At 34.4% G+C, this 58,221-nt stretch overlaps 4 protein-coding genes across 9 annotated transcripts; 3 read left to right on the top strand and 1 right to left on the bottom strand.

Moving 5' to 3' along the window:
• Positions 1–4,614: 4,614 nt before the first annotated feature.
• Positions 4,615–12,758, top strand: LOC140987700 (calcineurin B-like protein 1). Of its 4 annotated transcripts, none has more exons than XM_073456334.1 (9): positions 4,615–4,952; positions 5,626–5,748; positions 6,596–6,678; positions 7,613–7,672; positions 9,026–9,134; positions 9,243–9,295; positions 11,920–12,000; positions 12,184–12,296; positions 12,379–12,758. In XM_073456334.1, exons 2-9 carry the CDS (start codon positions 5,670–5,672, stop codon positions 12,440–12,442), a joined length of 642 nt encoding a protein of 213 aa, XP_073312435.1. In that variant the 5' UTR covers positions 4,615–4,952; positions 5,626–5,669; the 3' UTR covers positions 12,443–12,758. The 4 variants fall into 4 exon arrangements, with proteins under 4 accessions (XP_073312435.1, XP_073312434.1, XP_073312433.1 ...); XM_073456333.1 differs by having other exon boundaries at positions 4,616–4,840; positions 5,616–5,748; XM_073456332.1 differs by having other exon boundaries at positions 4,616–4,840.
• A 416-nt stretch (positions 12,759–13,174) lies between these two features.
• Positions 13,175–24,298, top strand: LOC140987699 (DNA repair endonuclease UVH1). The gene is made up of 10 exons (XM_073456331.1): positions 13,175–13,746; positions 16,148–16,452; positions 18,172–18,356; positions 18,596–18,672; positions 19,055–19,219; positions 20,856–21,608; positions 22,488–22,598; positions 22,677–22,937; positions 23,198–23,421; positions 23,732–24,298. The coding sequence occupies exons 1-10, from the start codon at positions 13,210–13,212 to the stop codon at positions 23,940–23,942; spliced, it is 2,829 nt and encodes a 942-aa protein (XP_073312432.1). The 5' UTR covers positions 13,175–13,209; the 3' UTR covers positions 23,943–24,298.
• A 365-nt stretch (positions 24,299–24,663) lies between these two features.
• On the bottom strand, positions 24,664–32,260 carry LOC140988926 (sm-like protein LSM36B). 3 transcript variants are annotated; one of them, XM_073458022.1, is made up of 4 exons: positions 32,128–32,260; positions 30,911–31,038; positions 25,009–25,122; positions 24,664–24,912 (listed from the first exon to the last, which is right to left on the bottom strand). In XM_073458022.1, exons 2-4 carry the CDS (start codon positions 31,020–31,022, stop codon positions 24,866–24,868), a joined length of 273 nt encoding a protein of 90 aa, XP_073314123.1. In that variant the 5' UTR covers positions 31,023–31,038; positions 32,128–32,260; the 3' UTR covers positions 24,664–24,865. The 3 variants fall into 3 exon arrangements, with proteins under 3 accessions (XP_073314123.1, XP_073314125.1, XP_073314124.1); XM_073458024.1 differs by having other exon boundaries at positions 32,084–32,219; XM_073458023.1 differs by having other exon boundaries at positions 32,080–32,217.
• Positions 32,261–47,296: 15,036 nt separating this feature from the next.
• Positions 47,297–51,322, top strand: LOC140988875 (uncharacterized). Its single transcript, XM_073457950.1, has 5 exons — positions 47,297–47,893; positions 48,647–48,745; positions 49,203–49,247; positions 50,426–50,563; positions 50,827–51,322. Exons 1-5 carry the CDS (start codon positions 47,504–47,506, stop codon positions 51,181–51,183), a joined length of 1,029 nt encoding a protein of 342 aa, XP_073314051.1. The 5' UTR covers positions 47,297–47,503; the 3' UTR covers positions 51,184–51,322.
• Positions 51,323–58,221: the final 6,899 nt, after the last annotated feature.

The following is a 58,221-nucleotide window of genomic DNA, read 5'->3' on the forward strand; positions in this document are numbered from 1 at the left end:
TTCTACTAGATTACGCAGCTAATATTGAAACAGAGCTAGATATCAACATTATCCGGCAAATTCAGTATGTATATTAAACAGATACTAGAACAACTATCTTATAGTCTAGAAATCGTTTAATTCAAAAACATTTATATCAACCTGTTAATAACAATAAAAATTATTCTACAGCGCCTACATGTGTAGAAGTTGTCTTTATTTTATTTTTTTACACTTATCACTTTTTTCCTGTTGTAATACATAAATAACTTTATCTAATGTTTTTGGTATACCATTTTTCCCTACTTAATATATATATTCTCAATTATTTCAGGCTATATCTGATTTAACATGTTATTAATGACCTAGCTAATGGCTAATGTATTTAGTTGGTCTCTAATTTTAGTCAATAAATGATATATATAACCTTTGAATCACAGATATGCTCAATAAATAACAATATATGATATAGCTTTTGCAAATGTATTATTACTTATGATTGCCTATGAACAATAGTTTGTCTTCATTAGTAGAAGAAAAAAATTTAATAAAATCTCCACATTTTCACCAACTGTTTATTTCTAATAAGCTAAAATAATATGATTAATTTTTCTAGCTTTTTTTTTTATTTATAGTAAGTTTAATTTCCACAATTGAGCACTAGTTAATATACTAGAATCTAGCTCACTTTACTATTGGATTTTTTTCTTCAGGTACAACCCCACAGACAAAAACGAGGAAAGAAGTGATCTTATAATAATATAAACATAACTAAGCTTTTTGTGTTTTCTAGGTATGTGCTACCTAAGTACATTACATAGAATGTATGTACATTAGCATGCTGTTATGATGTTAATTTAGACTTTATTAATATTTTGATAGTAAGATTCAGTAACGTATAACTTGTTTCTTAGCTTTACGCATTTACCAAAAATGTCAATATTCACAAAAAACTAAAAATATGATACTTTTGGTTTATAAATTCATAAAAAATCCTTTAAGTATCTACATACTTTTTCCTACACTTCATTATATAAACAACTTAAAAACTTCTATTTTGAAAAATTATATTGATAAACATATTTTATACCTTATTTTCTATAAACGCCACTTTCAAACAATATAATTCAGTAATTGTTTCGAAAAAATGAACACTTAGATACAAAAGAAAATAGCATAGATGTATAGACTATGCCCCTAAAATTTTAAAAATAATAACTCCCTCAAATGTATATGAAATATATATGTTTTATTCTTAGATAAATAAAGTAGAATATATTATTCCTTACTCAAAGCAATTTCTAGCTTTTGATTCCTAACACACAAAAATATCAAAAATTAATAAATTTTTTTAACTATTATTAGCCACATTTTCCCTAAAAAAACAAAACAAAACAAAACAAGGAAAAAATTTAATATTACTCTGCATATTTAACTAATAATTCCATGTTCATTCTTATTACTTAGATGTATACAGACTTCAGACTAGTCAATTTCATTACTTTTTAAACAAGCTTAAATAAAGCCTTTAAACATTACAACATACATACACAACTTTAACCAAATTAAAGAATATTATTTTAAACATTTTCGAATATATATATTCTTACATTTAATATATCATTTTACACCGATATATACTTTGTATACATAAACTAAACTGCTATGCTTTTTTGTATCTATTGTACTGTTGTTTTTGCTCCCCATATTTAGCATCTATAACTTTTCTTACACAAATAAATCAAACTTGTTTATTGCTTCAAAAACTCACGGTATATATTATTTTTTTATATTATTTTACCAAAAAAAATACAACTTTTTTAGTTTAGTTTATATCTATTTAATTGTCATCCATTTAAAAAAAATCCCATACAATTAAATCTATACAAATATGAATACATATTTATCGTCTTTAAATTATAAACAAAATGTACCATTTACTGTATACAAAATTGGATAAACACCTAACAACATTTATCATTTATCACATAAATACTTGGGTAAACACCTCAAAAATTTGAGGTGCCTATATCTAGTACTACATAATAGCTAAGGTTTTAAACCATCGTTGATTCAATCTCACTCCATGGTTAAATCATCACTCTCGACCATTTGCATCCATATCTCTCTCGATCTTGAGTCCGAACTCCGAAACACTGAAGCAAAGGAGAGACACAAACCAATCGTCCAACACTTAGCATCTCTAAATCTGGAATATCATGACAACTGTTAAGCATTTGTTGGTTCTTACGCTGTTTTTTTATGGTTTGTTTAGCATATGGTATGTCTTATCAAAGTATTCGGGAATGCAACTCATATAATAGGAATGCAAATAGTTTCTGTTTTTTTGTTGTTTTAGACAATGAAATAAATTTTGTTCTTAATTTTAAATATGAAAATAAAAGTACATTTTTTTATTTAAGCCTAAAATTTTGGTCACCTATTACTTGAATTTTTTGGGTACTCGAAAGTCGGGTAATTTTTTTTGGGTAAGGTTCGGATAGTAAAAATGCTATCCGATTTTTCGAGTACTCGATCTTAAGGATGACAATAGGTCGGTTCAAACCTAGTCTCAGAATTCCGATGAAACAGGTCTACAAGCTAGTCTGGGCGGGTTTTGGTATTTTATGAATATATGCCCCCGCTTATTATATCTACATTTTATATAAGTATGAATGCATATTATTAATAATACAATTAGTTATAGTTTGGTACAATGTATAAGAGAGATTGATAAACAATCCTCCTTATCCCACGTTTGGTATCTTTTTAGAAAGCTCATGATAATACCATGTGCCCGTGATAAATAATTTTATACAAGGATAAAATATCCATTTTATGAGATGTGATGATTTTAATTTAATGATAAAAAACACCACAAATGACTTAATTGTCCTCAATATATAAAAATCCTAAACCCTATCGTTCTCTCATTTCACCGTCCCATCAAATAAATATTTTTATTTGTTTATATATATATATTATATAATATGATAATCATATAAATGAACTCGAGATAATTATATAAATGATTTTTTTATAAAATCTCAATAAAATTATTAGTATCAATCAATTAACCTTAAAAATTGATATTTGACTTGACTCACAAAATCAAGGGCTCAATTATCATATTATATAATATATAAAATTAGGTAAAAATAAATAAATTATGTAAGCACCGTCGGCACATGAACAAATAAGAAATATGAACTCAAGCAACGACTTTGAAATTATAAAATTTATTACGATAAGGTTAATTTTGTCATTACAATCTAATATATAAATTTAATCACTCTTATTAAAATCATACCAAACATTAAATATAATATCCTACATCTTATTTATCCTTAACTTATCCTTATATTATATATCACATGTATATCCTATCATGTGTACCAAACTATGCCTTATATTCTTAATTATTTTGTATAATAAATACATTAATCCCTACTTTTAGTTCATAATGTTTTAGGATTGATATAATTATATGCTATTATGACCATTATTAGTTGAATATAAATTAATATATTTTAATTTGTGATAATAATTTTTGGTTTTAAGCATAAATGATCAAATTATAAAAAATATAAGTATTAAAATCACAAAATCGGTGGAGTAAAACTATTTATATAATTATATGCTATTATGACCATTATTTGTTGAATATAAATTAATATATTTTAATTTGTGATAATATATTTTGTTTTAAGCATAAATTATCAAATTATAAAAAATATAAGTATTAAAATCGTAAAACTTTTGTGTTGAATCAAAATGTCATATCTTAATAATAAAGAGAGGAATGATAAATACAAATTTTATTTCGATGTATTTGAACTTTTTTTTACAAAATTTATATTATTAAATATTGATTTTTTAAAATTAAATTTAAGAGATAAAATTTATTTTAAAATAAAAAATTAACTTATTTTTTATATAAAAAATACATGTTTTCTCATTTTTTACGCTTTTTCGCATTTTATACACGATATGATCGACCATTTGGTAGTTCGTTTTTCTCACGCTATTGTCTAAAGCAAAATTTTTGGCAACACTTTGCACTTAGAGCCACATTTTTAACGTTTTTAGAACACTAATATTATGTACACTATCACACCACACTCAAAAGACTCAAAACAATATATATCCACCTAATTTGTAGGTGAAGTGAGTTGTCTTTTCTAAGTTTGGTAAAAGTACGTTAGAAGTTCCATACTTGTAACCAATGTTTTCAGAATTGGATCACATCAGTATGTTCGACCGAAAATCAATCACGGGTCAGATGTAGTCAAAAAATCGTTTTACCAGTCAAATCGATCAAAACCGATCAAGTACCAGTCGGACCACTATTGAACCAGTCAAAAATATGTTGGATCAATTCACTATTTTTTATTTTATTTTTTGATATATATATATATATATATATAAAATTATTTGGTATATTATTATTTTATATAATATAAGTGAATGATTGCATTTCTATTTTAAAATAGATCAATTTGATCACTTATCCATGTATGAAACCATGACTTATGATTCTCCGATCTCTTTACTAAAAAAAATAAAGAAACTGGACTATTTGAGCGTTGACTAAATTTCTTTTTTTGACTGATTTTCAAAGTTGAAATAGGGAACAAGAACATGCGCCATATTTTGATCTACTTGCCACGCGCTTCGATCACGCGTGACATGTAACCTCCTCAGCATTTCGCGATCAGCCTTTCCCCAATAGGCTTCTGTTTCTACGAAAGATCACAGAATCCCGAATCATTTATACAATCCTAGGGCATATACATCAAATTCCGCGTATCTTTCGTCGAAAAAGAACTCCACAAAGGCGTCGGGATTCGTGTTTTTGTTGGTTAGTGATGGGTTTCTCTATCTTTAGTCCTTTTTTTGGGGGAATTCTGGGTTTAGGGTTCTTTAATGGTTCCTAGATCTTCGGTTTTGAGTTGTTTGTTTGTTTTGACGAGGTATGACGATTAAGGTTTGTGTATTCTGTATTTATTCCTTGCTACGAGATAGGATTTAGATATTGTAATTCTAATTGATTTCTTTATATCGTGCATGTTTTTTTATTTAGACTGTTATTTAAGATTAGTGTTTGCTTTTTTTTTTTGTGATTTATTATTATTTTTATTTTCCCTCCTTTTTCTAGACAAAAGACCGTTGATTACATTACATGGGAAATCAAGAAGACTAAGGATTTCACATATTTTTTGGGTCTATCTTTCAACTGTTATCTTAAAGCCTGGAATTTTGGCTTGCATGATTGAATCAATTGTTGTATGTCATTCGTGTTTTTACATATGAAGAGTAGATGTGATGCAGCATGTCTTAATATCCCAAGTGGAATTATTTTAATGCAGTTTTATTTATCTAAAATTGTATGTTTCATTCCACTGCATACTAGGCTATCTCCTAGCTCAGTATTCTGATCCGTGGCTGACATGGGAGTCCTGTGACGTGATTTATGCCACAATTTAGTGAGCACCATGAATTGTAGGGGTTTGTCTATTAGCTATTACAATTGACAAAATATTTGAATTGATTCTTTTAAATTTGAATGAAATATGTGATGTTCCAATTAGCTATGTGATTTGCAAGGTTATGATAATCTTGATGATATGTTGTAGTGATGCCTAGGTGATACAAGCACAAGTGAATTGGGAAGCTTTTTTCGCCGATTGATGGGCTGTTTTCAATCTACAGCAAGAAGACAGTTTCCTGGACATGAAGACCCAGTTTTACTTGCTTCACAAACAGCTTGTTAGTGGTTCTTCTTCCCCTTTCTGTTAGTTTATTTCATTTTTCTATTTTAAAATGGATATTTCCACTCCGAAGCGTGAAGAGCAAAATGTTTCACAAGTTTTGAATATATAACTGCATTTCTATGTAATTTTTTGTAAAAACTGTAACATATTTAATTATTATTACACACACACACGCACACGTATATATTAAGGACCTGGTCATTCATGTGGAACAACTTGTTGGGATGGATGAAAACTTTAAAATTAGCACGCCCTATCAATTCCTACAAGTCAGTAGCCTTGAAAGACCGTATGTGCAAAAATGTGCATATTGTAGTTCTGGGTTTTTCGACTTGTTGTGCTTCAGTTCCTTGCTCCTTTACTGGATTGTCATCGAGTAGGATTAGTCGAGTTGTGTTTTTCCTTCTGTATTACAGTTCCATGGTTTTTCAGCATAAACCTGCACTATGGTCTTCTTTGATGATACACTTTTCCATAGCCTTGTACTCTGATGTATTCTGGTGTTTGGAGTTGCTTCATTTCATTCTTTGATACTGGTGTTGTACCTCAAAAGAGTTTTGTTACTGACAATGTTTTTCTGGTTCTTGAATCTCAACGGAAGAGATGTTTTATTGAGGGTTGCGTGAAATCCCTGGTCATATTTTTTTGATGTTGACTCTATTGGCCAATTTATTGCTCCTCAAAGAAAAATTTTTCGCTCCAAATCATGAGTATTTCCTGCTTTCACTTATCATTTGTTTTTGAAAATGCTTTCACCTATGATTGATGTTGCTAGAGTTCTCTCTTTTTTCATTTTGTCTGATGACAAGTAGAACTTGCATGTGTGACTTTTGGAATTGCAGTTAGTGTGAGCGAGGTTGAAGCTCTATTTGAGCTTTTCAAGAGCATCAGCAGTTCTGTAATTGATGATGGGCTGATAAATAAGGTAACTTTTACCAAATTATTAATTGCATCTCTAGCCATATTCTTTTTGACGATTTAGCTTATATGTGGGTTTTCATATCGCTCACCTACAGTTGCTGGTGTTTTTTTGGCTTTATATAGTGTGGCAGGCAGTGTGCGATTAATTTCAGGGTTTCATGCTGGAGTTCGAGGATTATAGAGTTCAAATCGTTCTCGGTCTCATATTTGCATAGGAATTGGGGTCTAGTATTATGTTAGTCTATTTTGACTATGGATCTCACTTCGTTTTATGTGGACCCTTGGTTCACCTTTTGTAATTAATTTTATTAATTAATATAATATTTTTGCTCATAAAAAAAAGTGTGCATTTAAAAAGGTTTTGTTGTGAGAAGAATTGTGTTTCTCATAGTTGGTATTAGAGGAACCCAGATGCATCATTTTATTAAGATATTATTTTTATAAATAAATTAGGTTAGAATGCTTCTTTTTAAAATGTGTAAAAGTTTTATTTTGGAAGACAATTTTAGCCCTTTGAAAACCTCTCTCTTTGATGCATTTTACCCCGTGGTTGACTCACATTTTTGTTACAAGATGATTTGTAAAAGATAAATTTGTAGAATATAAGTGTTTTGTTAGGGTTTGCATAAAAAAGTTTTTTCTTTTATTAGTTGTCTCTCTTTACTTTTGGTTTGGCGTTACATGTTTTCTTGGTGTTACCACTTCTCACTTGGCATGATCTTATGTATACGGTATAACTATATCTTGATCTCCCCTTCTCTAGTTTCATTTGGCTTTGTATTATGGCAGTTTTTCTTTGTCATTATTCTCTCTAATTTGATATATGTTATTCCATCTGCAGTACGGACGTCATTGTTTTATTTACGTTACTGGCTTAATTCTTTAAATATAGACCAATTATATTTATTCTGATGTAATTGCAACTGATCAAAATGCAGGAAGAACTTCAATTGGCTTTGTTCAAGAATAGGAAAAAAGAGAATCTTTTTGCAAACCGGGTACAATGTTTTAAAATATCGGGACGGGATCATTTGTTTCTCAATTGAATATTAAGCTGATATCTTTATTATGATCCTTGTGAAAGAACCTAACAAAATGTATGTGTCTTATTGTTATATTTGCGCAAGAATTTAGTTGTTTTATTTAAAACCAAAAATGAAGGAAGCGCTTGAATCCATGATTTAATGATCTATTGACTTTAAGTCTCAAGTCTCAAACATCCATCCAATAGAGTATTCTCCTGTGATAGAGTATTCTGCTGTGAATAGATAGATGGAACTTCGATTTGTGGAAAATGAAATGTTGTCATCCGTTGATGTATGGTTGACTTATGATAATTTTCATTATATGTTGGTCTCCTGCATGTGATTGATTTGGCGGTTTTCCAATGGAATGGGCTGTATGTTGGTTCAACTGAAACTTATAATGAGGATTACAGGAATCGGGTGCCCAGATTCATGGATTTCAGTATCAAAATGGTACCTGCCATTTATTTTTTGGGTTCCAGTTGTGGACAGCTGAAAACTGGAGACCCTTGATTTATTTCCTTTTCAGTCTTACTGAAATGTGCAAATTATGTAGAAATTCAAATCATAGCAAATAGCGCTTTATCCGAAAACCTTCCTTATCTGTTTTTTCTGTTGTCATCTTGAGAAGTGATTTGCCAACTTTTTTCAACCAGTTATAGGATGCATTATTCATTTTTAGAGATGCCCCAAGTTCTATAGTTTTTAGGATCAAGCACTTCTTCAGGTTGTTTTTATTTACCTCAACAGAAAGATTCAACTCTGTTTATTTGATATCATCAATCAAAGATACATGACCCATGATTTATTTTACATGCAAATAGACGTGATTGGAGAAAAACTAAGGCTGCTTTTATATTGTTTCCTGAATTCCAATGTAGAATCAAACCAGGGTATTAGTTTGAGATGCAAGGAGCGCTGGTTTTTAGTTGAAATCCTTCTTTCTGTAGGAACTAGGCAGAAGGAGCGCTACTAATCTAGTTGGCCTACACCCAGAACTTTTGTGTGGCTTGGGATCTTGACTTGATCTTGGAATCCATTTTATTTTTCTCAGTGTATGCTCTAGAGTCTTCCTTTTCACATGTAGTTGGCCGAATATGAGGTGGGACAATATTTACCTCTGATGCTTGGGATATAGCATGGCATGTACTTAAAATTTGACAATGTTGAGTGACGACATGTGTTTTTTTTCCAGTTTATGCGAAGATAAAAGCTGCAACACTGATATCATTTCATTAATTCAAAGCCCATTACAGCGTTACCTTTTTATTTTCAGTAAGACATGAATTTTGTGGTATAATATGGCCAACAATTTTCTGATTACAGATATTTGATCTTTTTGACGTGAAGCGAAAAGGATTGATTGATTTTGGTGATTTTGTTAGATCGCTCAATGTTTTCCACCCAAACGCACCTCAAGAGGATAAAATAAATTGTAAGTTAGTGAAAACATCACAACAGTGCTGTTTATAAATTTTTCTGTTATGTATTCCAAGATTTCAGCGAACTAATGTCTAATGTGTTTATTTATTTTTGGCTGAAGTTTCATTTAAGTTATATGATTTGGACAGCACAGGATATATCGAGCGACAAGAGGTACAAATATCGTTAATTTCTTGTTACTTTTATACATTTCATGTGAAAACAATACAGGAATATTTCCTCTGTTTTGTGTTTTCTCAGCCATACATTTTGTCGTTATTTAGAAAAATAATTTCTAGTGTCCAACTTCTAGAATACATTTTAGCTTGTGTATCATGTATTGCTTGATCCAAAAAATTTGAAGAGAATGCTGGCAGTATTTGATTATTCTCTCTCTGTTTCTTTTTTCATTTCTCGATTATAGTCTATGTTGATGCATGTGCATTAGCACTCCTAGATGTGCAAATTCAGGACAACGTGGAATAGAAATTTTTTCTGATTAAAGATATAGCATGTGCGTTTTAGATGCTTGGGCTTGGGGGTTCTAGAGGATTGTGTCAAGATTATGAGATGTGAAACATCCCAAATAAATATGCACCGACCACCACTTCAACACCCTGAATCCACCTTCAATTCTCAGAAAAAGCCAGGCCGACATTCAATGCCACCTGCCAATCTAACCTGAAATTCCTCGTGTCCTCGGCCTTCATAACCAATTATTTGAGAAAATTTTCAGAAATAAAATTATGCTCGCCCTGCAGTCAATCATAACAAGGAGTGGGGCACCAGTCAATGTGCCACGATTTTTAATTGTTTGTAGACAGTTGAATCCCCTAACTGAGTATAGTTAGAGTTCGAGCACGTCACAATTTGTTGTGGCTGCCTAGTCCTTCCCTATCGTTTCATGTTCTTTGTCAATTGATCGTTCTTCATCCTTGTCAAAATCGTGACATGTAATGATTTAGCTGGACATTAATGTTGTGTGATGTAATTTTGTCCGTATCAGAAACACATACCCTCTTCCTTTCTGTTGACCCTTTTCCTTTCTGTTGATGCACTTTTGGTAAGTATAGGAACGATGCTCGCCAATGATACTGACTTACCTTCTCTCCCATTAAGGTTGCTTCCGCCACCTGTACCATTATGGATCCCTGGAACCTGATGCTTCACTGGACTCATCCCAGTGAGAGATTTCTTACCCCGTGTTCTTGAAGTTCCCCCTCCATCTGCCTGATTTCTAGATTTTGACTGTGATTTCCATCCCAAGCACCATCAATTAATTATCTACTCCCCCTCAGACCCATTTCATCCCCATAAAACTCATCCCTAAATCAAATGGGCCAAGTCCATGGCCCATGGCCCTACTGATGGTTGTGGGCCCATGTGTTCTCATCCTTCTACCTAAACCGTTGTTTAACCTGCGTAGGATGTCTCTTATCATTTGTTCTTCCAGTAATCCTTCAATTTGCTTCATTATCAGCTCAAATTTCTCCATATCCTCTACTGATGGTGCTTTCGCCCTTGCCTAAGAGATGCCAACCATTTATACAGATCTGAAGCTTCTCTTCTACTGTAGCATTTAATATGTTCGTAAGAAAAATCTCCTCCAGAGAATTTCTGGGATTCTCTTTTCAGCCAATGACACCTTTGCATGGCCCCTTTTTCCATACATTATTACACCTATTGGAACTCGATTAATCACAGGGTACTTCGACGGAAGTTGGGTGTTCTACCTCCTTAGAGCTTGTTTCATCTCATCTCCTCCTTGCCAACGTTCTTGGATGATTAACTCTTCCTCCTCCGACATATATTTGGTGGATTCATCTTCCGAATGTTGGTGGAAATCCCTGTATTTCTGGAATTCTGATCGAGGCTTGTTGAGAGAATATTATTGTCTCCTCGTATAATTTTTCCATCAACTATTTCATCTCCAACAAGGATGTTGGATATTGGCGAGGATATTTAATCTATATCCCAAGTCCGGTACTTCTCCGTTGTACCAACACTATCTTTTCTAGTGCTTTTAGTTTTTCGTCACTCTTGGTGATTGTCTTACGGTCTTGCCCCTCGTGTATCCAGTAGGTCAGACGAAATGTTACAACTACTGAACCCACAAACAATTCAAGGACAGAATGAGGATAAATTTGAAGCTAAATATCATAATAGAAATGTATTTTCATTGAAATAGTGAAACTTTTACAAGATAATGACAAACTCCCATGTGTATAGATGGCCCCTTGTGTAAGAATAATATTCTAACATAATACAATCCTCTCTTCCCGTTGCAATGTTAGCAACATCCCCTCAGAAATTGTCGACTGAAAAATAACCAACTCTCCCCTTCTTATTCCCTCCCCATTACAAGTGCAAAACCTCTCCTCTCTCCCCTTTCTGGATTCTTCTGTATAGTTTATTAATGTTGGGCGCTTTGTATTATTTGGGCTGTTTTGCATCTCATAGTCTTGCCCCAATCCTCTAGAACACCTGAACAGAAGTCCATAACAGTCCGTTCTGTTTCTATCTCTTGAAATATCATCGGTGTAGTTTTATTTTTAGATATGATGATGTATTAATCATACTTCGGGAGCTTTCCTGTTTATTCTATTAAAAAATCTTGTAGCCAATTTACTTCACAGGTATTGAAAATTTTCTTTTATGCATTTCATTCCTTACCTGTTTTACTTCTCTTATACAAGAATTGAACTCACTGAAGTTCATCCATTTATAAGATTGTTGGAGAAATTTGTGAATACCATTGTCTTCATGAAACCAATTCGCTTACTTCATGTCTTTCACAGGTTAAACAAATGTTGATAGCACTGCTGTGTGAATCCGAGATGAAGTTGGCTGATGAGACCATCGAGACCATATTGGATAAGGTAAGGGAAGTAGTACAAAGTACTTTTGTCAGGTGGCTGCACAATACTTGATGTCAGTTTCAATAACGTATCGTAGCTATAATCCTTTGAATATTTTACCCCTTCCTTCCACTTGAAAGCTTGTGTGTATTGTTTGACCTTCACGGTTTTAGTTTTATAATTTTTTACTCCTATCATGGACAGACATTCCTTGAAGCGGACATCAACCAAGATGGAAAAATAGATAAATCAGAATGGCAGAACTTTGTGACCCAAAATCCTTCATTGTTGAAGATAATGACCCTTCCATATTTGAGGTATTTTGAGGCTGGTTCTACATGTTTACACATCTCTTTTTTGTGTATACAATGAGTCTACATCATTTTGTGGTTTATCTAGGGACATAACTACGACATTTCCCAGCTTTGTTTTCAACTCAGAGGTTGATGAAATCGCTACATAAAATGAAGATACAGGCCTGCCATTAATGCTTTTGGTTTGTAGGAATCAGGTGGAGATGTTTCACTAACAGCAAACCTTTGCATTGAAGATGCATTTCTGTTGATGCTTGTAATGAGGTTTGTGCAATTTAGGAAATGTAATGCATGCAAAATTGGACTTCCCGTGAAGCAATGTTAGTATAATTTACCCTCTTGAAGATTCATATTTTTTGACACACAGGATGCACTTTCCGTGCGTCTTTCTTTTGATGTGAGACTTGAATTTGTAAAATGTGAATTTTATTCATGTGACATGCTACTCGATTTCAAAATTTTCGATCTCCAACAGCTTCAAATTCCAAGTTAACGAAAATACAAATGATTTAATGGGTAAAAATTTTCAACAATCCTTTGAGTTATCACGGAAGTCTAGCGAGTATAAAAAAAACGTGATTAAGCGCTAGCGTGTTGAATATAATTTTAAATTTTAAGTTAACTTTTCTTTATTTTTTGATGAAAATTTATGTTTAAAGTTTAAATATTTGATAACAAATGCACATAAGAGGCATCAGAGTATATGTCAAGTTTGATGGTTTCACAAAATAAGATATTTTGACTCGATTCATATTTAGCGTGAAAAATAATAATTTTGATATTTTTTTATATATCGAGACGAGTGTGAAGTTAGTCTAAGATTTATATATGTCACAAGATATATACATGTATTATTTTTGAACTTGTACATATTTGAACGCCAAATTGAAGTAAATAGTCCGCGAACTAAGCGCCAATGGTTCAATTTCACCATAACATAATCGGCGACCTACTCGACGAACCCAGCGGCGGCCTCGTAGTACTCTCTGCCGGCCTCGGCCTCCCCAAACTAATCTCCGCGCTCTTTAGCCTCCACGACCCTGCCCAGGGTTCCCTCCTCCTCCTCTCCGCCTCTTCTTCCCAAAGATCCGAGATAACCATACATCATCCCGGGACATCGGAAATCACCTCCGAGCTGCCCGCGCACCACCGCCTCTCGCTTTACACTTCCGGTGGAATCTTCTTCATCACTGCTAGGATTCTCATCGTAGACTTGCTCACGTCCCGTCTCCCTACCACGTCAGTCGCGGGGATTATTTTGCTTAATGCGCATTCGCTGTCGGATACTTCAACTGAGGCTTTTATTGTGCGGATATTGCGGTCTTCTAATAGGTCTCTGTATGTCAGGGCATTCTCTGATTCACCTCAGTCCATGGTGTCAGGGTTCGCAAAATCGGAGAGGATTCTCAAGTGCCTTGGACTCCGAAAACTCCATCTGTGGCCTAGGTTCCAGGTATCATGCTAATGTCCATCCGCAATTGATGGTTGTTTCTGGTAACTCTTGTTCCCATTATTTGCAGTGTTGTATGCATCAAGTTCTGGCCATTTTGAATTTAAGATTTCATTGTTTTCAGGTATATACTATAAAGTAAACGATGTTGATGATTTAATTTCAAAACAATTTTAAACATTGAATTATGTCGAATAGAACATCAACTTCTAATGAATGAAAGATTTATTCTATTGGAAATATCACAGAATGTAAACAACTAGTTGGAAGATCGGTACAATCTTACTTTCATGAATTATAACCGAATATGGTATAGCTTATTTGTAAGCTTAAAAGTTTGGTAATTGACCGACGATTTCGGTTCGGTTGAGAATAAATTTAGCGAGCGGATTAGGTCAAGTTATAGTAAAAGGATGATGAGTCCAAATATCGATCCCACATAGACTAATATTTAATTACTAGAATTTGTATCAATTAGCTTAAGATAGACAACATAAATAAAAATATGATATATGGATTATTAATCTAAACTATTAAATAAAATAATTACAATTAAAAACGAGAGATTCAAATATCAAAGAGGGATTCAAATTCAAATAAATAACTAAGACACACAACGGTACCAAACTTTACTATGTTGACACGTGTTAAAATTCAATTAATTATTTAATTCTTGACAATCACGGTGAAATCCCCAATTTTATTTATTAAACGATTCCTCGAGTTAATAAACTTATTTAAATCTAACAGTCCAACTATTTCTAATTGAATTTAATTAGATCTAAATGCATTAAATCTTCGTGGAATTTCAGTTTTCACATAAAAATGCACACTGAAACCGAATACTATTTCTAGTCAGTTTAACCATGTGTTAATGACGTCTTTGTTGTTATATTTAACCAATCATCTTTCGATTCGTGATTAATCAACAAACATGTAAATAGTTGATCAAGCTATTAACAAGAAATATTAAACTAAAATCAATCAATAATATTGAGAAAAATAATATATTGAAAATGAACCAAATATCAACAAAGTATTATTTGGCCCTATCGTGATCTTAGTCTAAATAAAATTATTTCATAAATTCAAAATAGAAGTGAAAAGTCAGATTTAATTTCATAGAAAAAAACATAATCAAGAAGGAATAAGAAGAATTCTCAGTGATTTTTGGCGTGTGTTGAAGTTTTCTTCCATGTTCCTCTATCTTCCTCTATCTTCCTCTTCGTTGATGTATTCACTGTAGTCTTCTGTTCTCTTCTTTCTCAGCTTCCTCCCTTCACTTCTGCTCCCTTCTGTTCACTTCCGTTCTCTCTCCCCTGCCTCATTTTCTGTACGCTTCTTTGTTCTGGCTCTCTCTTCTCCTCTTCTTCTTTCTCTCCTCTCTCTTATGTTATTCTCTCTCCTTTCTTCCCTCTCTTCCTGTGTTATGTTCTTTTCTGCCCTTGTCCTTACGTCTCTGCCTTCTTCTCGCTTCCGTCCCCCTTTCCGCGTTGCTTTTTCTTTTTCTCTTTATTGCGCCTCTCTTCTTGCTGCTCACGTCTCGCCTTTTTATATTTCTTCATGGGCCTAATCCTCCAACTCCTTGAAGCCCATGTCAATTTCAAAAATTGTAGATAAGATTGTAGAGATTTTATTTATCAAGATCTGCACATATTTTCTTCCAAAACTTCAACATTCTCAAGATAATAAAATATAAAAATATTTTATTTCCTTTCTTTTGGTATTTTGTTTCCTTTGAAGTTTTGTAAAATCGTCTTATATCCCAAATTAGGCTTTTTTCCTCTTTTATTCAAATCTACAAATATTATAAAATTAATTCAGATGACCATAATTAGGGATAATAATTACAGATAAGCACAAATATTATAAAATTAAATCCCTAAAATCTCTATAAGATTTGGCATTATCACTAATCTACCTTCCCAAACCACCTTCTACATCACATTCTGAATTTGTAGCTAAATATTGTTCAGTAATTCTTTGTATGCATCCACAATGCTACAATTTTTGCTTTATCTACGCAACTCAAATTGTTTACTAGTTCACAATGTATCGGATTTACTACTGAAAAGTAATAATATATTGAATAATATTTTTGTAACACTAGATTTATCTTGCTATTTTTTTATGTAACCATGTCTGCACGTAATTAAATTGACATTTTATGGTTTTTGTTACTTTCAGGTTTAGATGTTAGTTAATTTTAATGCACCTAAAATTCTGAATAGTATTAGATCTCTTCCCAATGGCTGATGCTTTTGAGTTATCAAACCTTCTGAACCTTTCAAGAATTAATTCTATCCAGTAGACTTGTTGAACTGTTAGGAGTTCAATTATAATTTTCTGTGAACTGTAGTCAGGATTACTTTTGATTTAACGATGATCTTTTTGGTGAATTTAGGTGTACGTTTCTCAAGATTTGGAAAGGAACCCACCGGAGGTGATAGACATCAGGGTTCCAATGTCATCTCACATGCTTGGGATTCAGAAAGCTATTATCGAGGTTATGGATGGATGTTTGAAAGAGATGAGGAAGACTAATAAAGTTGACATGGAAGATTTGACAGTTGAGAGTGGATTGTTCAAGTCATTCGATGAGATTGTTAGGAGACAGCTGGATCCGATATGGCATACATTAGGAAAGAGAACAAAGCAGTTGGTTTCTGATTTGAAGACACTGAGAAAGCTATTGGATTATCTTTCTAGGTATTGCGTGCGTCAGTTCTATGTTTTTGATATTATGAGCAATAATGATAAGATGAAAGAAGAAAATAGTAGGATAGTATGGGTTAGAAATGTTATTGAAGTTGTGAAACTTTGTGGTTTCATGCTGAAATTGTGCTTTTGATCTTTATTGAGTTGTTCAATTGGTATAGTTGATGACAAAGACGCGTTTTTGACAGGAATGATAGCTACAAATGATGGTTTTCTTTTGATTGAAAAATATTTCTACTTTTCTGCTATCAATCTCTTGCAAGTGTTTTAGGTTGACTGAGAGAAGGGTGTAGTGGCGTGCAATTGTTTATCGGTTTAGTCTTTAGGGGATGGGTGGAAAGGGGGAAAAGCAAGGGATGGATCCACTACATTATCAAGGCTGATGTTGCATAAGCCTTTAGCATAATCAAAAACTTATTTATCTTGTGATTGACCTATTTTATGTTTACACATCATTACGTGTTATAGGCAATAATTGTTGATTAGAGGTACATAGGTTACCTCATACCCATGGGTAAAGCACCAATCTTTTCTTCCTTCCAGGCTGCTTCGTTGTGACAGGCTCTCACAAAGTGGAAATATGAATAGTCAAAATTACCCATGGGTAAGGCAACAATCTTTTCTTCCTTGCAGGATGCTTCATTGTGACAGGCTCTCACAAAGTGAAAATATGAGTAGTCAAAATTACCCATGGGTAAAGCAACCATCTTTTCTTCCTTCCAGGCTGCTTCATTGTGAGAGGCTCTCGCAAAATGAAAATATGAATAGTCAAATTGTGGTTTTATTGTATGATAAAACATTTTTTACTGCGCTGAAAAATAGTCAGAGAATAGGAAAGACATATTTGTTGGGCTCAGTATATTCCCTCTGTAATGGTCTATCACAGAGGTTGACCATATTTTTTGACACAATGTAAAAATTCAGTTACTGTTGACCCCTATTTCAGCCATAGTTGTCAAAGGCAAACGCCTCTCACCTTAAGGCGACCTCAGGCGCATCGATTCACTAAGGCGAGTCCAAGCGCTCACCTGGACTAGCGTTGGAAGTTCACTCAGGCGTGCCTTAGTGAATTTTTTTTAATTACTTGTTTAAAACAAAAGTCCAAACCTAAACCCTAGCAACCCAATGCTCCAATGCTGGAATCAGAAGAAGAGAGCGCCAGATAAAACAACGAGGTGAGGACATTTACGTCTAAAACAACAAAAAAAAGACCTATTTCACATCTTTTGGATGAAGAAGATAAAGAAATTGATGTCGATCAAGAAAATTATGAAGACCAAGAAAAATACAAGTGTGAAAGTTTTGGGGACTCTGATGATTCGATGGAAGAAGATGAATTTGATTTGGAAAATTGAAGAATTATAATCATGTTACTAATTACTATGAACATATTAATTATTTTTTTGTTTTGAGTGTCATTGTGACTTAATTATTCCTATTTTAATATATTTGTTATAACATAAATATATTTAAATTTGTCATGCGCCTCATGCTCCATAGCGCTTGTGGGCCTCGATGTGCCTTGTGCTCTTGACAACTATGATTTCCACCAATTTTTTTTCCCTGTTTTCCACTGTGACATTGAATGCATAAAATATCAATATGGTTTGTTTCCTAATACATGTCAACAGTGAGAGAAAATTGTGTGTTTTCTTGTGTGGATATATTTACCACTAGCTGTTATTGCAATGTCTCTTTCTTATTTGATAGGTATGATGCAGTAACCTACTTAAAGTATCTGGACTCACTTAGGGCCTCAGAGAGTTTCCGTTCTGTTTGGGTCTTTGCTGAGTCTAGTTTCAAGATTTTTGAGCTTGCGAAGAAGCGGGTGTATCATTTTGGCAGGTCAGATGGTAGGAAGAGAAAACTGGACAACAGGAACAAGGATGGAGATGGTGAGTTTTTTTTTTCGTTTTTTAGGTATCATTTTGTTGGACAAGGAGCCATTTATCATCAACGCTGTTATTAACACAGTCTACTCGATACTTTGGATGTAAATTGTTGGGCAGCTTTTTGTACCTTTCCTCTTACTCTGAGTAGAGCTGATCGAATAAGAACTGTCATGATTGGCTGCATTAATTATGTGTTCGGCAGTACGTAGTTGTATAAGCTTCAATTTCTCCTGGATATGTAGATTCTCGTGCATCTGCAAATAATGGAGTAGTTTTGGAGAAAACCTTGGAGGCGCCACCAAAGTGGAAGGTGTTACGTGTGAGTGGGAGTTCTATTTATTTCTCACATTGACCTACTCATTTCAGTTTCTATAAAATCATGTGTGTGGTTGTGTGTGTATATGGTCATATATTTATCTTAAGATTTTGGTCACTAGACTTGGTTCATTCTATACTATACTAAATGTCAGGTCTTAAAATATGTTCCCTCCAGTCATGGGAGGATTTTTAACGGTAATTATCTTACCTAATTTGGGTATGAACCAAATTATACTTCGTATATGTGGTTGATGTGAATTGCTTGGTTGAACGAGGAGTTGTGATAAATTGAAGTATGGTATTCTTTTGACAATATACAGTTGGTTTTTATAATTGTTGTGTCATTCTTGAGGAGATGCGTTATCTCAATTGTTTTTCCTCAGGAGATTCTCATAGAGATACAGGAGGAAACACCGAAGCAAGCTACGGCAGGGGAAGAATTATTAGTTGGAGGTGACGAGGGTCAGAATGGAATAGTTCTAGTGGCATGCAAGGATGAACACACATGCATGCAGCTTCAAGACTTCATCAACAAGGGCCAGCATAAGGTTATCACAACTATTCTCTTTCCACTGTGCCTTTGATTAATTACAATACATAAAGTTTTTAAGCTGCCTCAAACTCCTGGATTCTTCGGACAAGACTCTTCGTATATTTATTATTAGTGTGGCTTCAATTGGTAGCTGTAGCAGATGTGAGAGGTGAAGATGAGTCAATATTATACAAATATACTGGGGCTGTTGAATGCAAATAAAGTAATGAGTAAGAAGCACAATTTGTTTGATGGTTCTTCATCATGCGAAATCATCACTATGTGGAAAGTGTGTTTTAGCTGCTAAGCTTTTATGAATTTGTTTCCATTATGTGATGCGAACGAGATTGAGGAACTGAGCAATGTACCTTCATTTTCTTTGCCTTTCTTCTTTTTTCTCTTTTGTTCCTCTTTTTTAACTATTTTATTTTTTCTTAAATTTTGCTGCTATGCTTTAGGCAGGACTTTGAGAAATTGGCTCTTGTACCTTGAATGAACCCAATTATTGTTATTTAGAACCTGACCTTTCACAACGGACCGATATCACTTGTTGCACCCCAGAAATGCTTAAAGTTACCCTCTCTGCTAGTTGTTTATAAAATTCTAAGTAGAGATATAAACGAACCCACTCGAATCGTATATGAAAAAAATTTCAAGGCTCGAATACGGCTCAAATTAGATATATTTGGGCTCGAGCTGAATTTGAAACCTAAATTTTTTGCTCAAATTCGGTTTGAGTCAAGACTCGAGTTTGAGCTCGCTCGAAATATTCGAATATGTTCACGAGCTACATGAAAATAAAGGCTCTTAATATATAGTTTTATTATCTTAAAAAAATACTAAAGTACGCGACCTATCTTCTAACAAAATAATTTTTGTCGAGTTTGACTCGACAAAAATTTTCAATTTGTTTGAGTTCAACTCGAATTCAATAATTTCTAATGCAAATCAAATATTTATATAGCCGACTCGATTTGTTTGCATTCCAAATTTTGACACTTTTTTCATTGGTTCCTCAATCATCAATTTCATTTATTTAGTTGCCACTTGCAGAAGTGTTTTATGCAATAACCTTTGTTTTCTAAACATAGGGGCGCTGATCTTTTCAAGTCTGGTTGGTTTGAGTTGGGTTCAGCCTAACCCAATAAATATTTTTGGGTTCGTACTTGGATTGACCAAATTTGACTGAAGTGCAGTTAAGTTAAAATATCCAATAATTTTGAGACAGATTCAATTAGTGATCAGGCTATGTTGAAAATTGCCACTCCTATCTAAACCTGTAAAGGTTTTCCTAAATTGCTATTGGAGAAAATATGATTTGCCTGGTCTTATGTCCTAATTTTGTGTTTTCGGGTAAAGATATATGCTTGTTTTAGAGAACTTTAGCAAAAATGTTTATGATGTAAGACTACATGTTGCTCAGCAAAGCTTTTTATATTTGAAGTCTTCAGCTCGTTTGTGAGGCGTATTGTGGGTCATATATTGTTGTCTATTTATTGATTTAGCATGTGTCAGGAATAAGGAATCGACTATCTGTTGCGGAGGCTTCTTTGTCTGTTTTTCAAAATGAGTATCACCATGACAGTGAATCATATATGAGTTTGCTTCTTGATATAACTAAATGCACGTGTACTGTCTGTTATATTGTGAAGGTTATGCTGGAGGAATGGGAGAAATACTTGCTTGGTAAAGTAGAATTACGGGCCTTACCAAAAAGTAACAAAAATAAACAAAAGACACCCAAAGGTTTTGGAATTCTTGATGGAGTTATTCGCTCTATTTCTGGACAAAGAGCTGAAGTCACTAGCATAAGCAAGCAAGAAAATGATGCATTGCTGGCTGCAGCTCATGTTATAAGTAAAGAAGCTAAAAGGGATTCTAATGTTGAAGTTGATGGGGTGAGTGAAGAACATGGTAGAGGTAGGAAACAACAAAGCAAGAAGAATAAATCAGTGATTGATAGAACTGATTCTGAACTGGAAACCGTTGTTCAGTCTGAGGATCATCCTTCAAAGAGTGAAGACAAGACAAATGTTAGCCATCAACTTTATGGTCTTGAATCTGGAACTGAATCTCTGGATAAAGGGATTCTTCGAAAACATAGTAAAAAATTAGAAAATACTAATGAGTTCCCATCAGTGTATTTCCACGCTCTAGAGAGTGATCAAGTTATTCTGGATATATTTCAACCTTCTGTCATAATATTTTACCACCCTAGCGTGGCTTTTGTCAGAGAAATTGAAATTTACAAAGCTGAAAATCCTTCAAAAAAATTGAAAGTGTACTTTCTGTTTTATGAAGATTCTACTGAGGTGCAGAAATTTGAGGCAAGTGTGCGTAGAGAAAATGGGGCATTTGAATCCCTAATTAGACAGAAATCTCTGATGTTAATACCAGTTGGTCAGGTATGATACATTATGTCCTTTTTAATTGGGTCCCAAGTTTATTGATTAAATCACTGTCCCTGTTGAATTCTTGGTCAAATTTTGTTGCAATGTGCTTTACACGCTCTCAGTTTCCGGTGGTTGATTTCTTCACATTTGACATGATTGATTCACTGTATTTTTGGCCTCTCTTTCGAAATGTGCATTTTCATCTTAATTGAATCAGTGGCACAATTGCTGTCTGACAACTATTGTGTAACAGAATCATTAACCCCAAAAGAGAAAAAATCCCTTGTTGCGTCATGGGTGATAGTTTAGTTGTTGTGCTGATGATTGATTGTCTTGATGCATAAGTTGCATCTACCTCCCCAGAACTCCAAATCACATGAACCTCTCTCAAAAATTCTTTATTATATCATCTGTCTCAGGTATGATTAAATCTTTCAAGTTTTACAGGATGACTTCTTGACATCTACATCCCCTACTAACATTCCAAGATTTTTTGAGGGAAGATTTGTGTGATTTGGATGGACCTGAAATCTCATAAATACCTGAAAGTTGAGAAAAACAATTATGAAATCCTGAAGGGATTATGAGAAGGAAAAGGAAAGGAGTCCGCCTCTATGGAAAATTGTGGCTCTACCATGTTCTGGAGACTGGAGCTCCATTAACATCTAACACGTTGGTTTAGATTTGTGAATCAAAAAGTTTTTGTTCTTCATAAAAGACAAATAATACTTTCATTTAACTTGATATTGCAACTAGGGGTGGTTCTGTTTAGCTGGAATTAGATGTTTTAGCCTTTGGTATTGTTTGCGTGGCTATCGTTATTAATATTTTCCCTGTCATACACCCCCATCGCCTTGATTATTTTATTATTTGTTACTTTATGACTGCCAGGAAGATAATTTTCAAGGATCAAATTCTTCCTTTGAGCCGCAGTCTCTTACTGCCCAAAATCTGATCACCAGAAAAGCAGGTGGAAAAAAGGAAGCAGAAAAAGAAATGCAGGTGTCTTAAGTGTTGATTTTTCTCTCTTTGGATGTTTTTCCAACAACTGTAGTGGAAGTAATATTTATATTCTTCTAGGTCATAGTGGATATGAGAGAATTTATGAGCAGTCTCCCAAACGTACTCCACCAAAAAGGCATCCGCATTATTCCTGTGACTTTGGAAGTGGGAGATTACATACTGTCGCCATTGATATGTGTAGAACGTAAAAGCGTTCAAGATCTTTTTATCAGTTTTTCATCTGGTAGATTATATAATCAGGTGGAGATGATGTCACGTTATTATAAGATACCTGTTCTCCTGATCGAGTTTTCACAAGATAAAAGCTTTTCATTTCAGGTACTTAATATTTATAGGCTCATGTAATTCTACACTTACGTGGTGCACAAGAATGATAGGACCCATTGGGTGTGTAATTGATGACATTGTCATAGAGTTATCAGTTAAATGTTGATGTGACCAACTGGAAATTCATTGCTTACTACATTGTTGTACACAATATGCGAGCGTAACATCTCACATACAATAATGCACATGACTTTTATGCGAGGAAATGCATTTATCCTTTGTTTAAGGAGTGTTGTGATTTGTCTATGCAGTCTGCAAGTGATATTGGTAGTGATGTTACACCAACTAGTATTATATCCAAGCTGTCCTTGCTTGTGCTCCATTTTCCTCGGCTGCGCATTGTTTGGTCTCGCAGTTTACATGCTACTGCAGAGATTTTTGCTACGCTTAAGGCAAATCAGGATGAACCAGATGAAGTCAAGGCAATCAGAGTTGGTGTTCCATCAGAGGAGGGTATTATTGGAAACGATATCAGGTAATATCATTTTGCAGTAATCCTCTTTGATGAGCTAGAATGATATCTCAATGTTAGATACCAATCACCTGCTTGGTGAGTACAGATTATTCCAACTTGAAGGAAACTAGATAAGGTCTACTTTGATGTTGCAAAACAAGGCCTGAACCTTTGTGGTTCACTGAGGATGTTTGCCCATGGTTCATGTCACAATTTTTGTCGTGGAATTTAGTTATTCCATTGCATATAGAATTGGACAAAGAAGCTTTATTTATTTATTCGTGTTTTATTATGTTACTTTGGGTTTGAAGGAAAATGTTTTCGTTGGCAGAGCTGAAAATTACAATACCTCAGCAGTGGAGTTCCTGAGACGGCTACCAGGGGTGACCGATTCTAACTACAGGTCAATAATGGATGGGTCTAATAACTTGGCAGAACTTGCACTACTTCCTCTAGAAAAGCTAACCGAGTTAATGGGGGGTAATAAAGCAGCAAAAACCTTGCGAGACTTTCTCGATGCCAAGTTTCCCACCTTGCTTTAAAGATAGATGATTCTTTACAGTGATTGTCTTGTTGACCTTGACCAATAAGTCATTATATTTATTATATCCGGTGTTTCATAATCTGCCGGTTGATAGGATGTTTGTTAATGAGTCCTATTGTAGGATGTGCAGCGAATACCCAATCACCATGCTAAACATCCTATCAATATCGCAGATGATGTAAGGAACGCACTGGAAGATTTGTTGGATAATTTGTAGTATGTATTCTTGTTGTTCTTTGATTTATTGGTGTTGTAGTTAGTACAGAGCCAATGTAACATTCTGAGTTGAGTTGTTCTTATTGTTAAATACAAACTGGGAAGAATTTATTAGCAGTAGCACGAGCAGTTGGCTCATGATAACTCTGCATAAAATATGTCAGCGTACTTTGATAACCACCGCAGTTCAAAAAACACATTCTTTGCATATATTTTGAGATAAATTTTGTAAATTTATCATGCTGGTCTTCCGAGGTTTTCGGTTTTCCACCTAACGTACAACTGAAATAGCTCTGATGTTAATTATCAACCTAAAGTGTGATTTATCTATCATGTGCAAGATACTCGCATTTCAAACGAACGATTTCGTTTCCTTCAAGTAAATGTGTTTGCTTGTGTTGTAAATGAAACACATTTAGTAAGACGCGGCACTCATGATTAAAGATTGTGAGTTAGATGACACTATATTTGATTTTCGAAAAATTAATAGTACCCGTAACCCGAATAATAAATAGACTTCTAAATTCGTTTCAAATGTCAAAATCCCATCTAAGTTGAGAAACTTCAGGCATAAACCGTCAGTTCACAAAACAGTAGTTTGCGCAAATTTAACCACAGCCCATAACCACTAGTTATCCAACTGCAAACAACTCCTACTGCTTTTCAACGATAAACATGATTCCGCCATCTTCACATCCCCCACGGTTAAGCCCCTTCTGCCAGGGTCCTCTTCGATGTGCTTATATAGAGTACTGCATCATAAAGAATATGAATCAACATAGCTCTATTCTAACAGTAACGAAAGTAATTTATCAATTTTATAAAATATCCTCGAGACTGATTCTTACCATTGTTCCCTCGAATAAAGGCATCGCCATATTTGTTTTTCAATTGACCATTGACGTATTCCTCTGTCTGTTCCATGGCAATGTTCATATATCCATCCAAACATGCAAGAATACCTGTAGAAGAAATGAACTTACTTTTTTTATCCATCAAGTCAACATTCACCAGAACTCAGGCTGAAAATTATGAAAAGATCTTATAACTTCATAGATTATAAGAGGATGAATAGCATGTCAAAGTTCACTACTCATGACTAGAATAACTATAGCTAATCAAGGTTATGTTGGTACTTCAAAGCATGAGGAAGATATATGCACTTTAAGCAGCAGATGTTGAAACAGAATCTATTAAATAGTGACACATTATTATGCCATTTAAAGATAATGAACATACGACAAGTTGAGAATATTGGCAAATGCAAGTGACTGAGGATATCATAATCTGCCAGACATAACAAATAGGAACATAGTTTAGGCTCAGCGACAACCTAGAACTTCTAATCAGGAGATCCATTCATATTCACAAGCTAACACAAAAAATATGGAATTTGCATGCTCTGTCAGAGTAGCAAGTATAAAAAATCAATTACAATGGAGAGCAATTGGCTATATAGCGTACAATACAGCATGGGGATCATAAGGACAAATAAAAATCACAGAAAATCGCAGCGCAGACGCATTAATAACAAATCTAAAGGTTTCAATAATACCCCACTTTTGTTCAAAGAATCATCTTACACAGATCTATCCCCCAAAATGTAAAACTAAAATCGACCAGAGCCAGACAGTCAAAAATATGTTCTCTTCCACAACCAATCATCTCTCTTTGACTTATTAAGTGATGAAAATTAATCATAATTGGCTTGATTAATTATTCTAGCCCATGTTAAAGATTGAATTTTTAAAGATAGCCTTCTTTACAACATAGTTTCAAAATCCCAAATTGCTCTTTCCTTTACCAATTTCTTCATCTCAATTAAACACTAATATGAATAAAAATAATCCATCTTTTTTTTTTGTTCTTTTCTCTATCTCAATTTATTCTACTATATAATTAAATTTGCTTCATTATAGAGATTACTCGATCAAATATTACACCAACCAAAAATTATACGAAGATGTTTGTCGAACATGATAGCTTGGTTGAAGAAAAAAAGGGGAGGAAACAGTTTAATTAAAAATAATTTGATTCTTATGCTAAAAAGAAATATGATTATTAAATTAAAAATTAAATTAACTGATTCTTGGAGATTGAGAAATTGATGAAAATATTTGAAATCAGTTTGTTTTCAAGTCTTAGGTGCCCGACTATCTCTGAAATCAAATTTCGGTTCGCTTTTTGGGTTTTTCTAATTTAGATAATAGATTGTAAATTTAAACATCATACAACAGTGAAAACTTATGAGAAAAGCAAATATATATCTCTTTTCTATAAATTTTACAGTGTTCAAGGAATGATATTGATGGAATCGCATAAGATATTCTCGTAGATTTATGCATATTCTTTATTGAATTAGTAGATTTATATATATTTCATGTGAATGAGTTGCAAATTATACATATTTAATTATATTTATTTCATTAAGTTGCCGGAAGCCAGGAATGAATTGAGATGGAGAAAAGGGTATAAGATAATTTTAAATTTGAATATACACGTATGTGTGCGTAGATTGTAGATACACACATAATATAGCTTTGGGGCGCATGATTTACAAGGTAACGAACAAAACATAAGCAATATTTCATTTCTTTTATAATTAGAAAAGTTAGTTTCAAAATTTGGACACTTGTTGAAGAAAAAAAGCAGATCTTCACATATTCCATTTTACTATTGACATTAGATAGCCATCAACAAAGTTCTCAGAATGAGATAAAGAAATGGGAAGTTAGTTTATTTAAAGGTGAGAATTGGAACGTGGAATGGGTAATCAAATTAGAAAATGAAATAGAGAAAAATAATTTAAAGGGTATATTTGGTATTTAACATATATAAAAGGCTAATTTGATAAATTAATGAATTTAATGCTAAATTTAATTATGGTCCTTGCAAGGTTTCAAGAAAATCCCTTAATTTTCCAGAACTTGCTTTAATTGATTATTACTGAATCTTGTACACATATAATTAAGGTTAAATATATTTCCTTGATGTCTTCTCCAGCTCTCTACTTATCAACATTAGACCAATTTTATCTTTATCGTATTGGAATCTTCTTATTTATGCACCACGGAAAACTGAGGTCCTAAGATAAATGGAGGATTGGTGTTCTGTCAAAGTAAGTTATTTTTTTCAATAAACAAGTGACGATTTAGCAGTAGCATAAAATGTTATCAATAGAAGCAGGTGGAACAATGTAGCCCCTCTGCCCCACTACCATTGCTGCCCCTGTGCCCCATGCGGAATGGAAGTTCCCATCATTATATTTTTAAAAAAATTGGCTTCATGGGGTTTAGCTAAAAAGTGTCAAAGATTTGATGAGATCATTCCAATCTAACTCACCAGCATAACCGAAACAGCGTAATGCCAAGGAAATTGATAGGTCTGAAGCAGGGGCAGATTAATGTGCGGACAAAGTGGGGTAAATGCCCAGCAGATATTTTTGGATAAATTAAGTCCAAAATTGAAGAGGCCCAAATCTATATCAAATATTTCCTCTGGCAATATTAGTATCTATAAAGCATAATACCATATATCAATCTTTAATAAGGATGCATTTTATGGAAAACAACCAATTTGCTCCAAAGTTTATCTACTAATGCGACCATATAACCTTTTTTTGAATACTAAACTTGTTAAAACATCTACTTGCAATAGAAAATTAGATGAATTATATATGATATTATAGTTATTCCTTTGAAGAAATATATTGGTATTGCTATCGATATAGATTTCAACTAAGTTCAACAGTTCGAAGAATTTAACGTGGCCCCTTTCCCTAGTCTAACCCTAGGAAACCTGTTTCCTTCTTTGCCACGCACCCTAGCCAGCTGTTGCCGAACCCTAGCCTTTCTTTCTAGCCATCTCTTAGCTCGTAGCGCATTCCAACCATCGTCGAACCATCTGGTCCTTTCCACCCTTAGCCATCCTTTACCTTAGCCGTTTCAACCTAGCTGCGGCTGTCCCATTTTATCCAACTGTGGCTGATCTCTGCCCTTTAGATATTTTATTTCCTTGGTGCGGTTCCAGCCCATCACCAAACCATAGTTTCACGTCTCTGCTCATGAAATTTCCCCTGGTTAACCTTATTAGCTGATATTCAGAGATGTTACATTGGGATTCTTCGATGCGGCCGGTGAAGAGATTTCCGAGTAGAGAGGTTAGTGAGCCTTGGAGGAGAGTGTACCGCGACCCATATTATGCTGGATTGGAGGAACAAAAATTGTTTCTGATAAGAATGGGTGTTGGGTGGCTTCAGTTTTTCTGACTGAAAGAAACAGGAATGCGAGTTACTTGTTAGAAGCAGATTTCAGCAGTGCCCAATGGATGTGTTCGAAGCTATGGGACTACATCAACAATCCCAAAGCTTGTCCGGCTTTTAACTGATTTAGGGGTAACAATGTAGTGTTTTCTATTCAAAGGTTTATCAATAACAGAGGCAGCTGTTTGGAAGTGGCTAAATTCATTCAGCAAGGTCACAGGAAACAAATCATATTGCCGAGTGGAAATGCTATGTGGGGGTGGAAGTGCTTGGCAAATCATTTGTCCAAGATTTTGCAAAGGAAGAAAGAAGTTCTGGTACATCATCGTGCAGGTCGAAAGCCAATTACTCATTCATTTCAGAATGCTAATCTTGCATCGAGTAAGCTGGTTTCTGTGAAGCTAAGGACAACATTAGTAATTGTAAGGTCAAAGAGTGGCGTGAAACACTTCTTATCACTAAGGAGAAGGTTAATATTCTTTAGGACTTGGTTCGGGTTGTTCTTGGTAAGGCAGTAAATTTTTCCATTTCAAGCTAATAAGGTGATGCGGTGGCTGAACACTGAAGAGGATTCTACTTTTTATTTGAGGTTGAGGAGATGTTTCCTTGAAATGAGTGTCACGTTGTCAATTGAAAGATGGAATCAGAAGATAAACAAAGGCATAGTATATGAGTATTGTTATAGTTGGGTAAGGATTTTTGGACTTCCTTGGAACCTGTGGTCGACATATATGTTTAACATTATCGGGGATCAATGTGGAGGTTTGTTGGAAATTAGCCAAGACACTACTATGCTCAATGATTTGACGGCAGCTAAGATCAGGGTGGTAGGGTCTGAAGGCGTTTTTAGTTTTTATTAATAGCTTGACGCAAGTTCAATTGCAATTTGGTATCTTAGGTATCCGAATAGGGGTCGACTCTGTTAATATCGCAGCGTACAAGATCTATGAACTTCGATCATATGATCAAGTGATGGTTAATGGAGAGAGGGTGACGTTTGGGTGGGGGAAATTGAATGGTTTATCATTTATGTAAAGAACACGGTGGAGAAGGCTCAAGTAAGTATTTAGATCAGAAAAGGTAGACATCAAATTTTTTTTTTTTTATAAGAAACGATATTTTATTAAAAGTATTGTAGCAAATTACATCAGTGGACTAGTGATCCACTAAATGATGAGGTACATGAGATGTTAATTTTTAATGGTAAACATAAGACCAATCTCTCAATAAATCAACTATGGAGACATTCTTGAGGCAGGGGTATTTGGCCATATTCTTAATATCGACCATGTGGATGTGTTTGTTAACGATAAACAAGATTGGGACAGTTCTAAAGAAAAGGAGGCAAAGTTGGTGACTTCAGAAGAGGTTCTATTCAGATTATGAACAGGCCAGACGACGGGGTTGCAGACGGGCCTAGCTCTGGGGAGGTGAGAAGGGAGCCGGTGCATACTTTCGAGAACTATAGAAGGAATTCTCATACAACAGTTGGCAATGCCACTTCATGTGATAATGATTTGTAAAGAGGACGCCCCTTGAGGCAGCTGGAACAGGCGTTGGGTGGTGGTCTTAAAGAGTGAGAGGATCAAATGCTCAATGATTTGGATGGAGGTAGTTCTGAAGAGGGCTATGAATCATTCTGTGTCTGACATCCCTATATCATTAAGTTCAGATATCTCCGTGCCGAATGGTTTGTGCAAGTAGGACATTGGGGGTCTATTTGCATCCTCTTCGGGTTCTTCGCAAATGCGCAGGCTGCGTCCCGAGGATTCTTCAGCACCTAAAGTGGGCGAGGTTCTTTCTTCTTTTCAGTCTTCACCTCTAAAACAACCCTTCAATCTTAATTCTATCTTTCCTTCGTCTTTTTCTGCTTTGGGGCTGTCTAAGGGTGTATCAGGAGAGGGTGGGCAGCCACTGATGGTTGAAAAGCCGAGTAAATTGGTGGATAACTTTATCGAGGGTGGGCAGGTGAGGATGATTCAAGGGGAGGAACAGGGTTCAGCATTGCGTTCAGCAGCATTGGTTGGTATTGTAACTGCTTATCGAGGATGGGGGTTGAGAAGACGCTTTTAGAGAATGAAGTAAGGAGTAGGTCGAGAAACAACAACTAATGGAGTTAAAAAGAGGTAAAAATTTTTGGATAACGGTAGTTTATTGTATTTGCTGGTCAATTACGCTAGAGAGGAGTAGAAGTTTTTTAGACAATCTAGAAGAGTCGGTTGAAGATTGTTGGGACAAGATTAAGATTCGGGCTTCTGGCTGGATTGCGAAGCATATAAAGTTTTAAGAATTTCTCGATCTCATATTCATTGAGGGATTGGAGTTATATATTAATATGATCAGAGCTTTAGTTTTTCCTTTTTTATTGTGCGGATTACATATCCGCTTCTTGTAACTATTAGTTTTAACTTTTAATTATTCAATATAATATCGTTTTTTATTTAAAAAAAGAAACAAAGAAAAACGAAAATAACTTAGATATGACTCACCTCGATAATCAACCCCTGAATTTAATTTGACCACAACCGGTCGCCCACGTATAGATTTGAGGAAATCAGCTGGAGTTTTAGTAGTTGATGCTTTCTCCGCTGCTCCGCTCATTTTTCAGATCGAAATCCTGGTGAACATGAAAAAACACGATCAACAACCATAAGAAAAGTGTATTATTTTTAATATATATCTTCTGTTGAGTGACAACTCAACATATCAAGATGATGCACGAAAGATTCAAATGTTTAGAAGACAAACGAACTCAATAATAGCTCAATTGAATTGATCAATCCTTTTAAAGGCTTAAAAAATGTCGTTTCCAAGACAATAAAAGATATATTTAAAAATAAGACAGTGCATATCAGATATTCATGTGTTCCCCTTGACAGCAGTTATGATAGAGGGCAGGAAAATTTATCATCATTAATGGAATTTTTCCTGACATCCATATGAAAAAAATAAAGGCTTTCATGGAGATCTTTATCTCTACACATATGTTACAAGACAAAGGACCGAAATTAAAACCCAAATGTGCAATTTTTTTTCCATTCTAAAAAGGATTAAATACATAAATAAAGGTCATTTTTCCAGAATTCTCCTTTCCGCCAAAAGAGTGCCAACACTCTTGTAAGAATGGAAATAAAGCATGTAATCAAAACAAAATCAATGATAATTCCATTAATACATTATCTAGATTTCACGTGAACATATATCCTCAGTCAAAACTCAACCAATTTTCCAAATTTACTCAAACAAGTGGAACCCGGTCGGAGCAGTAGCCGGTAAAGTTTACAGCATATTTTCGCTTAACTTTTCCCGGCTCCACACCAATTCTCACTCTCCCCATATCGAACACTACGCAACACTCAAATCAAATTCTTCACCAAATTATCACAAACAATGACCTAATCTTGCTCTATAAAGCCCTTTTGTACAATCAAATCAACAGTGTGTAGTACTGAACACGCAGTTGTCAAATTGCCATATATTTTTCATTCTTAAACAGCTAGCTGCCTTAGGGTTTGGGGAAATGGGGGTTAGACGTGGCCATATGCGCACGCTACTGAAGTGACTTCAGTAGCCCACATCAAACCAAGTAAAATTTCAAACGCAGAAGATAAATCCGAAGAATCAATCACAAAAAAACTAATCAATACGCGTGAATTACGTACAGTAGGAATCTTGGAAACGAGAATTTTGGTCGGCAAGATCTAACCTTTCAATCTGCAAAGCTGAGAATATTTAATAACAAATCTTCAAAAGTTGAGAGAGAACTGGATCTAGAGCAGGAAAGCTGTAACGTTAAACCTGGCAAGGACACCAGGTTATATATAGTTCGGGTCGGGTCAATCTGAATCTAGGGTTGTCAATTTCGGGTCAACCCGCGGAATTTTTTTTCCAACCCGAAAACCCTTAACCCGAACACGAACCCGTCTAACCCGAATTGTAATTATTTTTTTAAAAAAAATTAATGAAAAAAATTCGAAAAAATAAAAAATAAAAATATTTTAATTTAAACACATAATAACAAAATTTTCGATTTAAATTTGAAAGTTTAATTGTAGAAAATTAAAAGTATATTTATTAAATTAAATAAAAATAATTATTAAAAAAATAAAAAATAAATATTAAATGATGAAAATTTATCATATAAATTTACAATAAATTTTGTTCAAACATATAATATATAAAAATATAGGTAATATTTTCCCAAAAAAAAAAGTTATCGGGTCAACCCGCGACCCAACCCGACCCAACCCGAAACCCGTCTAACCTGGTACTAACCCGAACCCGAAAAAACCCCAACCCGAACATGATTTTTTTTCATGTTGAGTCGTGTCGGATTGACAGGTCGTGTTGTATTTTGCCACCTCTAAATCTGATGCGTGCTTCGGGCAAAATATCTCTAAATAAAATCGTATTAAAATTAGATGGGTGCAATCATTGCAAAGATTTATTGACTTTGTTTAAATAACATAATTTTGTGTAGTTGATAAATTCTACTTACTTTTGTAGAATCTCACAGATTTTTAAAAATTTTCACAGAATCTTGTAGATTTATTTTGCATGACTTTTATTGATATTTATAAACTTTTTTATAGAACATAATGAATTTTGTAATTTATTATTGTGATTTTTTAAAATTTATTTGAACTAACAGTTGAACGTTAACAGCTTTTATTTATTTCAGCAAGGACATCAGGTTATATATAGTTCGGGGCCTGGTCAATTTGACGCGTGCTTCAGGCAAAGTATATCTCCAAATAAAATTGTATTAGAAGGCATGACCATGGTCCTTTTAGACGGTTCTCAACCTCAACAGCTTAAATTTTTTTTAATCTTTAACGATATGGTTTGAACTTTAATTTTTTAAAATATTTTTAAAAACTAGAAAAAGAAAGTGTACGGTATAGGAAATTCGAACTACGTAACCTGACTGCATGCAATCTAAGATTTTATTTAAAATATGTGTTTATTGATTTTTATGCATTTAATGCATGGTTATTGCATGGCTAGATGTTTGTGTTATTGTTTGTTAAAATTTCATGCATTAGGGTGTTAAGTTGTATTTCGCGCTCGAACGAGGAACGGAGACCGGAGATAATCAGGAAATTAATCAGGAAATTTTTTTAATTAAAAAATTAATTTTAATTATCTAATATATGGTGTATTTAGATATGATTTTTGAAAATGGACCTTGGTTGGATATTTTTACTTGTCGGGTCATATTTTTAACTGGTACGCAAATTTTAACGATTCGGATGACTTTTTGAGGATTCAGGCAATATTTTCAAAAACGTACCAAAACGAAATATTTTTCGGGAGTGTTTTCGGGCTTGTTGGGATTAATTTGTTGACTAATGGGCCTAAAAATCTTTTTAACCCTTTAATTTTTTTAATTAGGGCCATTAGTGCATAAGTACCCTACTTAAGCACTACCTTAGCAAACCCTAAACCTAATTATTCCTAGCAACCGTCCCCTCCCCTCCCAACAGCTGCCTCCTCTCATTTTTCAGCAGCAAAACCGTCGCCCCCCTTAGCTTTCAAAGAAAGCTTTTTCCCCGCCTCTCAGGTGCGCATTCTACGCAAGAACCTTCGAGTTTTCGAGCACGAAAACGTTAAGGCAAGTCATGTATGTCTTTTTCTCATCATTTACACCATTTACATGCTGATGTATATGTATTTTCATGAAGAATTCGTTGGTCTATCATATAGTATCATTTGTGCAAAGGTTTGACATGAAATATGCATCTTTTGACTCATAACTCACGTTTTTCTTGATTATGGTTCAAGGGGCTGCGATGGCTGGTGGTTAGAGGGTTGTTCACGTCAAGGAAATAGGTGTCAAGGGGCTGGAGTCGGCTGAGGGTGAGAATTCGTGAGGGCCGATCGGTACTTGTGATTGTTTGGGTTCGGGTATGGCTAGATCATGGGTCTGTGGTGCGTCAGCCGTGCAAGGGTCGTCCCTAGCCTTGGACCAGACCCTGGTGGGTCTGAGCCTTGGCCTAGGATGGCTCGAACGTGGATGGACTTAGTGAAGATGCCGATCGAGCGCGGGGTGTAGAGGTTGGTCTCGGTTGGGGTGATATTGGTGGCTAGCGGATGTTTGCGTCTTGAAGCGTTCATGAGGCTGTGAGATAGGGTTAGTTCGGTCTAGGAAGGTCCAAAGGTGGGCTAGGAAGGATTGGTTCAGGGCTGGTCCTCGTTGGTTTGTGCTAGAGTCGAGGAATCGGGGTATAGACGCAACTAGAGTTTCGTGGTGTGTGCGCTGGAAAATTCCAGCAACTTTCAGGTGTGGTTCATAGGCCCTAAGGGGTCTGAAACGAGTGATTTAGGGGCTGGTTGTGTACATTTAGGTCACGATTTAAGTTGGGAAAAATTTGGTTAAGTTTCGGGTTGATTTGAGTTAAAATCGGGACATTGGTCCAAGTTTTAAAACGAATCGTATGAGTTTTGGAACTGGCTCGAGTTTACGTCTAAGAAATGCTTATTTATATGTATTGAGGTGTTTTAAGGAGTTTGGTAAAATTTGGGTCGAAATTTTTGAGGTCTAGGGGTAAAATAGTCCATTAGGGTTTCTAGAGGCAAAATGATCATTTTGCACCCGGGTCGAGTTTTTAGTCCTGACAGCACCCCAAACTCGATTTGTCATGTTTTAAATGTTTATGTTATCATGAATATGATTTTTTTTTATAAAATTATGAAAAATACGTTGCATGCTTGATTTTAAGGAAAATTAAGTATATGCATGATTTTGATAAACGATGAATATGATGACATGTTTTGAAGAATGAGAGTTGGTTGTGAATAATATGTATATGTATACGATGACATATTAGGCCAAGGCTCAGTGGATGGGTAATACTGTCGCTGATGTCCCCGTCGTCGGGTATCACGGTTATAAGTAGATGAATCCATAGATTAGAGCTGATACGATAGAGCTGATACGAAAGTCACAACTAATGAACTGAATTCAATTAAAGAAAATGAACACGTATATGATGATATGTTGAGACATGTGTTGACACGTTATGCCTTATTACGTTTACGTTTACACTTTTAAGATCATGAAATGTATGTTGATTACAGTACTTTTCCTGTTGCATGTTATATATATATATATATACTCGTTATAACGTTACAGGTGTGTTGAGTTTTTAGACTCACTAGATGTGATTAATGCAGGTGAGCATATTGATCAGGAGATTGGAGGTGCCGGAGACTGAGTAAGCAGAGTTGGTTGTGTGCACGCGAACCCAAGGACCGTGTTTTCCACACATCATGTTTATGAGATGGAGAGATTTTGGATATTTTCATACTATGTCTTTTTATTATGTTGATGTTTGATAGGATTTTTACACATTTCATATTTGTTTTATTTTTTAAAACGTATGCCAGAGTGTTGACGAATTGTCTATAAGGTTGGTATCAGAGCAAGGATTCTGTATAGGGTTGTGACACCGTCAGTTTCTGCAGCTCAGTCTTCAAACCTCAAGTCTGTAAGTTTAAATGTTTTGATGCTATCACCTGCATGATTTCATGATACACGTTTTACGTGTTTAGCTACTTACATGATTTAAGGATTAAACTTTTTAAAAAACTAGGTTAAATTACATGATGTGTTACGCTTAGAATTTGGACTGTATTCAGATATCATGCCTCCCAGACGTGCTCCCTGCTGTTGATGTGACAGAGATATTTATGGGTTGTTGTATTCCACTTATTTATTTTTTTATACTCTAATTATCATGTTTATTCTTTGATTAAGATATTTATTGCATGCTAGTTTTATATAATGTAGGAATTTCAGGTAAGGGTGCTACTTTTAGGTGATAGCATTTTTGTTTTGTGAAAACAGTTAATCTTAAAATCTAACAATTGAGATAGCTGCAATTGATAGATCCAGTTTTGTTTATTTATTTATATTAAATATGATATGATGACACAACACACCTAATCTATCGCTACTCATGTACCAATCGTTCATGATAATTATGGATCACTGAATTCATGGACAGCAGTAAAAAATTATATATCGAATTAAATTGTCAGATTAATCAATATACAACTTTCATATAAATAAATCATAAACCAAAAAATACTTAAACAAACAAGAATATTAAATTGAAGTGCAAAAAACCTCACAATTATAAAACTGAAATAGTAGAAATATCCATTGAATCAAAAATAAAAACTTAGCATATAGTTGTAGAGAGAAGATGAGAAATTCTTGCACCTTCTTCTTGTACTTCACGTTGAAGAGATAGAGGGAGAAGAGAGAAACCTACTTCGATTGTGTGCGCCTCCCTTGTGTTTCACGTGTATATTGTTATTGGGTCAAGGTGAAAAGCCTACTAAATTAAAGAAAACCTAATGTACAAAAAATAGACTAAAACTCTTTTTTATCTTTATTTCTCCCAATAACAATATATTCTCTCCAAATATTGTTCACAAGTCAAATACCATAATTAGGAGTCTAAAATCTGGTATTATCTTTGCAATTTTCGGATTTCAGATTTAGTTGTGCAGACAACTGAAGAATAGTAAAATCTGGTATTATCTTTGCAATTTTCGGACTTCAGATTTAGTTGTGCAGACAACTGAAGAATAGTCACAAGGCGTGATCACGCCTAGTGGAAAATCCATTTTAAAATTTTTCTACTTCGAGTCTTCCACAAAGTTTCATATTTGAAACTTTGATTGTGATATAAAATCACATTTTTTAGCTCATATTTATCCTAAGAGTAGAAAAATTCCTCATACAACAAAATAATACAAAAGTATATCGTTTAAGCACGTCGAAAGTGACAACAATGAGATATATGACAACAAAAATATAAACTATTATGAGCCCATCATTGTTCTCCTTGGTTTCCGATTGTCTTTGAACAACGCTTTTCATCGCGATTGGATTGATTATTTCGTCTTGTGATTGTTGATGATTTATCTTGATTCTTAGCTCGTGAACTATTTCTTAATGAAGACATAATAGAAAATAAAACTTTAAATAGTTTTTTTTTTTTAGGTTGAGTTTTTAAGGGATATAAATAAAATATCAAAGGATTTTGTATAGTACTAACAACACTCTTTGATATTCAAAATTCTCTTTAGATCAAAACTTGTTGTTCACTTAATCCTTAGTTTTTTTGGGGCAAACTAAGGCTGACATTTTATCTTATTTTATTATTCATTATCCGAAAGGTCTGGACATAACGGAAAACTGCAGTGCCTTTCACTATAAGTCATATCCATAAAAAACAAAAAATATAAAATCTTAAAGTTTTTATTTTACCATCCGAACTTATTTCAAGATATGCCTGTCTGATACCACATGTGAGCCTCGACTTTTAATTGCTGCATAATCATTTTATACTTATAGCCACAGAAGCATGTACGGTCCTTGACTTTATAAAAGATAACTCAAATACTATCAATACAATCTCGAATGAAAGACAAACGTAATTTCACGATCTTGTCAAGCCAATATTTCAATTTTCATAACTCTATCTCTATTCGAAGTCCTGAAATTTTGTCTCTGAAATTTACAATAACTAAAAAAATAGAGATTAAGTCTTTAGAGACATAAAACTGAGCTTATATATTTCTAACAAGTTAAATGACAATTTAATAGTGCAATAATTCAATATGAGATGAAACCTATTAGTGGTAGTGTATATCTATGAAAATATCTTAATGAAATTCAATGACTTCAGGACTTTGAAGTAAATATCGTTGCTAAAAAGGTGACTCTCACCAATATTCGGTGTATCACTTTCCCCACGTGCTCAAGTAGGATTCGTACAATGGATCATTTACGAGTCAATTTGAACTCATATTTTCGGACCGAAGTCACGTTGTTTAGATGAACCATATACAGAGTTTAAACTCATTATTCATTTAACTCACTTTTCAGACCGAAGCCACATTGTTCAGTGGGCTAGAAATCCAGTACACATATCGTTGTCCAAGGCTCTAGTCATGTAGTCATTCATTCATTGAGCCATGCAGTCATTAGTCGATCGATAATCAGTCATGACCAATAATTCCAGAAATTAAAATATGCATAATAAAATGAGAAATACACAGTATGATGCAATATATATGAATGAAATGATAGTTTATAAAGTTACTGTAAATTCCAGGCCGAATTCCAAAAAGGTCATAATTGAAGAAAATCTTATAGTGAACTCATGGTAGAAATCTCACTTCAGTAGCTTGATTTTTCATCTCGGTTTCAATCTCAATCCAAGATAATTTCCTATTAATATACTTTGAGTGATTTCACATTAATTGGAATAGGTAACAGGTAGAAAAACCTTTAAAAACAATTTTCAGTCCAAACTCGTGCTGATTAATTTTGTTTAAGACTTTAAAAATTTATATCAATTAAAATACAACTCTAAAAATTATCAAAATTTCCAAGAATGTCTGAAAACAGTGCAGAAGTGGTCAGAAATCTGATACCACATTTGAGCCCCGACTTTTAATATAATCATTATTTTACACTTACAGTAGCAGATGTTTGTACAATCCTTAACTTTTCAAAAGATAACCCAAATACTATTAATGAGTACAATATAGAATTAAAGACAAGCGTAATTTCACGATAGTGCTAAGCCATTGTGTCAATTTCCATAATTCTCTTTTTATTTGGAGCTTTGAATTCATGTATCTGAAATTTACCATAAATAAAAAGAAAATAGAGGTTAAGACTTCAGAAATTTAGTGAGGAAATAAACAGAGTTTACATATTTATAACAAGTTAGATGATAATTCATAAGTGAAGTAATTCAATATAGGTTGTTAAGCTTCAAATATATTTGATATAAATTTAGTTGATTAAGATCTTAAAATATCACCGAAATAAGATGAATTAAACTTCAAATACTTCAAAACAAATAAGCGCAAGTACAAAAAAAATATGTAAATTTTAAGAAATAGAATGCTAGAATGTAGCTGCAAAAAAAATAAATTGACAGAATTTGTTTATGGAAGCTTGAAACTTGAATGATTCAAGGTCTTCTTTCTTCCCACAACTTAGGAAGGTATCACTAGTTCACGTCCAGATCACTTAGTAGAACTAACTACAGCTTTGAACAATTTCATCAACTCCACGTCCATATCGCATAGCAAGAAGAATTACATCACACTCAATTATGAGTGCAAATCACTAAGAAATGTTGTTCACAAGGACGAAAAACAACACGATATTGCTAAAGATCATGAAAATATTGAAGGCAGATTGAAGCTCGGGAAAATACACAAGAAACATCCTAAGTATGAGGCTATCAGATCAGCTCAATGGACAAAATATCATCAAAGGCTTTTTAATCACTTGAAGTGCTTTGAATGTTGTTAAATGCTCTTATATCATAAACATTGATAACTTAATAAATTACCCAATGATGGGTATGTATAGCCTTCATTTGACAAATATTAAAAAACTTTGCTAGTGATTTGTGATCATCATATGATTCTGAGAGACTTTTCAAGCCATTGAACGATCAGCTGTCAGGCTTCTACTCTTATCCGATCTTGAACACTTCGAAAAATTCTAAGTGTTAAAGTCCAAAATATACTGAATGAGATCTCTTCAAACAATTGAGTTTTCTGAGAGAATTTTCTAATTTGAAGCTCATATTCTGATCTGGTTCACTAACTATCTCGAGAGACCTTGACATATACTCCAATGCTCTGATAAGATGAAAATCATGACTCTGATCTGGTTCATACTGAAACAACTCTTGATCTTCTGAAGTCTCGACTGATCATGTCACTGGTCTGGTTCTCTGATGATCTAGTCTTTTGAAAGGATATGAGTCCGAAACTTTATAGTCTTGGAATACTTCTTAAGTCTCGGACTATTTCTTTTGTTATAGCACTGAAGAAATATTCTGCTATCATGAAGTATTTTGATCGATGAATAACTTAGAGTTCACGACTTCCGATCTTTGAGAGATGTTGATCCCACGTGCGGAATTTGAGATAATAAACCCGAAAATAAAGAATAAATTGGACACCGAGATTTACGTGGAAAACCCCTAAAAATTATTAGGGTAAAAACCACGGGCAAGATGAAAAGAATTTCCACTATAATATTTTGTGGTGTACAACTCACTCACTGTGTTTCCAAAGAGAACACACACTCTCTTAATACAGGAGAATAAACACCTCACAAATATTATAGAATATTATAAGATGAGAGAAAACTCGAAGAAGGGATGATATCAGAATGAAAGAATGGAGCTCTATTTATAGAGCCTCCTGACCGTGTGAACACGCGTTAAAAACGCGTTATCTGAATTTCCACGACATTTCCTTTCAACAGATGCGCAGCCCACGTTTTTAATATTTTCTTTGACAACTCTTGTCCCCACCTATTAACTTTTCTGCCGACATTTCTCCCACTTGGAGATTTAATTGAGAATCAAACACATCTCCACACATCCTTTCAATCTTGCCATTCCGTACTGCTTACGTTTCCGCTAGGCCACTTGAGGATCTACACCACTCGAACTTATCAGTGTTCACTGACTTTGTCAAAAACTCAGCTATGTTATCTTTTGTATGGATCTTCTGCATATCCACGCTTCCTTCTTCTACTACTTCTCGCACAAAGTGAAATTGTACTCCAATGTGTTTCGTCCTGGAATGAAAGGCTGGATTCCTTGCGATGTGCAAGGCACTCTGACTGTCACAAAACAAAGGAACATTCTCTTGTTTGTGCCCGATCTCCTCCAATAACCTTTTAATCCATATTGCCTCCTTGCAACCTTGAGTAGCTGCCATGTATTCTGCCTCTGTTGTAGATAACGCCACAACTGTCTGCAGTTTTGAAACCCAGCTTACTGCTCCTCCTGCAAGTGTAAACACATAACCAGTAGTAGATTTCCTCTTATCAGGATCACCTGCATAATCTGAATCGACATAGCCCCTGAGTGTAAAATCCGATCCTCCATAACATAATGCAGCATTCGAGGTACCCTTAATGTATCTAAGGATCCTCTTAACAGTGCTCCAATGCTCTCGTCCAGGATTCGCCATATACCGACTAACTGCTCCCACTGCTTGAGCAATGTCTGGTCTTGTACAGATCATAGCGAACATCAAACTTCCCACTGCTGATGCATATGGTACTCGAGACATCTCCATCCTCTCTGCTTCACTGCTAGGACACATCTCGGAGGATAACTTGAAGTTAACAGGAAGAGGGGTCGAAATTGGCTTACTATCTTGCATGTTGAAGCGTTGCAAGACTTTCTTCAAATAATTTTTCTGAGAAAGCCAAATCTTTCTGTTACTTCTGTCTCGATTAACTTGCATCCCTAGAATCTTGTTTGCTGGTCCCAAGTCCTTCATATCAAATTCCCTAGCCAACTGTGCCTTCAATCCTTGGACCTGATCTTTGTTGGGGCCTGCTACCAACATGTCGTCCACATACAACAGCAAAATGATATAATTATCACCAGACCTCTTGAAATACGTACAAGGGTCTGCACTCAGTCTGTTGTATCCAAGGCTCATGATATAGGAATCAAATCTCTTGAACCAACACCTCGGCGCCTGTTTGAGACCGTACAGAGATTTGTTCAACCTGCAAACCAAGTTCTCTTTGCCTTTTTCCGCAAAACTTTCTGGCTGGAGCATATAGATTTTTTCTTCAAGATCTCCATGAAGAAACGCCGTTTTCACATCTAGCTGTTCTAGATGTAGGTTAAACACCGCACACAATGCCAGCACCACTCTGACTGTTGTAAGCCGAACCACAGGAGAAAATATCTCATTGAAGTCAATGTCTTCTTTCTGAGCATACCCTTTTACCACCAATCTAGCACGATACCGCTCCACTTGGTTATTGCCATCACGCTTGATCTTATAGACCCATCTGTTTCCAATGGTTTTTCTTTCTCGTGGTAGTGTAACAAGATCCCAAGTTTTATTCTTGTCTAATGCCTCCAACTCTTCTTGCATTGCTATCATCCACAAGGATACATCCGAGCTTTGAGTAGCTTCGTGGAAACTCGATGGCTCACCATCCTCTGATAATAGACAATATGCAATATTGCTTTCAGTGACATAATCTGAAAGCCAACCTAGTGGTCTTCTGTCTCGAGTTGACTTCCTCACATTGGAAACCTCAGACTCAACTTGTTCTTGTTCTTCGTGCTCTGGTACTGCTTCACAAGAAATTTGACCTTCATCCGTCTTATTTTCCACCTGAAATATAGTAATTTCTGAACTCGGCGTGCCTTGGTCTCCCTTTACTTTATCTTCCTCGAAGATAACATCCCTGCTGATGACAAGCTTGTGAATAGTAGGATCCCACAAGCGAAACCCATTTACTCCATCAGCATAACCCAAGAAGATACATTTTCTGGATTTTGAATCCAACTTCGATCAACGTACACCGGACTTCCAAATGTATGCAAATGAGAATAATCTATCGGCTTTCTAGTCCACATCTCCATCGGAGTCTTCAGATCAATCGCCACTGAAGGAGAACGATTGATAATATAACAAGCGGTTTTGACTGCTTCTGCCCAAAATGACTTTTCTAGACCCGCAGTCCTCAACATAGCTCTTGTTCTGTCCAACAAGGTCCTGTTCATCCGCTCCGCCACTCCATTCTGTTGAGGTGTGTAAGCCGTTGTGAACTGTCTTTTGATGCCTTCATGTTGACAATATGCATCAAACTCGTCACTAGTATATTCTCCTCCATTGTCAGTCCTCAGACACTAGATTTTCTTTTCTGAATCAAGTTCAACCCGCGCTTTGAAATCTTTGAAGATCTGGAAAGCATCTGATTTCTTCTTGATTGGATACACCCAACATCTCCTAGAGAAATCATCAATGAACGAGACAAAGTATCTTGCTCCTCCTAGGGATACAACCGGTGCTTGCCAAACATCCGAATGAATCAGCTCCAATATGCTTTTGCTCCTGGCAATAGAAGTGCCAAACTTTAATCTGTGTTGTTTACTGGTAACACAACGCTCACAAAAGGGTAATGACACTTTTGTAAGTCCCGGCAGCAGCTTCCGTTCTGAGAGAATTTTCAACCCCCGTTCTGACATATGCCCAAGCTTTCTATGCCATAACACTGTTAATTCTTCTCCTGAACCATTTGATGTAACAGCTAGTTCTGCCTCCTTGTGTGTTTCTCCCAAAAGTACATACAGATTTGCAGCAACCTTTTCCGCCTTCATAACCACAAGCGCGCCTTTCACAATTTTTATGATCCCGTTCTCGATCCGAGTTTTGCACCCAATGTCATCTAATTGCCCCAAGGACAAAAGATTCTTCGTCAATCCTTTCACATGTCGTACCTCCTGTATGGTGCGAATGGTGCCATCAAACATTTTAATTTTGATAGTACCGACCCCAGCGATTTCCAAGGCATGATCATTTCCCATGAATACAGATCCTCCTGAGACTGGTTCATAATGATCAAACCATTCTCTCTGAGACGTCATGTGCCACGTCGCTCCTGAATCCATAATCCATGTGTCACAAAATTTGTGCCTGCCTTCTGCAACAGTTGCTGCTTCGCTGAATAATATTTCACCACTGCCTGAAGTACTGGCCACATTTCCTTGAGAAATTTTTTCAATACTCGTACACTCTTTCTTGAAGTGCCCTTTACCGCCACATTTAAAGCAGTAAATATTTTTCTTCTTACTTCTCGACTTTGATCTACCTCGTCTTTGGCTCCCACTGGAGTCACGGTCCATAAATCTTCCTCTTATCATCGGTAAAGCCTCTGCCTGCTTCGATGTTACCAACCTATCTTCCTTATTCTTGCGCCGGCTTTCTTCTCCGAGAACCGCAGTTAAGACATCATCGAATCTTAGAAAGCCCATAAGAATATTGTTGGTTATGTTGATGATAAGTTGATCATATGAATCTGGTAGACTTTGAAGTAGAAGCTCCGCACGTTCATTTTCCCCTATTTTATGCCCCATGGAAGTGAGTTGGGCAAATAGAGTATTCAGTGTGTTGATATGGTCGGTCATCGATGAAGATTCCGCCATCCGAAGAGTATAAAGTCTTCTCTTTAGGAAAATCATATTGTGTAGGGACTTGACCTCGTACATCTTTGTCAGAGTATCCCAGATAACTTTGGCTGTTTTTATCTCAGAGATACTTGACAGTACTTCGTCTGCTATAGCCAAGTGCAGATTGGCAACAGCATTATCATTCATCTCATTCCACTTTCCATCATCCGTAATCTCCACCGGTCTATCTCCAATAGCCGCCAAGCAATTCTCCTTTCTTAAAACTGCTTGTATCTTTATTTTCCACAGCATAAAATTGCTTCCGTTGAACTTTGCTATCTCGTACCTGCCCGCCATTATTTCTAGAACAATTTTAGTAGACTGAACAAAATAATCCCGCCTTAAATAAAAAATCTCAAAAAATCTTTTCTGATGTGGAAGATCAGTCTAGGCTGCAACCACAGAGCATACTCAGAATTTTAAGAAATTTTAAACCAAGGCTCTGATACCACTTGTTGGTCCCACGTGCGGAATTTGAGATAATAAACCCGAAAATAAAGAATAAATTGGACACCGAGATTTACGGGGAAAACCCTTAAAAATTATTAGGGTAAAAACCACGGGCAAGATGAAAAGAATTTCCACTATAATATTTTGTGGTGTACAACTCACTCACTGTGTTTCCAAAGAGAACACACACTCTCTTAATACAGGAGAACAAACACCTCACAAATATTATAGAATATTATAAGATGAGAGAAAACTCGAAGAAGGGATGATATCAGAATGAAAGAATGGAGCTCTATTTATAGAGCCTCCTGACCGTGTGAACACGCGTTAAAAACGCGTTATCTGAATCTCCACGACATTTCCTTTCAACAGATGCGCAGCCCACGTTTTTAATATTTTCTTTGACAAATCTTGTCCCCACCTATTAACTTTTCTGCCGACAAGAGAGTGATATGAGCTGATCATAAGCTCATCTTTGATCCAACAATCACTCTTATACCTCTGATCCATTGCGCTGCTCGGTAATAGGATTGAACTGCTCTTCTATGGAATTTGATCTGAAGAGTACTAAGGCACTGATCTTGGTTCAACTGCATCAAATATGTTAGAACAAAATACTTTGACTATATTCAGTATTCAAAACTGATCTTACACCCATACCAACAATCCGATCTTTGACACCCAAGTAGGTACATCTTTCATTGTCCATCTGTCACTTAGTACGGAGATCTGTATTGTCACAAGTATTAGAGAAATAAATTTACGTTATTCTAACAATTATATCTTGACTCAATGGTAAGATCTTGATCATAACCAATTTGATAATCGTTTTATACTATCATAAAATATTATTATTGTCATTTGGTGAATACCAAATATTAGTCCAACCAAGTTGATAAATAACATGATAAAAAAATTTCATAAACATCGAGTTTATTTTTTTTCCCGGAATAAATAACGAGTTTACTCCAAGTCGACCTTAATATAGCAGAGATATTCTTAAAAAAATTATATTTTAGAGATGTTGAGAATGTACTAATATAATAGAGTTTTTTTTTGCATCAAACCTGAAATATTAAAAATACACGGTTTACCTCTATGAAAATTTAATAGGCATCATTTCCCTTGATATTTTATAAAATTTGCGCATGTACCCAAGAACATACACATGGTCAAAGTTGTTGACATTTTACTAAATTATCCTCAACCATTATGTAATTTATAGAGTTTTTTACACCAAAACTCTACGTGAAATATCGAAAATATATACTTTACCTTATGAAAATTAAGATTTTTAATAAAATTTTGATTATTTTTATATTCCTTAAAAATCATTTCTTATATTAAATTTTTTGGTTATATATATATTATTTTGGTTTCGAAATTTGTAAAAAAATATTATTTTAGCAGTATTAGACGTTATATCGATTTATTTTCATTTAAAAAATAAAAATATAATTATATTTTATTAAATGTATGTTTTTTATATTTTAAACTTGGAAAAATATATTTTTATAATTATATACACGTTTGAGATATTTGGAATTTAAAATATATTAGTTACTATATTATATTATTATTTTATACAATATGAAAGTTTTTTGGTTGATCGTCGGTTGAACTGATCCGACTGGTTGAACAATTTTTTTAAAGTTGACATTCAATCACTAGTCTAATATGATAACATTGATTTGAATGCTGAAAAATTTGTAAAATATTCAATTTACCGTAAAACATTGAAATTAGTATGTCGAATTTGTCATTGGAGTTGGAAAGATCAAGTTATCATATGACATTAATTACATAATAAACAAAGTATATAAACTCTATGTAAGATCATCTAATTGTTATATGGCCTTTGATAACACACAAAAAAATTGTTTAATTTTCAAGGATTGAAGTACATATTTTCGAAATTTCATAAAAGGATATTGGTGCAAACGAATATTTTCTTTATAGATTAATAAAAATGCATTTTGTACATTTCATGAAATATTTTTCAAAAATTGGTCTCACAAACTAGACAAAAACTTGTGTGAGACGGTCTCACGGGTCGTATTTTGTAAGACAGATCTCTTATTTGAGTCATTTATGAAAAAATATTACTTTTTATGCTAAGAGTGTTACTTTTAATTTATTGTGAATATCAGTATGATTGACCAGTCTTATAGATAAAAATTCGTGATACCGTATCACAAAAGACCTATTCCACAAACTAAGACAAGCTCGCATTCTAACGAACGGTCGCAAGGGTAAATCGTGTAACTTCTTTAAAAATATAAAATCTAAAATGTTTATTTAGCTTTCATGGAAGGGTTTTGGTGAAAAGAAAATAATATAATATATGCATAAACAGTATGACACATATGCGAGCAGGAAGTCAAGATCAAGGCTGCCAGCAAGCCTACAATTCCAGTACAAAGGACTTTATGTTTAAAATTTATCACCTCAATTGTCCAAGTCAACCACACACCCAAATTGAAGAAAAATTCAGAAAACTTCACTTCTTCCCAATACCCTTTTGTTAATTTCTGCGTGTTCTCCCCTTTCCAATCGGTGATCAACGAAAAACACAGAAAATAACAAATGGGTCGCAAGCCAAGCGAGTCCGAATCGACCCGATGGGGCATACTGATCCTCTTCTTGATGGGTTTGATCTCTTGCTCCATGGTTTACATTTTCATGTCATCTATAATGAGTTTGAGGCCATCGGCCAATGTAAAGATGGAGTCTTTGGGGTCTGAAAGTGGAGACAATTCAAGAATGGGACAGAATGGTGGGGATTGTTGTGGAGGGATTGAGGGTGTAGAGCTGTGGGGGTCTGCTGTGAAATGGGGCACAGACTTTAAGTTCAATACTTCTGCAGAATGCTGCAAAGCTTGTATGGCTATGTGTACAGGGACGGATGGGCCTTGTCTTTGTGATTCATGGGTTTTTTGTGGGAATAAGGAAGCTTGTGGGGAGAAATTTGGTGAGGTGTGTTTGAATTTATTAGATTATGTTCATGATTTGTTGACTGGATTTTATTTTGTTTGTTTTAGAATTTGTAATATAGTGTAAATAATTTAACTGTACATTAATTCCCCTCTATTTGAATGATTGAGAGATATTAAGTTCCTTTTAGGTGGGAGGGAAATGAGCGGATTTTGAACCATCACAAGGAAATAAGAGTAAAATGTGAGAGAACTAGCTGATTTTCGAAACAGAGCAAGGATATTGAGAATTAACTATGAGAGAACTAGAATATAAAACAGAAAGACTGTATATAAATCATTTAGTTCTTTGTAAATTCAGCAAGGGCTGATGCAACAATCAAGTAGAGGTGGTTGTCCCCTCTATTTTACATTTTAATTAAAATTTTCAGAAAATTTTAATTTTCACCTCAAAATACATTATAAAGCTTTCTTGGACTAAAATAATTGGTCCACCCATTAAAATAAGTTCCGTTTAGTAGAGCCAAATCACCTTCAATATCTAAAACATGAACTGAATTGGTTGGAATTTCTTTTTGTTTATTTTCTGTTTCCCTGACCTTTTTTTTGAAATGGTTGATGTATGTGATCGGTGGAGCTTATACCATGAGCATAAATCATATATTTGTGTACAATTGTCCAGAGTTGCTAGGCTGGAGAAAAATCGACATGCCTTATTGGAGCGAATATCTTGTTGAAAGTAAACTTTTTTCTGTTATTCATCCTCTCATTGTTTCCATTTCTTTTACTGTTTCAGTGTTGGCTGAAGAAACAGAAGGATGTCTTGGTTCCGGATAAGCACGACGTTGGGAAAAAAGTAATGTGGACGTCAGGCATTGTTTTTGGTAGAGGAGAGGTATTTATAATTATTAAATCCCCTTGATCAATTTCATTTTCATGTCCTATTGCAATAACAAGCTATTTTGTATGCCGTTTTATGAATAATGACTGGCTTCTTTATTGTCTCATTATATTATTTAGATTAAGCTAGTGTATGTCTCTATTTTGATCAGCCTTTATCTGCTGCTCCATTATTCTTCCACTATAGAGCAAGGTTATACGCCCTTTATGAAAGAAAAGAATTTAAATTTCATATGTGCATTTTCTAAAATATAAGTTCCCCTCAAAATACATAATTGCTATACTCGAACGGGTTTCGGTGTCCGCCCCTGTTTACACCATCCATATTCTTTTTTTTAATCTTTTTTTTGAAATTTTCTCATTCTAAATAAATTGGTATTTGTGCCGGTCTTTAGTGGAGTTCATTTTATCTTTACTCGGATTTCCTTCTCACTTCGTGTTTCTTATTGCAGGGTATAGTTGGCTTGGAGACGGAGTATGGTTCACTTCACATCAAGGTATGCACTTACAGAAATGACAATGCACATGCACATCCATCTAATTGCATGCTTCATATTGAGATAATGGCTCTCTTACTTTTCCTGTATTTGCATCAAATGAATGGATCATATTGTAACCATATATTGGTGACCTGTAAATGATTATACAATTAGATGTTTGAACCTTTGAGAAACCTCACCTTTTTGGTTAAATATATTTTGTATGATGAATGACATTGTAAATATAATTGAAAAATGTGTATCGCTTGTTTAGGGCCATATAAACAAGTTGGGAAAAACTTGAGTAATGCTTAATGGTTATTGATGAAGTTGAGGAATCACTACATTTTAAAGACAATATGATATAGCTTTTCCTCATTGGATTTATTTATTCGATCATTGCCTTTTTGGAATTGACTTTTTAACAACTTCAATTTATTATTTTGGAAGTGCAAAATTTTAGTACTTTTTGGTCAACATATGGATGATTTGCCTTAATGTGGATTTCTAATTATCGATTTTTGATGCCTCTACTTCCATAGTTTCATAGAAGCAAATAGCGAATTTTGACATGAGAAATCACCTAGTTACCATTTTTTAATAAACGTGAACTTTCATACGTGTTTTAAGCATATACATGAAGTTGCTTTTTAAAACTCATATCCTGTTCGTGTCAATACAATTTTGATGTCAAATATCAGGGATTTTTTAAAATGCAAATTAGCAAAATTTATAAACCTTTGAGGTTTATGTTGCTTTGAATAAAATGCAGCTTTGTACATAAAGAATACAGCTTTTGGTATCTTTTAGTTTAATTGCTCGCACAGGCTTCTGAGATAGTGAAATTAGGTTTTTCACTTGGTTTGAACAATTTAAGCTCAGCTCAAAGCTGAACAAAAACTTTAGACTTCACCAAACAGCTTTGGTGTTTGAAAGATTTGCAGCTGGTGCACAATCTAACTTTTTAGTTTGAGGAAGTTTACCTTGTTGCCGATGCAACCTAGAATGAGAGAGAACATGCTGATGAGATAGCTGAAAATTGCCGATGAGATGTGGTGTTGTTGAAGCCCTAAAAAAGGATCATCTCATGTAAAAGAAAGAATAAGGACATTACAATATGATTACAGCATTGCTCGGTCACTCTTAATTCAGTTACATTATTATCTCAACTGACGGTTTCATTAACCTTTGTTCAGCTTTTACCCCATTGTTCTCCACATTCAGTTGCATACATCCTGGAGTTGTTGGCGCTACACCACTGTGCAGGTTGCCATTTTTATAGGGCAGAAAATCGGGGTCAATCTTGGGATGTCAAAGGAAACCACATTCAAGATGTAAGACTATAATAAATTAATATGACGAGCATGCATGCTCCCCTCACAAATTGTTTTCTTTTCAAATTTCGTGTTTGTTTTTCGAAGATGCGAATTTGACCCCCTCGCATGATTTTTCGAGCTCTTCTTGACCGGCTCCATGAAGTTTATATGATTATAACTGATGCTAAGAGAAACTAAGATGAGGCCTCATGGAAACTTATCTTTTAAAATAAAATAAAAAAAGTGACGAGTCTGACTCTTGCGTCCCTTTCAAATCTTAGGCTCCATATGGTCCTCCATTTGCCCTTATCCAAGGAACTCTTGAAGCGCAAGGAACGTCGTTCAACAAGATTCAAATGGAGCACTGCCCCACTGTAACAAGGGGTTCTGTTGCTTGGGTTGGTTCCGGACCTGAATTCTTCATAAGCTTAGCAAATCATGAAGAGTGGAGAAATTCATACACTGTATTTGGTTCTGTACTTCCCGAAGACATGGTGATAGCCGAGAAAATCGCCCAGCTCCCCACAAAAGCAGATGTTTGGAACAATGTTAACGTCTCGGTTTTAGAAAAGGCGGTACCTTTGAGACTTCAGAGAATCAAGATTGGTAATGGTGAGCTAAATTTTAGTGATGAATAGCAGACACATAATAATAAATCTCGTTCAAAAACTTTCGTAACCATTTTCTTTTGCAAAATTATAAGTTTTAAGACTTCTCTTACATTGTCTTCAAATTTTCAGATTTGCCTGTAGATATAGTGACTAGTTCAAATTTCAATCTCGTCCCAGAATTATACTTCTCTATGAAACTCTGTACACATGCAGACTCGATCTCCAACTAAATGGAACAAAAAAAAAGGATTAATAAAACTATGGAATATGATCAGGTGATGCATCATATTTTTATGGGTATAAAATGAACAATAGAAGGTACACTTGGTGTACATATCGAATACTGCTTCAAATGATTGTGTTTTTCAAAATAATTTGTATTATATTCGACATGTACTAAAAATCGATTCTAGAATATCTTAATTTATTACAATGAATTTTTTTTTTCAAAAATAGAAACTATTGGTTGAAAATAAATTACATAACAATTAGGGGAAAAAAACTAGAATTCCAGAAATTTTCAATAACAAATTCCATAAAACCAACAGTATTTTCAACGTTATTTCTTGAAATAAGAATAAATTTTCATATAACTCCTAATTAAGATGGATCTTATGTAATGGGAGTACGTCTTTCATAAGACCGTCTTACGGATCTTTATTCGAGAGACGGATCACTCATGTCCATATTTACAATAAAAAGTAATATATTTGACATAAAAAATAATATTTTTTCGTGAGTAACCTATATAGAATATCCGTTTATTTATTTATTTTTTTTCTCTTCTAAAAATTTATTCCGACACTTTTAAATAATAAAACCCAACCTATAAAATATTTAGATAATTTTCTCAGATGTGTATTGATTAACTTGATTTTTTTTTTTAGGTAGGGGGCCAAAGCCAATGTTTATTAAGAATATGAAAACAAGATTACAGAACAGGGAGACTAAACCATTTTGGTAAACATAAATTACAAAATTATTTTAGCCACCTAATCTGCTATGCATACGAACGTACAGTGTGCTACTTCTAAACACCTTGTAAATGTCTTTTAAATCATACTGACGTCCAAGAACTTTTTTAACGTGAAAACAAAAATTTTAAAACTCTTGGCGCGTCTTGAGTGCAAGAAAATGGTACTCCAACAGAGAGTTAACCTGGGGTAGTGCAGAATCTGTCTCAACAGAGGAGATGGAAGAAACTGGTGAGGAAGAAGAGGGAATAAGATTAGCAGTTGAAGAGGTACTGCCAGAAATGAAGGATGAAGAAGAGTGAGGTGCTTGAGTGAATTGGGATAAATATTCTGGAGGAAAAGGTGCAAAAACAAGAGGAATACAAAGACCGGAGGAATGTGAATGAGGAGTAGACACAACACCACATTGATCCATGGTATGAGTAGCAAAGGGAAAATTCAACTCATCAAACTCAACATCGCGTGAAATTTACATCCGGCCATATATCAGAGTCAAGACATTTGTAACCTTTGTGGTTATCACTGTAACAAAAAAAGTATATGGTTTTGAACAAAAGTCAAGTTTATGATGATTATAACGGCGGAGAGATGGAAAATCAACGACAACCAGGCTCCTTATGATATAATTTGCGAAGAGGAAGATCGCAAGAAATACCAGCAGTAGGAAGACGGTTAATAAGGAAGACCGCAGTAGAATGCATCACCCCTAAAAACAAGGGCAAAGAAGCATGAGAAAAGAGGGAAAATCCCATCTCAACAATGTGACGATGTTTTCGTTCAACGGCACTATTTTATGGAGATGTATGAGGACTAGAGAACCGATGAGAAATGCCATTTTCATGCAAGAAAGAAGTTGAGGAGCGAAATTCCACTCCCTCTTTAGTTTGAATGTTCCTGTATGGTATTTTTTAATCATCATAATCTTATTTTGAAAATATTGGAATCTTGTTAAATGATGTCATTTTTAAACATAGTTATCAGAGTTCAAGGAAAATCCGTTCTGATACCACTTGTTGAGATCAGATTAGAGTTTAGAGGGAGTGAATAAACTCTTATAAAATTTTCTAAATTTTGAACTGTTCTCAATATCTTTCTTATTAAGAAATATTCTTGAACTGCTAGTTTTGTTAGAACACTGAAAAATGAATAAATATAGAAACAAAAATATTTTTGTGGATGTTCGAAGATAAAATTCTTATGTCACCCATTCTTCCACTTATTAAGATTTTTACTAAAATACTTTGATAGACAACGTTTTGTAACAACTCATTTCAACTAAGACTTATTACTACATAATTTGAAACTCTTAATGATCATTTTGACAATATCTAGATGTTTAAGAATCCTCGATTCTCCAGAAAACAAAATAACTCAACGCGCAGCTAGATGGCTTGAGTTAGTAGTATAGCACATAATGATCTTTGTAACTAAGATATATTTTGATAAGTATGTGCTAAGTGAGCAGTTTAAGATTGAAAGCTTACGTGTGCTCGAAGTTCTTGAAAATATGTACGCTTTGGGAGAATAATAAAATATTTTAAAAAAATCTGTTTTTTTATTCTTTTTTCTCTCTGAAATCTGCATATATACGTTGGATTTGTTTTTCAGTGATAATATGTACCGTTACCCAATAGAAGGAACATGTCACTTCCAATTGGCGTACGTATCATCAAATACTCATTTAATGTTCTTTGTGTTTTTGCGACTTTAAGCTTCTTGCTTTTCATAAAGTTGACTTCACTTCCAATTGGCGTATGTATCATTAAATACTAATTTAATGTTCTTTGTGTTTTTGCGACTTTAAGCTTCTTGCTTTTCATAAAGTTGACTGAATCTAAGTAGGGTAGATGTTGAAAAGCTTGACTTGCAGTCTGCTTGCAACGTCTGCTATTCATTTTATTTAAAAAGTACTAGATATTTTTTTTCCTACTTAGCAACGGCCGAATTATAGAAATTACATAAAATATTTTTGCACCATTTTTAAAATAAAACAACCAATTAGTATTTGAAAAAATCAAAGGAAATAATTTGAGTCATAAAATCGTTTAAACGTTTACCAAACCTAAAAATAATCTTTTCAAATATCGCAAAAAGTATCATCCTCTCAAAAACCACTCAAAAAGCATAAATAAATAGTCTTAAAAATCTTTAACGTAAATCATAAACATAAATCATATGCAGAAAATAGAAGCGCTGATCCTCGGACGAGCCTACCCTCGAGCCACACTCACGTTTTCACGATTCAAGCTCGAGCCGGCCTGAGCCAACATCAAGCCAGCCCTCCCTTGAACCCTACTGGCCCCTAAGCACCCAAGGAACCCGACCCTAGCCCCAACCTAAGCCACAAACCTTGCTGCAACTCACGGCCGAGAACTCCTCTTAAGACAAGGACTCTTGTAAGCGCGCCTAGGACCTAGCTATCGACCCAGCCCTTGAACCAGCCTCTTGTGCACCCACCTAGGACCCTAAGGAGTCACCCTAGCCCAGCCCTGAGCCCCTTATTCCCTGCAAGCCTGCGCACCCTACGCACGATGCATGCGATTCTCGGGTCTAAGACTCCTCCCAGGCTCTGGTATTTGAGTCCTACCGTGGCTAGGACTCTTCCCTTGACTCAACCATGACCCTAGCTTGCCTCTGGTCCCAGACATGGCCCCAAGCCAAGCAACCAGCCCATAACCGAGCACTTGACCCTAAAACGCACATATTGTTCCAGCTTGTTTCTATTCCATTTGCAGCGTGTCTCATGTGTTCTAGGACTCCCTAAGGCGTGTAAAAACCACCCTTGAACATCCCCTAATCATGGCAGCCCCTTCATGAACATACAAACCATGTTTTGATGCAATAATTCATGAGTTTAGACATATAGATACATAAAAAAGAACGTGATAAGAAGTGCAACTTATTTTTCATGCAAAATATTTTTAAACAATTACTATGGTGTGATAGATGGTTTAAAAGAGGAATATGGCGTGCCTATACGTATTTAACGCACGAATTCTCATTGACGATTGCGAAGAATGGCGACAAGAACCCTAGGCTGAATTGTTTCTTCAAAAACCGAAGTTTCCCTTGAGAAATCTTGTGTGTGTGTGTCGTGTGAATATTGGGGAGAGTTTTGGAGTAAAAAAAAATCTGAAAGTGGCGTTCATAAGGTAGGGTTATGGGGTGGGTTGTATATTATATACTTAATTAATCTAGTAACAAGGTTTAGGCCCATTAATAAATTTAATTAGGCCCATTTAATTCATTAGTGTTTAATTAAAATATTTAAAATAATTTTGCTTAAAGAAGCTTGTTAATTTATTAGCCGGGTTGCCAACACGTTCGTATTTTCGTTGAAAAACCAACACCGATAAAATTTACGCCCCGGCGTATAAAATCACCTCAAAACCCCTTATTTTCAAAAATATGAAAAAGCATCCATCATATTTTAAATAATTAAAAACAATTATTTAATAAAAAAACATTTTACATTTTTCAGCCCTCGGTCTTCGTTCCTCGATCGTAACTCGAATAACCCTTAAGAATACATTTTTAATGCATGTAAGTAGAAAACTACTAAAACGTCATGTAAACATGTCACATAATCAGTTAAGCAATTAAAAGAAATTAATTAACCATTTTTCATATTCCCTAGATTTGCATGCAGTTGAATTACGTCGTCTTAATTTTGGACCTTACAATGCTTTTTGAAAATACTCAATTCTGACTGGTTGCAGTGCGTTTGGAGTTTCAGTGGTTTGAACTCGTGTATTGCTGGTCAGTTTGACAAATGATTTCTCGCAGCTAGCTAGAGTTCAGATAATCTGCGGCTTGACTTTCTTGCAAAATGGCTTGAACTTTTGTGTTCTTGTCCGAATGACTTGAAAATGATCTAGCGGTCTGAAAACCTGAAATTACAATTAAATACCGGCTGAATTTTTTATATTTCCACGTTAGTATTTGTTGATCATAAAAATTTAGGATAATAAAAATATTCTAACATAAATTTATTTTTATGATTAACGGAGTTTTTAACGTTGTGTAATGTATGATTAATAGTCTTACAAAACCAAATAAACAAACAAATTATAATGATAACAACATTATATGATTAATAATCTTACAAAAACAAATAAATAAATAAATAATAACAACAGTAATTAATATGCACATAGTTAGAATCTTAAAAGTAGATGTAATTTTTTATGTGGATAAAATAAAATTGAATGTTTCTTCATTTGTTTTTTATAACGGGAGTTACGTCAACTACTCAATATATTTAGTTACAATTATATAATATTTAAGTCATTAGAATTAAGTGAAGGTTACGAGGAGCAATATTAAGTTGAAAAGTTAATTTTTTTTTCATATATCTCCCTATCATATAAACAAATTTACGAAAATATCTATCTTAGTTTTGTCATTATATATATATATATATATATATATATATGTATGTATGTATATATATGTGTGTGTGTGTGTATGTGTGTGTGTATAGAAAGAGTGACAAGGAACAATGTATAGAAAGAGAATAGATAAAGATAGATAAATAACAAGGAACAATGAAAGTATGATAACAATGAAAGTATGATAAAGTAGTATACAACGGATAAAAAAAAGAATTAATTTTATTTAGCAAAATCAAATAAATAAAATAACTACTTAGGTTATATTATTTGTGCACTTCTAAATTGTAATATTATCATTATTACTTTAACTTATTGTGACGAAAGCGTGTACAATTCTTGATTTTATAGAAGATAAAAATAGGAATTCAAAATAGAATTAACGGTCTTGCTAAGCCATCATTTTCATTTGAGTGAGTCTCATGTGAGACCGTCTCACGGATATTAATCTGTGAGACGGGTCAACCCTACTCATATTCACAATAAAAAGTAATACTCTTAGCATAAAAAGTAATACTTTTTCATGGATGACCCAAATAAAAGATACGTCTCACAAATACGACCCGTGAGATCGTCTCACACAAGTTTTTGCCTTTTCATTTTCTCAATTCTATCTTATTTGAAGTCATGAAATAATGTATCTGGAATTTGCAATAAATAGAAAAAAAAAAGAGTCTTAGTGAGAGAATAAAATTGAGCTCATATAATTATAACAAGTCAAACAAAAATTTATTAGTGCAGTAATTTAATATGAGATGACATGTATCAATAGTAATGTATCGTCAAAAAATATCTTGTCAAGTGAAATGCAGTGATTGTTAAGAACTTTAAAGTGAATAGCGTAGGCTAAAAAGGAGGCTCCCACAACATTCGGTTTAGTACTTTTCCCAATGTACACAAGTAGGATTCGAACAATCGATCATTTATAAGCCAAGAAGAACTCACATTTCTGGACCGAAGTCATGTTGTTCAGATGAACCATATACTCGGGTTGATAACCCGTTGTTCATTGGACTCACATTTCCAGGCCGAAACGCATTGTCCAATGGACTAGCAATTCGATACATTGACTGTTGTCTAGGGCTCCAATCATTCATTAATTCAGTCATTCAGTCAATAAATAGCCGATCGATAACCATTCAAGAATCAATAAATCCAGAAATTCATTATGAAGTACAATATGACCAATAAAATGAGAAATCCACATATGATGCAATATATATGAATAAATCGCTAGTTACGAAAATTTACTGTAAATTCCATGATGAATGTCAATGGAGCATAACTGAAGAAATCGGTAGTAGAACCTTAAGGTAGAAATCCTCATCTCAGAAACATACTTTTTCTTCTTGAATTCAATCTCAAGCCAAGATAATTTCCTATAAATATAATTTGATTGTTTACATCGATTAGGATTAGTGGAAGGTGTCGAAATGTTTTAAAAATCAATTTTGTACAAAACTTGTACCAAATAGTTTTGGTTAAAACTTTAAAAATTTATATTAAATCAAATACATGTCCGAAAATTATGAAACTTCACAAGATGGCCGGAATTATGTCGAAAATTGATCGGAAAACGAAAACTTCGGCATCTGGCCGGCGCATGTGGCTACTCTGGCAGCCATGCATGGCTGATATTTTTCAGTGAATGTATTTCGGGATGATCTACACTTTTATATTGAACATTATTTGAAATTCGA

Source organism: Primulina huaijiensis, chromosome 11 (assembly GCF_012295235.1).
Source record: "Primulina huaijiensis isolate GDHJ02 chromosome 11, ASM1229523v2, whole genome shotgun sequence".
NCBI classification, from domain to species: Eukaryota; Viridiplantae; Streptophyta; class Magnoliopsida; order Lamiales; family Gesneriaceae; genus Primulina; species Primulina huaijiensis.

Coding starts and splice junctions, on each gene's coding strand:
- LOC140988926 (XM_073458022.1), bottom strand. CDS start 31,022: ATGAGCGGAGCAGCGGAGAAAGCATCAACTACTAAAACTCCAGCTGAT. Junction 25,123..30,910: donor TTCAGGGGTTGATTATCGAG/GTGAGTCATATC, acceptor TTTCTTCTACAG/GTATTCTTGCATGTTTGGAT. Junction 24,913..25,008: donor CTTTATTCGAGGGAACAATG/GTAAGAATCAGT, acceptor TTTATGATGCAG/TACTCTATATAAGCACATCG.
- LOC140987700 (XM_073456334.1), top strand. CDS start 5,670: ATGGGCTGTTTTCAATCTACAGCAAGAAGACAGTTTCCTGGACATGAA. Junction 6,679..7,612: donor ATGATGGGCTGATAAATAAG/GTAACTTTTACC, acceptor ATCAAAATGCAG/GAAGAACTTCAATTGGCTTT. Junction 12,297..12,378: donor ATGACCCTTCCATATTTGAG/GTATTTTGAGGC, acceptor TGGTTTATCTAG/GGACATAACTACGACATTTC.
- LOC140988875 (XM_073457950.1), top strand. CDS start 47,504: ATGGGTCGCAAGCCAAGCGAGTCCGAATCGACCCGATGGGGCATACTG. Junction 47,894..48,646: donor GTGGGGAGAAATTTGGTGAG/GTGTGTTTGAAT, acceptor TTACTGTTTCAG/TGTTGGCTGAAGAAACAGAA. Junction 48,746..49,202: donor TTGTTTTTGGTAGAGGAGAG/GTATTTATAATT, acceptor TTCTTATTGCAG/GGTATAGTTGGCTTGGAGAC.
- LOC140987699 (XM_073456331.1), top strand. CDS start 13,210: ATGGTTCAATTTCACCATAACATAATCGGCGACCTACTCGACGAACCC. Junction 18,673..19,054: donor CAAAGTGGAAGGTGTTACGT/GTGAGTGGGAGT, acceptor GTTTTTCCTCAG/GAGATTCTCATAGAGATACA. Junction 21,609..22,487: donor TGTTAATACCAGTTGGTCAG/GTATGATACATT, acceptor TATGACTGCCAG/GAAGATAATTTTCAAGGATC.